The sequence below is a fragment of the Ctenopharyngodon idella genome, chromosome 13 (genome assembly GCF_019924925.1).
Source record: "Ctenopharyngodon idella isolate HZGC_01 chromosome 13, HZGC01, whole genome shotgun sequence".
In the NCBI taxonomy this organism is placed as follows: Eukaryota; Metazoa; Chordata; class Actinopteri; order Cypriniformes; family Xenocyprididae; genus Ctenopharyngodon; species Ctenopharyngodon idella.
The window spans coordinates 34,644,626-34,716,714 of record NC_067232.1 but is presented as its reverse complement, the minus strand read 5'-3'; the positions used below and the strand labels follow the sequence as shown (position 1 = coordinate 34,716,714).

At 38.4% G+C, this 72,089-nt stretch overlaps 2 protein-coding genes across 9 annotated transcripts; one reads left to right on the top strand and one right to left on the bottom strand.

The window, feature by feature from the left end:
• Positions 1–29,052: 29,052 nt before the first annotated feature.
• On the bottom strand, positions 29,053–34,980 carry dld (deltaD). The gene is made up of 11 exons (XM_051917680.1): positions 34,284–34,980; positions 33,890–34,186; positions 33,434–33,494; positions 33,088–33,345; positions 32,421–32,481; positions 32,204–32,334; positions 31,919–32,088; positions 31,608–31,824; positions 30,707–31,514; positions 30,518–30,623; positions 29,053–30,419 (listed from the first exon to the last, which is right to left on the bottom strand). The coding sequence occupies exons 1-11, from the start codon at positions 34,329–34,331 to the stop codon at positions 30,414–30,416; spliced, it is 2,163 nt and encodes a 720-aa protein (XP_051773640.1). The 5' UTR covers positions 34,332–34,980; the 3' UTR covers positions 29,053–30,413.
• A 3,952-nt stretch (positions 34,981–38,932) lies between these two features.
• Positions 38,933–62,399, top strand: fam120b (family with sequence similarity 120B). 8 transcript variants are annotated; one of them, XM_051917683.1, is made up of 11 exons: positions 38,933–39,092; positions 40,621–41,667; positions 41,915–42,095; positions 46,293–46,394; positions 48,106–48,278; positions 48,577–48,669; positions 54,577–54,783; positions 57,312–57,420; positions 59,373–59,483; positions 59,635–59,689; positions 60,879–61,700. In XM_051917683.1, exons 2-11 carry the CDS (start codon positions 40,660–40,662, stop codon positions 60,898–60,900), a joined length of 2,061 nt encoding a protein of 686 aa, XP_051773643.1. In that variant the 5' UTR covers positions 38,933–39,092; positions 40,621–40,659; the 3' UTR covers positions 60,901–61,700. The 8 variants fall into 8 exon arrangements, 7 of the variants coding, with proteins under 7 accessions (XP_051773643.1, XP_051773646.1, XP_051773647.1 ...); XM_051917681.1 differs by having other exon boundaries at positions 38,964–39,201; XM_051917684.1 differs by having other exon boundaries at positions 38,964–39,229.
• Positions 62,400–72,089: the final 9,690 nt, after the last annotated feature.

Below are 72,089 nucleotides of genomic sequence, written 5' to 3'. Positions count from 1 at the left end.
TTCTGGCATGTTATATGTTTGGCAACAATACTTTTAACCCTAAAAGATGGAGTGTGTAGCTTTTCATTTTTTAAACAACCATGTTGTAAGACACATTATGACAGTGCCAAGATTCATCAGGATTAAAATTGTGAAAGAGTGGTTCAGAGAGGATGAAGAATCATTTTCACACATGAATTGTCACTTCTGAGCCCAGACCTTAACCTCATCGAAAGTCTTTGGGATGTGCTGGAGTAGACTTTACAGAGTGCTCACCTCTTGTCAATACAAGATCTTAACCAAAAAATGATGCACCTCTTGATGGAAATATCATCACAACATTTATTTCTATCAAGAGGTGCATCAATTTTTGGTCAAGACCTGTATGAATTGAGCTGTTTTAGTCAAAATTTTCTGAAGAGACTTGATCGCTTTATATGATGAACAGATTTAACTTAAGCTTTTATTCACATATAAACATTCATCAACAAACATAAATAGAAGCTCAACCGTACCCGATTGATGAGCGAGAACAAACCTCTTCCGGAAGCTCAAACGTGCTGCGTAACACGAGAATGAACCTCATTAGTTCTTGTGAAAGCTCAAACATACTGCATAACATACAAGAATGAACCTCATTGGTTCTTGTGGAAGCACAAACATACTGCATAACATACAAGAATGAACCTCATTGGTTCTTGTGAAAGCTCAAACATACTGCATAACATACAAGAATGAACCTCATTGGTTCTTGTGGAAGCACAAACATACTGCATAACATACAAGAATGAACCTCATTGGTTCTTGTGGAAGCACAAACATACTGCGTAACATACAAGAATGAACCTCATTGGTTCTTGTGGAAGCTCAAACATACTGCGTAACATACAAGAATGAACCTCATTGGTTCTTGTGGAAGCTCAAACATACTGCGTAACATACAAGAATGAACCTCATTGGTTCTTGTGGAAGCTCAAACATACTGCGTAACATACAAGAATGAACCTCATTGGTTCTTGTGGAAGCTCAAACATACTGCGTAACATACAAGAATGAACCTCATTGGTTCTTGTGGAAGCTCAAACATACTGCATAACATACAAGAATGAACCTCATTGGTTCTTGTGGAAGCACAAACATACTGCATAACATACAAGAATGAACCTCACTGGTTCTTGTGGAAGCTCAAACATACTGCATAACATACAAGAATGAACCTCATTGGTTCTTGTGGAAGCTCAAACATACTGCGTAACATACAAGAATGAACCTCATTGGTTCTTGTGGAAGCTCAAACATACTGCGTAACATACAAGAATGAACCTCATTGGTTCTTGTGGAAGCTCAAACATACTGCGTAACATACAAGAATGAACCTCATTGGTTCTTGTGGAAGCACAAACATACTGCATAACATACAAGAATGAACCTCATTGGTTCTTGTGGAAGCACAAACATACTGCATAACATACAAGAATGAACCTCACTGGTTCTTGTGGAAGCTCAAACATACTGCATAACATACAAGAATGAACCTCATTGGTTCTTGTGGAAGCTCAAACATACTGCGTAACATACAAGAATGAACCTCATTGGTTCTTGTGGAAGCTCAAACATACTGCGTAACATACAAGAATGAACCTCATTGGTTCTTGTGGAAGCTCAAACATACTGCGTAACATACAAGAATGAACCTCATTGGTTCTTGTGGAAGCACAAACATACTGCATAACATACAAGAATGAACCTCATTGGTTCTTGTGGAAGCTCAAACATACTGCATAACATACAAGAATGAACCTCATTGGTTCTTGTGAAAGCTCAAACATACTGCATAACATACAAGAATGAACCTCATTGGTTCTTGTGGAAGCACAAACATACTGCATAACATACAAGAATGAACCTCATTGGTTCTTGTGGAAGCACAAACATACTGCATAACATACAAGAATGAACCTCATTGGTTCTTGTGGAAGCACAAACGTACTGCGTAACAAGAATGAACCTCATTAGTTCTTGCGGAAGCTTAAATGTGCTGCGTAACACATGAGAATGAACCTCATTGGTTCTTGCTGAAGCTCAAACATACTGCATAACATACAAGAATGAACCTCATTAGTTCTTGTGGAAGCTCAAACATACTGCATAACATACAAGAATGAACCTCATTGGTTCTTGTGGAAGCTCAAACATACTGCATAACATACAAGAATGAACCTCATTGGTTCTTGTGGAAGCACAAACATACTGCATAACATACAAGAATGAACCTCATTGGTTCTTGTGGAAGCACAAACGTACTGCGTAACAAGAATGAACCTCATTAGTTCTTGCGGAAGCTTAAATGTGCTGCGTAACACATGAGAATGAACCTCATTGGTTCTTGCTGAAGCTCAAACATACTGCATAACATACAAGAATGAACCTCATTAGTTCTTGTGGAAGCTCAAACATACTGCATAACATACAAGAATGAACCTCATTGGTTCTTGTGGAAGCTCAAACATACTGCATAACATACAAGAATGAACCTCATTGGTTCTTGTGGAAGCTCAAACATACTGCATAACATACAAGAATGAACCTCATTGGTTCTTGTGGAAGCTCAAACATACTGCATAACACACGAGAATGAACCTCATTGGTTCTTGCAGAAACTCAAACGTGCTGCGTAACACACGAGAATGAACCTCATTGGTTCTTGCAGAAACACAAACGTGCTGCGTAACACACGAGAATGAACCTCATTGGTTCCTGCCCGTCAAGCAAACATGCTTGAGCTTCTGTATACCACAACTGATGTGTGCGTTGATGAATGTTTATATGTGAATAAAAGCCTAAATTAAATCTGTTCATCATATAAAGTGATCGAGTCTCTTCAGAAAATTTCGACTAAACCGCTAAATTCATATGAATTAGTTTTATGATCTCTTTTTGAAGCATCAAAGTGGTAGTTGTGTAGCTGTCAATGGAGGGACAGAAATCACTCAGATTTAATCAAAAAGATCTTCGTTTGTGTTCTGAAGATGAACGAAAGTCTTACAGGTGTGGAGTGACACAAAGGGTGAGTAATTAATGACAGAATTTTCATTTTTGGGTGAACTGTCCCTTCAAGTGGTACCTGCTTATAGAACTGTGATCTCATAATAACTCTTTTGTTTTTGGATCAGTCCTATTTGAACCTCTATTATTAGACTCTTTACCCACATTTGCCTTTCTAACTTTCACACTCATATTGTTTGAGCTTCTCTCTTCTAAATAATTCCACTCACTCTGCAAACCTCAGCAAGTATCTAAAGTCAAGCAGCAAACACTTGCCAAAGAAAACACTTATTACCATTTAGTGCAATTATCCAATTTAACTTGCAAACGGCAATCCATCTTTCTCAATCACAGGTGTCAGACATTATAGACAGACTAAAACATACTGATTCACACTGTTTACCCTGAAATGTTTCAACCTTTTGTTGTATGAATGTGAGGTCAACCTAGGGTGCATCAGTGTAACCCAGACACATATTTGATTTAAAGCATTTAAATTAAAATCAAATATTTAAAAATAAGAAATTAAGTTATTATACTATATTGTACAATAGGTGCTATATGTTATGGCACAAATATATAGTATAACTATATTGTGAATTTCCCTTTGTGAAAAAGAAGTGCACTTAAAAATAGTAGACTACTTATTACAGAAAGAATATACTAAAGCGCAAAATGAATGTAATGTTTTTGGACACTTAATTGCTTAATTAATGGTATTTACTATTAAATGACAATGTATTATAGTTTAAATTTACAAATGAAAAATACAAAATAAAAATGTTTTTTGACCCACTTAACTAGGACATAAGTACATCTTTATATGTAATTTCATAATTCTGTTGCCATTGAGATGATTAGATAGATAGATAGATAGATAGATAGATAGATAGATGGATGTGACAGGTGTGCTGGTAACAGTATCAATATTTCTCATATTATAAGAACTGATTCATCAAGTTCATAATGAACTCAGAAACACGAGCCATCTAATCCCCGGCACATTTACAAAGGGCTGCCAAAACAGGCAGGCTCCCAGGCCACTGCTTGGATTGTGAGGGGCCATAGACAAGAGCTGGAGACCCACTGGGAGGAGAGAAAACATTCGCTGGCCCTGTCTGACACCAGGGGTTAGGAGGTCAACCTCAGCCACTGTAGGCAGCTTAGAAGAGAGGCTGTCCCCTCTCCCCCCAGCACCATCATTTTGAAGAGCAGGCAGCTGGCAGGTGTCAGGAGTTACAAAGGGCCATCTGTGCATGGAGAACTGTCCCCACCATTCCCTCGCCGGCTACTTCATTAAACTTTACACTTTATAAACCCAGTGAGCTGGCTCGATCAAACTGACCAGAGTGTGGGACATTTTCCAAAAGATCTTTTCCCCCAGCATGCCCCACTTTGTCAGTAACTCACAAAACCTTTTTGTGCTTTTTGTCAGCAACCTAGTTAGTAATTATGTATATATTAGGGCTGTCAATTCAACATGTTAATTTAGTACAATTAGTTTGAAAAAAAAAAATATTGGCCTATATATTATTATTATATATATGTGTGTGTGTGTGTGTGTGTGTGTATAGAGAGAGAGAGAGAGAGAGTTTTTTTTAAAATAAGTATGCTTTTGTGAGTCTATAGTCAGCCAACCTGATCTCACGGAAAAACGTATGTATGTTACGAGGTGGCAATTTCGTATATAATGTGAATCGTACAAAAGCGTGAGATTATAAGAAAAAAGCATGAATGTGATCCCCTAACCCCACCCCTAAACGTACCTGTCACTTGGCCGTAAGCAGATCATAATATGAAAACGTACAAATGAGATTGTACGAATTCATATGAATTACCCACCAGTTCACCGAAATGTAAAATAGTTACAAATTGCCATACAACTGTGTTGAATCAGCCCATTCCTGCTACCCCGACAGACATTGCACCAGAACCAACTGCCGTTTAGATGAATATGTAAATATGTGCTGCGCACTTTCCTTTAAATAACAAAATAACCGCACAACAAAAATGACAGCAGTGAGAAAACAGCAGTTAAGAAAGCCGATCACAGTGATGTGGACGTGTTTGTAAGAGCTCTGCAAGTCGGCACTAGTCACGTTTAGTTATATAAAACTTTTTACAATGTATTGTTTTAAAGCAAACATCTTTACAGTATTAAACATGAAAAAACAGTGTCGGTATCTCTTTCAAATAGAATTACAACTTAATTTTCTACTATAAAGCAGCTTTCCAGTGTGTTCATGTTTTTTACTCTTGGACTGAACAGAAGAAATGAACTGGCGAAGATTTCCATGTAAAAAAGGTGGAGCCTCAAAGCCGCACCTACCTATTAAAGGATTAGTTCACTTTAAAATGAAAATTACCCCAAAGATTTGAACACCCTCAAGCCGTCCTAGGTGTATATGACTTTCTTCTTTCTGATGAACACAATCGGAGTTATATTAATAAATATTCTGACGCATCAAAACTTTATAATTGGAGTGAACGGGGGCAATGAGTTTGAAGCTGAAGAAAGTGCATCCATCCATCATAAACCGCCTTCCGTATTCAACTTATGAAGAAAGTGTAACTGGCAGTTCGTAAATTGAATACGGAAGGCGTAGGAAGTAGCGTAAGCATTTTGAACTGTGAGAGTTTTACACTTTCTTCGTAAATTGAATACGGAAGGCAGTCTGGCGGAAGCTAGATATTTTACTTCATAATTTGTTAAATATGAATATTTTTCTTACACAAACGCATCGCTTCGCTTCAGAAGGCCTTTATTAACCCCCCGGAGCCGTGTGGAGTACATTTATGATGGATGGAGACACTTTCTTCAGCTTCATACTCGTTGGTCCTGTTCACTGCCATTATAAAGCTTGGATGCGTCAGGATATTTATTAATATAACTCTGATTGTGTTCATCAGAAAGTCATATACACCTAGGATGGCTTGAGGGTGAGTAAATCTTGGGGTAATTTTCATTTTAAAGTGAACTAATCCTTTACGTAAACTCCACGGACCAATGGTAGTTCGAAGGTGTTTACCAGCCGAAGCGAATTTTCCAAAAGGTTCATTGGCAAGCTGTTTCGAACTACGGAAACAAACTCCATGCGAACTTTTTGTCCAGATTTTGTTCCAAATGACGTCACACCAGGGCCTTAATGCATTACAATCTACGTGCATTAAGTAATCAGATTACTTTTTGATGTAACAAGTATTACTTTCTAAAATTACACATTAATATTTGAGTTACTTTTTTTTTAAGTAATACACATTACTTTTCAGTTTAATTAGTTCGCTTAAATGTGTTTTTACAAGAAAATAAAGGCGTATGTTTAAATAGGTTATGTTGTTGAATGCATTACTGCGGTAAACGCTTGCAAAAAGAACTTCTGTAAGGTCTGGAAGAGAGCGAGCCTCAGCCAGGTGAGAACTAAGTAACAATATTAGTTACTTTTTAAGGAGTAACGCATAACACATTACTTCTAAAAGGAGCTTTTCCCAACATTGCTAATTTGTAAAACAGTTTTACTTACTTAATTGTAAGTGGTAGATTTTGGCAAAAAATAATGTAAATGTAAAAATATTGAATATGAGCATGTGCAATTAAATATCCAATATCGACCAATATATGTCTAATATAATATTGACAGCACTAGTATTGTTGTGAATAAATGGACTGTTTTGATGAACTGCAAGAATTACAGTTACACTTTTTTGCTGCATTTTTTTTATTTTTTTATTTTTTATTTTATTTATTTTTTTGAGGAGGAGGAGGAGGGTGTTGAAACAGTTAAAAACAAGCCTGGATGGAAAGGGTGGTCTCAGGATATGAGAGGGAAATGGCCACAGTAAGGAAAAGGCTCATTCTTTGCATTGTCAAATAGGAAATGGGCACAGATTCCAAGGAAACTGTCTTGTTCCTGACTAATAATTTGGGCAAATCTTTGAACTGTATATAACCGTACACCCATGCACATCTTTCAGAGGTGACTGCTGTTGGTGTGTTTACTGTGCATCTGTTTGTGAAAATGATCCAGAATGGCCATTTTAGAGGCTTACAGGATGCCAATGGCTTTCTAGGAATCTGCCTCGGTGACCTACTGCTTCATTAACCTGCGTTTCTTGCCGTTTAAAGTGGATATCTTACAATGTTTTTACTTTGTATCACTTTATCCTTTATATATTTTAGCAGTACATTCATACAGTCTTTTGCAATGGATACAGAAAAAAAAGAAAAGAACTGAGGTATAGACCTGACCCTGTAACTGAGATCATAAACTCATTCATAATGTGCTTCCTCTCAGTAGAGTCTCAGTCAGGGATCTTGGAACAGTTTTGTTTGTCCCAGAGTTCAGTAATAATGGGAGTGTTCCTGTAGGATTCCTTCTTATCAAAGTGACTGTAGCATACTTTAGTTTTGAGTTTTAGTAGTAATTGAGCACTAAAATGCAAAATGGAACATTGTTTGCAACAATTGTTTGCAATCTATTGTGAATAGCGCAGCCTGTTCACTTACTGCACTGAACCCTCCTCCCGATACTCTCTTTAAATGCTTTTGGTAATGCTTTTGGATGCTCACATACCATCAGAGAAAGGAAATTCCTCTTAAATGTGACAGATGATACTGAGACAGAACACTGAATCTATACTTCACTCTTCCTCGCTAGAGCTGAGTAGCCATACAGACACTACTACAGTTAAAAATCCATAATCTACACATTCTGTTAGCATGCCCTTGTGAAAAAAAAGTACACGTTAGCATACTTTTTAAAAAAAAGAGTACTTACTATGGAAATAGTACTGTAAAGGAATATAATATACAGTATAAGTGTGAACTGAATGTAATGCTGCAATTAAATGAAAATGTATGTTGTTTACATATACTGTATATATTTAATTCAATTAGATGAACTTTAGAGTACTTTTTGACTCACTTAAGTAGGAATGAAGTACATCTTTATATGTAATTTCATAATTAAATATACAAACTAAAATACTTTAATGTTATTTCTATTGGAACGTGTATGTCATGAATTTAAATATATTTGTAATTACATATTTGGAATGATGGAGTTGCAATTTAGTACATTTAAAATATATTAACTTTGAATGTAATACTGAAATAAGTGAATAAGTGAACTTCTTTAAAGCAAGACAAAAGATTATTGAAACTTTAAAGGGGCTATATGTAAAACTTTCCATGTATTAATAGCTTTTTTATTTTATTGCGTGAACAGCTTGTAACGAAACTTAAAAAAAAACGAGACCTTCCCAGACTTGTCTATGAAAGCCTAAACTGATTTTTATGTGAAGGACTCGGGATGTTTTTTGCCGGGAAAATGAAAAAAAGGATGTGATGTTTATGTGCTCTCAAGAGCCTCTGTTCTGTTCAATGACACATGAAACAAATGCTTATACAATGTTCAGGATAATGCCGAAAGTGCCATTCTCTACTGTAATGTCAATGTGTCGTGCAAAGATTAATTCAAACTGTAGTCTCACATAGCCAGATCTATAGTCTATTGTCTCAAAGATACTTTATAATCAAATTATCATAACAGTGTAATTTTAATTACCTCATCTGACAACATGATGCTGGTGAACTGCAGAGCTGGTGCAAACATCCACATCGCTATGATCAGATGCTTTCTTAACTGTTGCTTTCTCAGCAGTCATTTTTGTTGTGTGTTTATTTTGTTATTGAGAGGAAAGAGAGCAGCACATATTTAAATTGTATTTATGATGTTCGTTAACAGTATATTGCTGCAAAGGTATTTCCATCTTCTTTTTACTTCTAAGCAAACAACGAAAAAGAACTTCACCGTGAGTATATCGGGCCTTGAATCACGTTCAGTCTCTTGTGTGTTACGTGTGCACGAGTGTGAGAAAGAGCAAGCTGTTGGCTGCAGTTCATTTAACAGCCACCGGTGTCGCTAATAACAAAGGTCAAAACTATCTCCTTACCTTAGCCCGATTCCCAACCGTAAGCTTGTAATAATGTGTTCTAATCTGGGTGGTACTGGTAGGTTTCCATGGGAAATTCGAGCATGCTGCTGTTCATCTTTGCGTCTGTTTACATAAAGAACAAGTCCCAGCTAGTAGGTTATATTGTGAGGATGCTGCAGGTGGCGGATCATTTATAGCCTTTTCTCAAAGCAGCTGGAATAATTAAACTTATCATTTTGATGGCGGATTGTATGGTATGACAAATTAATGTTAGAGATTAGACTGTACAGATATTGAAATCTACATGTAACGCTAATACACACTAAATACACGTAATTACGCAATGTTGACGTTATTAACAGTAACAATTTGAGAACAAAGTATAACAATAATAATAATTTGCACAGTTTGGCATGATCCGAGCTAAGCGATCGTTAGATTTAATCACCATTTGTAGCGCGATTTATTGTAATCCTTTTTTTTTCTCAGTTGGCCAGAACAAAAGTGGCAGATTTGTTACATACTTGTTTAGATGACAATTTCTGGTGAAAATTCTTATTTTGGTCATACTTCCAAGACGTAGAATCTGTGATTCTGAAGTACAGTATCCACACCGGTGTGGTGACTGATAGAAAACATTAAATTCATCCGCGCTGAGGAGCCGAACCGATGCACAACCCACGTAAAGATGATAATTCCGCAAATAACTGCAATTGCAGGTTTCAAATAGAGATGGCGACAAAGAGACAAAACAAAGAGGCAAAACTTACGGACTGCAGCTTTAAGTGAACTTTTATTTAATTAATATTATATTATCTACAACAGGTAGCATCTGTGTTTTTAAGTAAGACATGTTTAAGTACTGAAACAGTTAAAATACTTGTAATTTTAAAAGAAGTATGAATCACCTTATAATTTATAGTGAAAACAAGTAAAAAGTTTTGTGACAAAGTACCCCAATAAGCCCGTCCATAATGCCTGAAATATTGCCATTCTGGCAACCACAGAAGATGTATTTTTTACTGTACACTTAACATCAATTTTGTCTTGTTTTGGTTCTGTAAGGAGGCAGTTTCCTGATATTAATATTATGTTTAAGGCTTAATTTATTTATTTGGCATTTTTAACTACTTCACAGCACAAGCTCCACGACAATATAGCTAATCTTGAGCAAGCATTAATCTTCCCTTACAAATCAAACATTTTGCTCTTTGTTCAGTAGACTTTTCTGATTTTAAGCTCTTACTCAGTCATTTAGGATAATTCTTTTCTCTTCCCAGACCCCCATTTCTTTCTCTCTTTTTTCCTCTTCTTCTTTTTTTTTTTTTTTTTTTTTTTGACATTGCTGACAATACTGGCACACACTGCTGGCATAGTTAGTTCCACCCTGCTGTGAAGTAAGCCTGCTGAACACTACCAGCAGCGAGACCTCTAAAAGTCCTGATAGCGTTTCAGCTCCTCTTTCATTGTTTTCAGTTTTGAAGTCATGATTTGGCTCATTGAAATGATTTTCTGATTCAAAAACATTCGTTTCAGGCCATTTGAGCAACAACAGGACAAAAAATAATGATGTCATTAAAGCAAATAAAAATCAATCAACATACAAGAGTGAAAGGTAAACACTCTCTACATTGTGTCAGGTTCAATCAGACAGTTTATGGCTGTGCTTCTGTTTACATTAGCGTTTCTTTTTCCCCTTCCCTGTGCAGTAGATAGAGGGCGGATACTGGCAAGGGCTTCCTCTAGGTCCTGATGCACTTCCTCAGTAAAACTTTTAGCCAGACCTCATCAGGGTGAACAATATCAGAAGCATTCCACTGGAACAAATGTACACACACACAAAGAGAGAGAGAGAGAGAGAGAGAGAGAGAGAGGCGCTGGATTTGAGAAGTTTCAGTCTTTTTATAATAAAATGTTGTGTAGAGCAGATATTCCATATTTTCCCCAGATATTTTAAGTAAACATTTCAATAATTTAACAACACATTCACATGTTCACAGTTGTCTGATGTCAGTTAATGGTTACATGACATGCACACTGTAAAAAAGAATTGTTGGTTTAACTTAAAAAAGTAAGTTACCTGGTTGTCTTAAAATTTTTAGTTCATTTAAATTAAAAATTTGAGTTAATACAATGAGACGATTGGTTTAATCAACAGTAACTCAAAATATTATGTTATCTGAACCACATTAATTATTTAAGTTGATTTGACAGAAAAAAAAAATGTTGTGATAACAAACATTGCAGGTAAACAAATCAAATATTTACTCTTTTTTAGTAAGTGTTTTATTTTAACTGTTTTGATTTAAAATTTTGCATTGCTTCCAAGTTCAAACTTCTCATTATCCTCATTTTAGATTTCCATTACTGTAATTTTTGTACTATAATATAGTAAATATAAGTATATAGCATGTTAAAGTATAATTATTTAGCATAAATTATAATATTTTTGTAATTCTCATTCTCAATGATGATTTCTATAACTCAAATTTTTTTTTTTTACCATATTACAGTAAAAACATTATTTTTTATTTATATCAACGTAAGTGAAAGTATTTATTCATTATTTATTAAAATATTTTTTTCTTCTTTTGATTTTGGGGTGAAGTGCTGCCTGAACAGGTTTTTAGATATTCGCTCATAAATCTATTTAGAACACACATATTTTGAAGTGTTTCGTTTGGAACAGTTCGTTTCACTGCTGCCCTCATCTCAATTGCCGCCTGCCTGTTAGTGATGGTCAGTAGCCAAAGAAAATATGCTAAACTGAAATAGTGAGTGGAAAATGAAGGACACACATAAAAGGGGGACCCTGCTTATGCCTGTCAGTGACAATGCTGCAACCCAAGTGGAAAGAGCCACAAAATCGATGACGCCCGCTACAGTGTGAGCTGCCATGCGTGCAATGAGTGAAAAAGTAAGTGCGTATGACTTGCGCTGAAAAAGCGTGTGACGTTCCGTGAATAGAGTCCTCTGGCTGCCAGTCCGGTGCTGAGTATAGGAGGAAATGCAAGTCCGAGTGACTGGTGTTATTGATTCCAGTCAACAAATGAGTCCATGTAATCCGTCTGCCTTTGTTCCGTTCACTTGGCCGAGCGCTCTCATTAGCCCCCTGTGAATGGTCAACCTGTCAGCAGGTCGGCTCTCCAACCGACTGACCTCTGACTCCGGCTCATTCTTGGACAAATTAAATCTCACAAATGACAAATCCGGGCATGCAGCGCTCCCTGTGCCGCAGACTCGCTCCAGCTCCTGTGCCCATTAGGCAGAGCAGGCAGAAACCCCCTGTCAGTGGCACTCGCTGGACCTCTGGGAGCGTTAACGTTCATCCCTCCTGACAGCGAACAGAGGTCTCAGAGAACAAACGCCTGGGCTCGGGAACGTGGCGGCCTGATCTGCTCTGACAGTGTTGCTTTGTGACGGGACTTAGAGCAAGTGCGCTCTGTTTGTTTTTGGCCTGGTGGAGAATGTCACTGCAAAGAGAATGCCGCAAAACAAAAGGCGCCCTGCCATTGGTGAACGCTTGCTGCTTTTGCGGCATGTTCCTTGCTCTTTAAACTATTTCTATTACTGCTGCCAATATAGAACTGATGTGCATAAAGCCCCGATATACTCATGGTGAAGTTCAGGGTAAAAAAAGTTCAAAAGACCTTTGCAGTGATATGCTGTTAGCGAACTTCCCGACACATTCACGCCGCTGAGCGCAGCTTTTAGATGAATATGGAAATAAACACACAACAAAATTGACAGCGGTGAGAAAACAGCAGTTTAGAAAGCATCTGATCATAGGAATAACTTCTTTACATTGTACAATAAATAGCTTAGGGTTAGCAAGTAGCTTTATAGTATTAAACATGAAAAAAACATTTCAGTGTCGCTTTTGATTAGAAGTACAACTTCAATTTTTACTATAAAGCAGCTCTCCAGTTCATGTTTTAACTCGTGGACGTCTGCCCTTGACGGACTGAACAGAAGAAATTAACTGGAGAAGATTTCCACGTCAAAGAAGGCAGAGCCTCAGAGTCACACCTATCTGTTATATAATCGCCACAGACCAATGGTATTTCGAAGGTGTTTACATCTTTGGCAAGATATTTTGAACTCCCAAAAGTTAAATCCAAACAAACTTCTATGAAATGATGTCACACAAGTTCATTCTTTGCTTTCACTTAAAGTATATTGGGGCCTTAAAGGGTTAGTTCACCCAAAAATGAAAATTCTGTCATTAATTACTCACCCTCATGTCATTCCAAAGTTGTCAGAACTGTGTTCACTATGTGAACAGCATAGGAGACTGACATGGAAGAGAAAAAATTGATCAATAAAGTCGTTATTTTTGTTTGTTTTTTGTGCACAAAAAGTATTCTCATCGCTGCATGATATTAAGGTTGAACCACTGTAGTCACTGCAGTTAGAATATTTTAACAATGTCTTTAATACCTTTCTGGGCCTTGAAAGTGGAAATAACGGAGTCTATCGGAGGCCAGATAGCTCTCGGATTTCATAAAAAATTGTTCTGAAGATGAACGAAGATCTTACGGGTTTGGAACGACATGAGGGTGAGTAATTAATGACAGAATTTTCATTTTTGAATGAACTAACATTAATTTGTCCCACACAGACATGATACCTCAACTCAAGCAGCTTGATGAGAAGAGATGTACTATTACTTTTCTAAGTGATGATGATGATGATGATAATTATGATGATGATGATAAACTGGCAAAAAAGCCAGATCTAGAGACTAGTACATCATGAGGGCTTTTCACACTTGAACTAGTTATCCCTTGGTCAATGTAAACCCTGGGTAAACAGAATCCTGGGTTATCTTGTTTTGCATTTCACATTGCTTATAATTAACCTGGGGTTAATAATTAATCCTGGGTATTCATGAGATTATGTTTTACTCCACATGTTCCTAAACCCTGGGTTAACATTTTTTTGCATATTTGCGGTGTCATTGACTGGACAAATGCGCATCCTCATATTATATTTTGCAGATTGTACTATCAAGTTTTTTTTCCTGAATGTACTAAAAGGTAAGAATAAAACAATCTCTTCTTTATTCCAATTAACACATTTTCTGTCACTGTTTTAAAACTACTGTTTATACAACATGGAATATTTCTGAGACCATGCTGACCATGGTGTGAAATGTTCCCTTTCCCAGGGTTAAAAGCAGGGTATAGAACAACGAAAACCTGTGGTTAATCACAGTGTGAAAAGCCCAAAAAGACTTTGAGATGGGCTTTTTTGACTTTGGCCACTATCCCTAGCAACCGCACAGCAACCCCCTGGCGACCAACCACTACACTGTTGTCACTGGGCGAGTTTTGCACAAGCAAGCACTCTCGCATTATCTTCAGAAAATATAAAAATTCTTCTTTATCATAATGCTATTTTAACAGGAGAAGTAATATTAAAAAAGAAGACTTACTTTTTGTGTTTGGGTGTAAAATGATGATCTTCTAATCCATACACAAATCAATCGCTTTGTTTTTACTCTGTTTCTGGGACTCCAGGGAGGAAACAGGCAGAGTTTCCTGCAGCAGTAACACTGGTTGTCTGCTATCACTTCTCAGCATAACCCATCTTAATCAGCAACTCTCTGTTATTCTACCACAAGAGGAAGCATTGCTGTTTGCCTGGAAGGTTGTTCTATCACCCGGCAAGGGGTGGAACACTTCAATATGAAACATTAGAGTGGTCACCAGAATTTTATATATATATATATATATATATATATTTCCAAAGTATTTTCAAAGTATTCCAAAGTTTAAAATAAAGTTCATAGTTTTAAGAAATGGTTTTAACAATAAACAGGTGTGTGAACTCGCAACAATGTCAGACACTGTAATATGCTCTGGGCCCCTCCCTGTTCACCGGAGTGATGAGATACTTAGCAGACTATAATCACTCAATGGCTGGCTGTCTAAGTGGTGTCTGCAGAATAATATAGGGTTCATAGACAATTGGAAAAGTTTTTGGGGCAGACCTGACCTGTTGAAAAGAGATGGTATTCATCCCTCCTGGGGTGGTGCCGCTCTTCTCTCTAGTAATATGGCATATATGGCATAACTAGTGTGATGTTAACTGGCCACAAAAATACATCATCCCTGCACCACTCTATTACATGTATAGTTACACTGTTGACCTTTCCCTTACCCCTTAAACCTACCAAAAACCTGTCCCTAAACTTACCTGTATCCAAAAGTGTTCTGCAATACAATATGAACACAATAAGTACATTGTACCTAACATTTTTGTAAGTACATAGTAGTTAAATACACCTTTAAAGTGTGACCTAAATTTTTAAATATAGGCTGTTCATGGTTTCCAAGGAACAGGTGTGTGTTTATCAGAATTTTAGTTTCATATGCAGCTCATCCAATGAAAAAAAATATATTATTTAGATATTTAGATTATCTGAATTATTTAGTTCATTTGGAGTTTATCAAATTGTTAAAATCTGAACTTTCAGATGTGCACTTCAGAATGTCACTGACAGTGTGTGTTTTTATCTCTTTAAAGCATTCCTCTGAGAGGTGAGGTGACAAATTGATTGTGTCATTGTGTAATATCAATCCTTCGATATGAATTCTTGGAAGTCATTATATCTTAGGTGTTTGGTTTCATTGCAACATTACACTTACGCTAAACACAGAGATATAAAACTTTTGGGGGAACAACTGTAAATATATGTCATTGTTTTAATGTGTTTATGTCTCGTCTAAAGTCTATGTTTTCACAATGAAGTCTGTAAGGAGGAGTAGAGATTGGGCCCTGCCCCCCTTTCGCTCTTCTGTCTCCCTCTGAGCGGCCTCCTCTCATTCTATTCATATTTAGATGAAAGCAAGCCTTCTCTGTCTGCTTATTTACATACTCGAGAAGTGAGAGTGCTAAGAGCTGCCATCACTGTTGGGGAGGGGGTTGAGGATGAGAAAATGCCAGCACAGGCCAGCAGTTACCAGGGCAAGGACGGTGCAATGCTAGTCATCCCATTATTGGGCGGTGCTCACCATCTGTTCGCTGCAGTGCTGGAGCAGCCTGTAGACCCGTGGGTCGGACTGAGGAGTAGGCAGTCTGGAGCCAAAGGTCTCTACTAGGTCTTTCACTGGTCGCATACTAACACTTACACAGAGGCTGGGATACCTGAGGACCAAGAGGAAACGCCCATGAGCAAACCTGTGTCTTTACACAGCTGAGTTAAGGCTGATATGTGCTTGTTGGTTATTCAGTGTGAAGACGCAACGGCGCATAAGTTTAGCCGGACTAAATAATCCCAGCTTTTACCCACCTCAGGCCCTAGTATCAAAGAATGCAGTTGCAATTGCTGTGTAAATGCATTTATATCACCTCTGAGCAGCATTAAACAGGCTCTAAAGACTCCTAAATGCCACATCAGAAGCACTTCTGTGCCACCTTTGCCGTCTAAATTTGGCACTAGTCAACTGCCTTGCTGCCTTGTAAGGGAGCATCTTAACTGAAATATAATCAGTGACAGATTTGAAAGAATATACACAGGCAGCAACTTTGAGAGATTTGAATAAAAAAAAAAAACTGGTGTTAGCATGTTGCTATGCTAACAGCACGATGATTGGTAAAAAATACAACGTCCATAAATATTAGGTAAAATAGTACAAGTTAAATTTGATTAGTACTATTTTTATAGCAGGGTAACAAGACGCCAACCTCAGAAACCCCCCCCCCCCACACACACACCATCCCACACCCATCATCCTCGTGTTATGGCTTCGGTCCACTCAAATATTTATTCATAAGCACAAAAAGAATTCAAACAAAGTCTGTGTAAAGAGGATCACAGCGAGATGTTGCTGTATGGCCATTTTCTGTAAACACAAAGCTTCCACCCATTTCATCCAAGTGTTGTGCAAGAGCCTGTTAGCTGGCTTCCCTCCTTTGTCCCTCGGTCTAAAGAATTGTCATTCATTGTCCTGAAAGTTACAAACCTCAACTTTCCCCATCTGGCATTGGAAATGATTATCATGTGAAGAGAGCAGAGCATTCAATGTTTGTGGTCATTAATCAGGCGTCAGTCCACTTGTCCATTCCCACATATCACACTTGATGCTGTCTCAAAAGAGTTGTGCACTACTACTCCCCTCTCAACAGCCAATCAGAAGCCACGCATGGACTGACACTTATTGGGAGCTGAAAAGTCAAATTGCTTCAGTCGTACAGTAGACTTTCTGTGTTTCCATGACACTTTGGATGCCATCGGTTGAGCTTTGAGAGTTATGCGTCGCTTGAAGTCTCTTTAAGTCATTATGCTGTGACCTTCACAGGTCACTGATGGATCTTCATATTCAAGACCAGCAGCTGCTTATGACTCTTGAGTTTGGTTCACACAGGCCAAATGTCAACATATAACAGCCATAAAGAATAAATAGCTATTAACTCTTTGTGACAACTACATTTCACATGCTCCTAATTTGCATTTGTTGGTGTCTCTGAGTCTTTTCTACATGGCTTTTGTGCTCTTTTGGAAGAATGCATATCGCAAATGCATATTTATATTTTCTGCACTGGTGGACTTGTTGAAATGCCTAAAGTCATTATTGGGTGGGTTCACCTGTATTTTTTTCTTGATCCATGGAAATTTTTTTGAATAGAGATGTCACCAAGCCCAATTGAACATGACCTGGGATTAAACAGAGTTGCAAGTGTCAGTTTCTCTCTTCCTATTTAATATACATGAGCTTTGTTTAGCCAATGTTTGTCAATCTTTTGTTCTGTTTTTTTGTTTGTTTTTGGGGGGGTTATATTAATAAAAAGTTATGAAAAAGAGTTATTAAAAGAGTTAACAAATGGATTGATTGATGGATGGATGGAAGGATTGGTGGATGAATGAATGAATGAATGAATGAATGAATGAATGAATGAATGGATGGACGCATGGATGATGGATTGGTGGATGTAGGATGGATTGATGGATGTCTTGATAGATTGGTGGATGGATGGATGGATGGATGGATAGAAGGATGGATGGATGAATGAATGGATGGATTGATTGGTGGATGTATGTATGTATGGATGGATGGATGGATGAAGGATTGGCGGATGGATGGATGGATGGATGATGGATTCTTGGGTGGATGGATGAATGATGGATTGGTGGGTGGATGGATGAATGAGGATTGGTGGATGGATGGATGGATGGATGGATGGAGGATTGGTGGATGGATGAAGGATTGGTGGTGGATGATGGATGGATGGATGGATGGATGGATGGATGGATTGGTGGATGGATGGATTGGTGGATGAATGGATGGACTGGTGGGTGGACTGGTGGGTGGATTGGTGAATGGATGGATGGATGGAAGGAAAGAAGGATGAAGGATTGGTGGATGGATGGATGGATGGATGGATGATGGATTGGTGGGTGGATGGATGGATGGATGGATGGATGGATGAAGGATTGGTGGATGGATGGATGGATTGGTGAATGGATGGATGGATGGATTGGTGAATGGATGGATGGATGGATGGATGGATGATGGATTGGTGGGTGGATGGATGGATGGATGGATGGATGAAGGATTGGTGGATGGATGGATGGATTGGTGAATGGATGGATGGATGGATTGGTGAATGGATGGATGGATGGATGGATGGATGGATGGATGGATGATGGATTGGTGGGTGGATGGATGGATGGATGGATGGATGAAGGATTGGTGGATGGATGGATGGATTGGTGAATGGATGGATGGATGGATGGACTGATGGATGAAGGATTGGCGGATGGATGAAAGGCATTAACTATCAACATGATCCACTAATTTTTGACATAGACAAAGTGTCAGAATATGTTTCGTTTTTATCATTTAAAACATTATTTTTGAAATATTTAGCTTGAAATAAGCTTGTGACATCATATAAAAAATGCCACTTTGTTTGCTTTTTGTAATGTAGTGCAACGACATCGAGATTTTCTTAAGTGTCCAAATTCTTGTCGCAAATATATGCTTGCGTCACTGTCACGACAACAGAAGTTTAACGTCTTGATGTTCTGAGATGTTCACAAAGAACTTTTAGAAGACTCCGAAACAATTATAAGTACACAAACATCAATCCCCACACAATTTACTGCTGTCTCTCTTTTATAGCAGAAACTCCTCTGCTATTATTTGTGTGCGTGTTCCATTCGCCCCCTACTCTAATTCTTTTTTACGCTGGGCCTGGGGATGTGTGCTCGGCTCATCCTGACTGAATGCTAGCTTTAGAGGCATCTGTCGCTTATAGTCTTCACAACATCTGCTGCTATTGCTCCTCTTTCCCAGCATGCCATGGGATATGGTTTCTCCCAAAGGTGGCCTTTGTATGCACCATTGTGAATTCAATCATTGTCTTCTTCGGGCAGTTCCCACGATGCAGAGGAAGTTATTGCCATGCCTACAGACCTGTTGCCACACAGTGACTGTCAGAAGCTTCCATCTTATCACAGAAGCCCAATCTGTTTTTCAATATTATCATAATATAATCATTTTTGATGCCGTAGAATTAATGCGATGAGAGTGAAAAAATGCTTGAATGCAGTTGATTTAGACTGTGTATCTGGTAAACACTCGTTATTATTTTTGGTTTATGCCTTCAGCATCATGTATTTTGTTCTATGACGACACTTCCAGGAGTCCCTTATAAGAAAGAGGAGCACGGGGGGCTAAAAGGCACTTTGACCTTTATCTTCTGACAATGTCCTCAATGCCCCAGTCACCATGAGACTGGATGTGAAGACATTGCAGATGTTAATAATAAACTTTGCTAATAATAAACTTCATGAAAGCTGGTCCCTTTTTAAGAGCGTATGAAGACTTCATTATAAGTATTCCCAAACCAATTCTAAATAAATAAATAAAAATGGATGTAAAAATGTATTCATTCATTCATTTACTTACATTACCTGTCAAAAGTTTGGAATAATTCAGGTTTTTTTTATGTTTTTGAAAGAAGTCTCTTATGCTCACCAAGGTTGCATTTATTTGATCACAAGTACAGTAAAAATTGTGAAATATTATAACAAATTAAAAGAACTTTTTTCAATTTTTATATATTTTAAAATGTAATTTATTCTTGTGTTCAAAGCTAAATTCTCCAGTCTTCAGTGTCACATGATCCATCAGAAATCATTCTGATTTGCTGCTTGAAAGCAGTGTTTGCTGCTTAATATTTTTGTGGAAACCATATATATATATATATATATATATATATATATATATATATATATGTATATGTATATATATATATATATATTTTTTTTTTTTTTTTTTTTTTTTTCTTTCAGGATTCTTTGATGAATAGCATTTATTTGAAATGTATTTTTGCATTATAAATGATACATGTCTTTATGTGTCCTAGCTTTCTGAATAAAAGTATTAACCCTAAACTTTTAAATGGTAGTGTATAACGGTTTCCACAAAAATATTAAGCAGCAAAACCTTTTTTCAACATAATAAGAAATGTTTCTTGAGCAGCGAATCAGCATATTAGAATGAAGAAACGTTTGCCGGTGGCACTTATTTATTTAGTCTAGTAATTATCAGAAAGTGGCTGCTTTCAAAACGTGAAGCAAACTCACCCTCGGCTGCTTTCTTCTTCAGCTGTGACAAGCATAGGTCCTTCTGTGTGTTTTAAAAACAAAGACGCCACCCTCTCCAGATCAGTGGCTTTATTTTGGAACAGGGTTCACATCAGTCAAGGGGTCTTTAGGTCCCTCATCGAGAGCGAGAGTGATTGATGATCTCCAGGGCCTGAGGTGCACTGTCTTCTCCTGGCTGGGTGGTCTGGTCTCTCCTGGGCAATGTCAAGGGGCACTTTTGGGACAGAATGGAGAAGGTCATGAAGTGTCCTCTAAACCTACCTGGGTAGTGTTAAAGATAAATAAATCCTTTCGTCAAACGTGAAAATAATAAAACATTGTGTGGCCTGTAAAAACACCTCAAACCAGTTTGAACATTTGAAATAGTTCTGCTGATGGCAGAGGTGTAAATCACAGGTCCATTTGGTGAAACGTGTGTCAATGGATAAGTCAGATGCTGTGGTGGTCAGAGACCTCCTGATGTCATCAATGGGACCGCCACATGTTTGAAGTGAACGCATTCCTGAAGATTTTCAAGCTTGGAGTGACTCGGACACATGTAATGAGGAATGTGATTATTTCAATTTTCTGAACATTATAACACTCAATACATTCATTAGCTTATTGTGTACTTTATCCTACCATAAAGAATGTTTGACAGAATATAGCCTACCGTTTGATGGTAGAAATTCATCACAACAGAGTAGAAAACAAGTCACGATATAAGGAACATGCTATTAAGGCATGTTGTTAAGGTCAACATTACGTCAAATTGACTCTATATACTTTTTTAATGCACCTTCCTGGACTTATTTTGCATGATTTATTGGTGCATGTTATTTCAAGTCTTCATATTCATCTCCCTTGAGAAAAAAGAAGTACACTTTAGCATATTTTTAAACAGTGCTTATTATAGAGATAATATACTTACCTATGTGCAAACTGAATGTAATGTTTTCGGACAGTGAATGATAAATGCAATTAAATGAAAATGTATTATAGTTTAAATGTATATTTAATGCAGTTAGCTGAACTTTAGAGTAGGACTTAAGTACATTTCTATATATGTCATTTCATAATTCTATTGATTCAATAGAATTAAGCACACTTCTTTTTCACGAGGGCATGATCAGCTTTACTTCTGAAATGATTTTCAAGATCATTTTATGATCACTCAGGATAATATGTACATATTCGAAACATATTGAAATATGTGTCAAAAATGGCTTAACAAATCAGAATTGGACTGTATTAAAAAGTCAGAATCTGTTTTATAATGATTAATTTGATTTATTTTGAACTCAAGTTTGAAGCTGAGTTATCATTAAAGGGTTAGTTCACCCAAAAATGAAAATAATGTCATTTATTACTCATGCCGTTCCACACCCGTAAGACCTTCGTTAATCTTCGGAACACAAATTAAGATATTTTTGTTTAAATCCGATGGCTCAGTGAGGCCTCCATAGGGAGCAATGACATTTCCTCTCTCAAGATCCATTAATGTACTAAAAACATATTTAAATCAGTTCATGTGAGTACAGTGGTTCAGTATTAATATTATAAAGCAACGAGAATATTTTTGGTGCGCCAAAAAAACAAAATAACGACTTATGTAGTGATGGCCGATTTCAAAACACTGCTTCATGAAGCTTCGGAGCGTTATGAATCTTTTGAGTCGAATCCTGATTCGGATCGCGTGTCAAACCGCCAAACTGCTGAAATCACGTGACTGTGGCGCTCCGAACCGCTGATTCGACACAAAAGATTCATAACGCTCCAAAGCTTCCTGGAGCAGTGTTTTGAAATCGGCCATCACTATATAAGTCGTTATTTTGTTTTTTTTTTGGTGCACAAAAAATATTCTCGTCGCTTTATAATATTAATATTGAACCACTGTACTCACATGAACTGATTTAAATATGTTTTTAGTACATTTATGGATCTTGAGAGAGGAAATGTCATTGCTGGCTATGGAGGCCTCACTGAGCCATCAGATTTCATCAAAAATATCTTAATTTGTGTTCCGAAGATTAACGAAGGTCTTACAGGTGTGGAACGGCATGAGGGTGAGTAATAAATGACAGAATTTTCATTTTTGGGTGAACTAATCCTTTAATTTGTAATGAATAACCATTATCTTTTCGTTTTTGTCCATCAAGTTCCAAATAAAATCATGTATGAAGGAAGATGTTGAAGGAAGACGAAGTGCGTATTGTTTGAAACAATATTTAATTAATTAGATTATCCAAACAATATGCATTACCACATGATCATTTAATAAAGAAATCTTTTTTTATTGAATCCAGTAAAACTACCAGAAGATATACACCTACCATGATATAAAATTAAAATGTAAAAAGGTTGTTTATTAGATGACAGCACACCATTACAAGCACCATTCTGTATGTTATGAGCCATATTTCCATTCACCTATTTTTATACGCATTTTGCGATATCGCATTGAAAAAACGCTGATGAAAACGCTGTGCATAAAATCCAAAAAAACGTATGCGTTCAACTGGGGCAGATGCATTGTTTATCTGATAAGAAGACCTGTACATAAACTACAATGGAAACACATTTCCTGAATAAACCCCTCAATGCTCAACAAACAAAAAAACTCACGTGACTTTGCCTCAACAGTGGATATGATTGGATAACTGGACTAACCAGCGGACTGTAACAGTCTCTGTTCTGTTCTGTTTTGGTTTCATTTTCATTCTGTTCCCTGTTTATTTTTGTCTGAGTTTTGTTTACTAGTTAGCTTCCCTAGTTACTCATTAGTTCCACACCTGTTTCTAGTTCTGTTAATTACCATTCCTTGTGTATTTAAACCCTAAGTTCTGTCAGTTCATTGTTAGGTGTTGTTTATGTATGTGGTTGCATCTCAAACGGCATCTCAAATGTTGGTTTGATCATTCTGAAATGCCTGAGCCAAAGTCTGTCATCAAAATGATTTGGTTTAAAGGATTAGTTCACTTTCAAATGAAAATTAGCCCAAGCTTTACTCACCCTCAAGCCGTAGGTGTATATGACTTTCTTCTTTCTGATGAACACAATCGGAGATATTTTAATAAATATCCTGATGCATCCGAGCTTTATAATGGCAGTGAGCAGGACCAACGAGTATGAGCTGAAGAAAGTGCATCTATCCACATCTATCTATCATAAACGTACTCCACACAGCTCCAGGAGGTTAATAAAGTCCTTCTGAAGCGAAGTGATGCGTTTGTGTAAAAAAAAAAAATCTATATTTAACAAGTTATGAAGTAAAATATCTAGCTTCCTCCAGACCGCCTTCCGTATTCAAGTTACGAAGAAAGTGTAAACTGGCATCACGCCAGTTAAGCTTTTTCCGTAAGTTGAATAGGTAAGGTGTAGGACTTAGCGTAAGCTTTTTGAACTGCAAGAGTTTTACACTTTCTTCATATGTTGGATACAGAAGGCGGTTTATTGCGTTTTGTCTGCGCACTCTGAGACACAAATCATTTATGAAACAAGAACCACAGTGTCTTTCTCGATTGCAGCAACTTCCATTTTCACAGATATTTTTGCTCTATTTTCCCAGGAAGTGACGATTTTGTTCTCTTGAACATATGGGATGGAATATTTGCAAATGTTTTATGCGACATTCCAATGCGCATAAGTTAAATTCGCAGCTTTGGATGGAAACATAGCTCCTGTTGATTGTAGGGGATGAAAGTTTTCCTCCAGTCCCAGATGTCACATTGGTATGTTTTACTGACATTCAATGTACCAACAGCAGCTCTTCCACCCACTGACTTCTTTTTGTTTGCTCTCAATTGCCCTGGATGAAACAGTTTTGTTCCCTGAAACTTCCCTTGCAAGACTCTGAATCGCTTCTCTACCAAAGCAAATGAGATCTAAGGGCCCAGGTTGCAACAGTTGAAAGGGGACGGCTCTGCATTGTGAGGACTGACAGGTGACCACTACGCCTGAACAAAGGATGGGTCATCGCTGTGGCGAAATCCCTTTACTGATGCTCGTGTTCCCCTCTCACCACAATCTGTCAAAATTTAACTTGCCATTGAAGGGATTGGCAGCAGAAAATAGCTTTATAGGGACTACGCCAAGCAGAAGTAAGGTTTCGCATACAGGCCGATTCCGAGGCATGTCGTACACTACTATCACTCATCGCTTCCCAGAACAAAGAAGAAAGACGGCAACTATACGACAGAAAGAGGGGCTATAATCTGTGACGAGATCTGCCCGTGAAGTGGAAACACTTAAACAACCAAGCTCAGCTGAAATTCTTCTCTTGTTATGTAAATGTACTTCACCATGAAACGTCTTGTGCCGTCATGGTAGCGTCCTGCAGATAAAAGACATAATAACCTGAACAGAACAAAGCTTCTGTAGTTAAACAGCACATGGAAACCCTATAACATAATATATAGCCTCAAACAGAAAAACAAGCCAACAAATAAATGAACAAAGAGTGAAAAATCATGATCAACTTGACAAGCAAAAATTCTGGGTTACATTTTAAAGGGTTAGTTCACCCAAAAATGAAAATAATGTCATTAATTACTCACCCTCATGCCGTTCCACACCCGTAAGACCTTCGTTCATCTTCAGAACACAAATTAAGATATTTTTGTTGAAATCCGATGGCTCAGTGAGGCCTGCATAGCCAGCAATGACATTTCCTCTCTCAAGATCCATTAATGTACTAAAAACATATTTAAATCAGTTCATGTGAGTACAGTGGTTTAATATTAATATTATAAAGTGACGAGAATATTTGATTTGAATTTGAATATATGAAGCTTCGGAGCGTTATGAATCTTTTGAGTCGAATCATGATTCGGATCGCGTGTCAAACTGCTGAAATCACGTGACTATGGCGCTCCGAACCGCTGATTCGACACAAAAGATTCATAACGCTCCGAAGCTTCATGAAGCAGTGTTTTGAAATCGGCCATCACTATATAAGTCGTTATTTTGTTTTTTTGGCGCACCAAAAACATTCTTGTCGCTTTATAATATTAACACTGAACCACTGTACTCACATGAACTGATTTAAATATGTTTTTAGTACATTAATGGATCTTGAGAGAGGAAATGTCATTGCTGGCTATGCAGACCTCACTGAGCCATCGGATTTAAACAAAAATATCTTAATTTGTGTTCCGAAGATGAACGAAGGTCTTACGGGTGTGGAACGACATGAGGGTGAGTAATAAATGACATTATTTTCATTTTTGGCTGAACTAACCCTTTAAGGTGTCTTTGTTAGACGGATATTATACATTTAAGTACTGAGTAATATTACATTCAAACTTTTTTGATGCTGTTCACTCTATTTAAACAATTTATTTTGATTTAACACCATTGTATCAGTTTTCTAGTTCAAATGTGATTGCTTCATGTTAAATTGACCTGAAACGGTTACTCTTTGACTTAATTTGAAGTTTTCATTTTGAAACATGTTTCAATTAAGTAACCTAATCACACAGGACTTTCACTTCCCATCATGCTTTGCAAAGGGGCTGAATTGGAAGAGTAAATGTTGAAATAAAGTGTTATTTTATGCAGTTTTTAATGTATACTGTTCTGTTATGTTGGTATTTAAAAGTTTCTGTTATGTTAGTGTTTTGGGGGTTACCACTGTGGTAAAGTGTGGAGCTTGTGATTGGGTTGAGGACCTGCTAACAAGAATTCAAATTGCTTTAATAATAAAGTCACCACAGTGCTCTGGGTGAAACCAATATCACTTATGGACTGACAACACCAAACATCACACGTGTAAATAAAAGTTGTATTTAGTTTATGTAAATCACAGGACTAAACAGGAAGCATTATTTGAATGTCAATTTAAATGAAAACCATTTGTTTAAGTTAAACTAAAACCAATCATTCAAGTTAAATGAACACCGTTGATTCTAGTTAGTTGTACATGGCTGTACTTTCTGTCATGTGGAACCACTGTCCATGATTGAATCATGTTCAGCCCAAGAGTTATTTTTTTGAGTGTAATTAACTACAAAGGATTTGGCTTAGGGTTATCTGCGATTTAGTCATTACTATAGTAACTACATGTTATAAGGACACTGTAAAATAAAGTGTTACCAAACTCTGCATAACATGCCACAGTCAGGATTAACTCTTTCCCCGCCATGCATTATAGTCCTTCACGTCTATTGCGATCTCAGAATTCTGGACAGTTGATAATACCTAGAATATCAAAATCAACTGCAGGCGGTAGATCCTTTTCCTATTTAGCACCTAAACTTTAGAACAGTCTTCCTATCACTGTTCAGGAAGCAGACACACTCTGTAAGTTTAAGTTTAGACTAAAAACACATCTGTTTAAACTTGCATACACATAAACCATTATCTACTTCTATAATTCAAATCATGTAAATTGTTAGGCTGCATAGATTAGGTCAGCCGGAACCGGAAACACTTCCCATAACACCTGATGTACTCGCTATACATCAAAAGAAGAATGGCGTCTACGCTAATATTAGTCTCTCTCTGTTTATCCCGAGGTTTGCCGCAGCCTGCCAGATCCAGGTCGTATCCAGATAAGATGAAGGACCTGCATGATGATAACGCAGCCCTGAAGTGTCAACTAATCTATCCCCTGTGAAGGCCCATTTCCCTTTCCTTTCCCTATGTATAGATAAAACCTTATCAAAATTATTCCAGTTCGCATTGATTCGCGGACACAACTCATTTTTCTGTATTGTGCGGACCAGTAAAGTAATTTGACAAATATCACTTTTTTAAAAAGACCAAGCTTCTGCGCACATACACACTCAAACACGCAAACCTATAGACAAAACACGTAAATGAACGGCAAGAATGCATTAAAGGTATTCGGTTTTCAGTAGGAAAGGTGTCATTTAAGCGGCCCCTAAAGTAATAATTAACAATTTTTACAACGGAAGTGATTAAATCAAAAACCAACTTTAGCTCGATAAGAATTTTCCTATTGTCACTGTGAAGCTGCTTTGAAACAATATGTATTGTGAAAAGCGCTATATAAATTAAGATGATTTGGCCATTGACGGAATTTTCTGGCAATCCGTGTTTTCACTGTTATAAAGTAGGGGGCGCTATTGCGCATCTTCTGAAAGACTACAATCTCCAGATCAAAACAGGCAAAAAAAGCAGCAGAAACCAAAGATAAAAGCATTGCTTATGTACCATGTAGTCTTTGACAAAAACTGAATTTTTATCAATTTAAGCGAGAAAAAGAAAGAATGAAGCTAGAATAAAATGTTTTCTGTTGATGTTTTAAAGCAGAGGCTCTGTTCTTTCTTTTTATATATTACATATTCAGATATTCATTCTGGCATTATGAGTTTTACCACATCTAGACCTTCACATTTTATCAAAAAAGAACTGTACACTGAAACAATGTTTTTAATAAGGATGTTGTTAATAAGATCTACAGATCTCTAAGTGTACACCAACCTGGACAACACCAACATTTGGATAACAAACGGACCCTTTTCACAGACTGTTTTTTATTAAGTCACAGTTATTAACATTGTAAATCTTTTCATTTTTATACTTAATGTTATACTGGTCATTACATTTCTGAAAACTAGTTAAAGCTGCTGCATGAGTGTTTCTAGCTGAGGCAAGTTTGAAATCTTTCTCTTTTCTGACAACCATAATCAATGTCTTAATATTTTTTTTCTTTTTTAGAAAGTCGTAGAAATGCAATCTTTTGCTTTTGGAGCACAAAAAAATACATTTGTTGTAGTTTCTATTCACCACAACAATGACGAATTCTGCTTCTGAGAACCCAGGAAATGTGAGAAGGGTCCATTGCATCACATCTTTTGGTCTTGATTAAATAAGACAAACTAATGAGGAGCAAAATATGCAATTGTTCTGCTGTGAACAACAACGAACTGTATAAATGTTGGAGCAATGCATAAGCACAACTTGCAACTTGCATTCATATTTAAGCATTTTCACACTGAGCCTGACGAGACTAAGAATATTCTGAATGTTCTTTTTTGTTTTAAAATAAGATTATAGCATGTATTTTTAATGAATCATACACCAAACACAATGCTGAAAACACACACAACTGAAAAAGATCTAATAGAAGATATTTGCCGCAGTGCGTCAGGCCTACACTGAATGAAGAAACAAAAGAACTGCTTTAGGCCTGTCTCCTGATATTTTCCAACTCAGCGAAATCCTATTGTGCGAGTGAAAAAAGTTAAGTTAAAAGCTTAGCGTGGTATGTGAAAGCAACTGTCCAACAGTTGGCTAATACCAGTGAATACTTTTCACTGTATCCTCCCTGAACCCACAACCAAAGACTCTACAAGTTCTACAGAGCTCAAGTCACTTCTAACTTTTACAGTTATTGATCTAAAGGAAATATTAGACAGTAATTAACTTACTTTGAGCAATTATTATTAACTTTTTGTGTATACCATCCATTCTCTCCTTCACCTGCTATATATCAAACATTTCACAAATACATACATAATTTTGTTGGAATTGATTTATATGATCCACAAAGTTGAAATTACAGCACAGTGTGAGTTGACAGAAGTTACAAATGTGTTTAAGAACCAAAAAATGGTTGGGCGATGATCTTTTTTTTAAAGCATAAAGATAGAATGTTATGCTCTTGTGCTCTGAATACCCATAAAATGCCATTCCTTAAATACAATATAGATGAAAAGTCACATCACCAGTAATGACTTCATAATGTTATTCAGCTGACTGCTCGAATAAGTGAGCGCAAGTTATCCTTAAATATACAGTTATGCTTGCAGATTGTAAAAAAGAAAGTACTGCATATTTAATTCATATTAAGATGCTAAGGGAGTGTTCCTGTTCTGCATCTGCTCTATATAAGTCACATAATGAGTTTGGCTACGGCTTTGACATAAAATGTTCCACCAAACAGACACTTCAACCAAAAAGTGGTTTGATGTTTTTGTCAAAGAGTTCTTGCATCCCAAAAATACCCTGCCATCAAGATCGAGGCTGTAATTTGTCTTTACCGGGTGTGTCTTTGTCTTACTTAGTGAGGTGAAAAGGGAAAACATTTTACATTTGTCTCCTAAATCTGGCAAAATTAACAAAATGACTCAAAGATAGTAGCAATCAGTTCATTAACTCAGTGATACCTGACCAATTTTGTGATATTTCATACAGGATTTATTTGGAAAAATATTACGGTGATTTTTTTTCATGGGCAACAGTCATAAAAACAATTCCTGTAATTCTGACAGCGTGTTTAAATACATTTACATCAGAAAAGTCACATCGACCCGAAGTGCCTTATTTACAATAGACAAATTTTCAAAATGAAAAAGATTTTAAATTACATCAAACTTCACACACACGAAAAAAGAAACCACAAACACATCGATCACAAATAACATTTAAATAAAAGAAATACAAGCTTTCAAAAACCAAAACAGTAACAAACATATCTGATGGCAGTGTTTTTCCTCTACTGATCTATGAAATGATCAGAGAACTTCCAGATACACACTGCAGTCAGTGCATATGCATACACAGTATTCGATTCAAATGTGTGTTAAATACATTAAAAATAAAACCCATCATAGTGCAATGAGGTAAAACCGTCCCTACAGGAAGTGCAGTGAGTCCACTTGGCACGTTCCTGGGAAACAAACTTTGAGAGTCCGAGCCAGTATGGCCCAACGTCCTTTCCTGCAGTCACTGTGTTTACTTCAGTTGAGAACCAGCTCATTCTGAATATCACCTTCAACATAAGTTTCACAGCAGCAGTCACATGAAGGAAACCTTCCCTCTGGTTTGAGCAGCATTACTGGAGTAAAACCTCCTGTAGAACAAGATGAGCTACAGCTCCGTTGTGGCGTTACACCTGGAACAAGAAGAAATTACATAAGTTGAGCGTTCAAAAATCCAGATTTGCAGACTAACATCTCATGGCTGCAAACAAAAGAAAGGTTCTGGACTTACCTCGGTTGCAATAATACATTCATCCTTCTCCTCTGATAAAACAAAGACTGACTGGTACTTTGTGTCTTTGCACAACGATTCTGTACGTTTCCTCTCTGAAGAATCACTGAAAATGAAAAGAATCGACTTTAGTACTGCATAACAACACCCTGTCTGTAGTAACCAAAATCCACACAAAACAATATTTACCTTTTTAAATGATTTCTGTGTTTCTCCTCTGAGTCAGAATCGAAAGCCTCGCACTTTGTCGCTTCGCTCTTCTCAGAGTCCTCTTTCCCCAAGTCCTCCTGCTTTAGCTCATGAACAAGATTGTAATCCACTAGAGAGTAACGAGATTTGAATCCGTTTTTTTCTCCGCCTGTGGCGTCGCTCTGAAAGTCCACTTTCTTGTTGATGTTCTTCACTTGCGTGGTTCCGATGACACTTACGGACAAGTCCTTGTCTCGGCTGCAGTTGTTGGTCAGGTTGTTCATGGTCTCGATCTCGCTATGGCTATCGACTTGCTGGCTCCTCCGCTGCAGCTTAAGACGGATGTAGACGACCAAGACGGCGCCGCCGATCAGGACTAAAAGCACTAAAATAATCCCAGCGCAAACCGCCGTCCAAGGAAAGGCACCATCGTCCTCGGCGTAAGAGTACCTTTTGTCGGCTCCCTCAACAACGGCTTGTCCCTGTGAGTTCTCTGGGAGCAAGAACTGACAGTTTCGTCCTCCGTAACCCGAGATGCAAGCGCACACATAGCGTCCGTCCCTCTCGTGACAAGTGGCACCGTTGTGGCACGGGTTGTGGACGCACTTGTTGACCGCAGAGGTGCAGTTCTTGCTGGTGTATCCAGGTGGGCAGGTGCAGGTGTAGTCGTTGAGTCCATCTTGGCATGTGCCGCCATTCTGACAGGGATAGGCGGCACACTCATCGATGTTGTCTTCACAGTGCGTTCCGGTGAAACCCTCAGGACACTGACAAAGATAGGAGTCCACAAGATCTAGACACTGGGCACCTGCAGAAGAAGTAAGATAGGAGACATGAGACAACTGATTCAAACACCCCCTCATCTGCATTTCAGGGATTAGAATGGAAGCATTCAATGTACCATTCGAGCAAGGGTTGGAGCTGCAGTGATCAATCTTCTTTTCACAGTTGAAACCAGCATAGCCCATCGGGCACTGACAGAAGTATCCTCCATCAGGGTTGTCAGCGCAGCGTCCACCGTTGAAGCAGGGGCCGTCGGCGCATGTCATGGCGCTCAGCTCGCAGTTTCTTCCATAGAAACCAGGAGGACATGTGCAGCTGTAGGTGTTTTCAAGATCCTGTGAAATCCAAGGAACGATTGAGAAGATGTTAGGACATTGAACAGAACTCAAGTCCTACAACACATAAACAGAGAATGACTCATAAACTCACAGTGCAACTTCCTCCATTTCGGCACGGGCTGCCAGAGCATTCGTTGACCTCAATCTCACAGCTGTCTCCGGTGAAGCCAGGTCTGCATGAGCAGGTGTAGCTTCCCTGGCCAGTGTTGGTGCAAGTGGCCCCATTCTGGCACGGTTTGTGATGTGTGCAGTAATTAAGATCTGCGACACAAAATAAAACATGTAGGTTAGTCTCCTCTGCTGCGTCCAGAATCAATGGACAACTCTAAACCAACAACTTAATCAACTACTCAGTTTACGATGTCAAAAGGCTCACCTTGGTTACAGAAGAGGCCTCCCCAACCCTCTTGGCAGTTGCATTGCCATGGCTGTTGGCAGGTGCCATGCAAGCAGCCCGGATAGCGGATGCAGTCGTCACAGTACTTTCCACTAAATCCCACTCTGCATCTAAAAACACCACAGCGGACCAGTTAGTATGTTGTTAACTTCTACAGCAATGAAGGTTGAGTGTTAAAAATCTCCATCACACGTACTTGCATTCACCAGGTTTGTCGCAATATCCATGGTCTTCGTCGCATCCCGGAAGACAGATTGCTATAAAGAGAAATATTTATTTATTATTACCAGTTCCTTTCTGACAGACACCATTATTATTCTGGCACAGTTTTACCAAGCTGCTCTCCCGTACTTTGTGGCTAACAAAAAAAATAAATGTTCTCCTCACTACCATTGGAAGGACACTCTGGTTAACACAGTTGCACTCATACAAAAGCTTCCTAAACAAAAGCCCCTTTTTTCTCTAACTGTGGGTCAGAAGTCCCCCTTTTCACTCTGTTCATCCAACCCCCTCCCCATAATGTCCCAGAGTCGGCGCAGATAAGGGTGGACAGCTGGTGTACATGGTGCCAGTGCAGGACAGCTGCTCTATTGTCTACCTTCACTCTGCAGCTGCCCCCTTCCAACAATACCTCACCGCTCTGAGCCAATCAGCGCCGAGCGCTCTGCCAAGTAACCAATCAGGCGTTACATTTAATCTATGGCACGCGTGCCATTATTTGGCCAACGTCCCTCATTTGAATCACACAAACGCCTGTTGCAACCATAGCGACGAAGTTTGTTGTTGTTGTTGTTTTTCTCGCGAAATACCGAAACATGCGCACTAAACACCAAACGCAGGTGATAAATATGGTTTATACTCACGTTCTGTGCAGTACTGTCCTTTCCATCCGGAGTTGCAGATGATTTCTCCGCGTTCTCCGCAGGTAAAGTGGCCGAAAGTGTCGTCGCGGGGGCGGCAGAAGACAGAGCAGCCCTCGCCGTAGTAATGCTCGTCACAAACGAATCTGTACGAGTATTTCAGCTCTGTCCTCCCACCAACCTGTAGATCTTGGGACCAATCCTCGCCCACTGTTAGATGCCTCTGGGTGGTCATACGACTGATGAGACGTTCTGGGTTTTCTGTGGACGTTAAAATTTTTAGCGTTACCTCATTGCCACACAAGGATGTATTAAAGCGTAACTTCTATTTAAATGCATTTCGCGTTACCTGTCGACAGATCATCGTTGGAATCGGTGTGCAACGCTTCGATAATCAGCGAAAATGTTCCCTGAAACAGAAAAGGATGTGTTAATATTGTCAGAATTAGACTAGAAACACATTCCTCCACACTTCCCTGCTGATTTACATATAACGGAAGATGTGAATGGCTTGAGGTGTGATCGCACTGGGGATTCAAGCTTCATTTTTCCGATTTCACACTTACTTACTGCAGTAAAATGAAAGGTTTCGGAATTTCACACTGAGCTGACAATTATATTTCAACCCAGGGGATGTGATTTTTCCCACCCCACCAACACCGCTAAAGCGTCTAAATACCCACATCCTGAGTCATTACTGTGGCTTTTTATATGTTATAAACCACATCAAAACGGACAAATTTATGCACATATAAAGTAGCCTAAAGGCTAATGTAAAAAAAAAAAGAAAACGCAAACTACTCACCGGCCATGTGAATCCAAAAGAGAACTGAATGGGGTTGGTGAATGAGCTGTCAGGAAAGCTCTCGGGAACTTGGAAGGAGTTTGATCCCAGCACTGGGGTAACGGCGCCACCGTAGGTGCATGGAGGATCTGGAGATACATTGGCTTGGTAATGTTTCAGGCAAATCCTAAAAAAGGTTTTGCATTCACACTGCTGAGCCTCTGGCGCGGATCCTTTGCAGCAGTTTGCGTTGCCTATCACCCCTTTCTTGTTAAGAAACTCCTGCAACTTTAACTCGAAAACCCCAGAACAAAACCCCTGAAAAGAAATGGAAATAAAATCAGTTACTAAAAGTTGCCATCATAATGTGAGATCATATCTCACATACAGTAAATCAGACGTTGACTTTAATTACCTGGCTTATCACGACACACAGCAAAGCCGCTATCATAAGTCGTCCCATGGTGGAGATGATCTGAACTTTGTTGTTAAGCTTCCACGGGCCAGGCGATTGTATGAGACCGTGTCTCAATAAATCATTGAGACTCGAAGTTCTCCACTCAGTGGGAGGCAGCTCTGGTTGATGCTCTGTTGCGTTCACTTTATCTGCTCATGCAAGCCCATTAAAGTCCCCCTTGAAAAAAAAAGCAAGCAATTAAATCCCAAATACGAATATAAAGAGGAAACCCTGATGCGCAAAAATGGGGACGAACAGGAAATTCCCTCAGAAGACGAATACTCCAAGTTGTCAAAAGTTTGCAGTCCACTTGCGGTTAGTTTAGGAAGCCGGAAAAAAATGCAGAAAACCCAAGAACAGGGTTATCTACGCGTGTTTCGCTTATTTTCCGTTTATACAATTGGCGTGATGATCCAAATTTTCCTCCTGTACTCTTGTTTCCATGTGAGAGACTGACTGGATTGTGCGTGTATAATGTCGCAGTCCTCCTGCAGCCGGTTATATACAGGCAGCGACTGCTAGGGTAATGAGATGCAAATGAGCTACTCCCCAATCTGGCTCTGGTTGTCACAAAGGGACACTTTTCAATCCACACCATCCCCAACCCCCCAAGAAAAGAAAAAAATCGGCAAATGGTCACTGAGCTGTAAAATGTGCAACTCTTTGCCACTGGGAGAGAGAGAGAGAGAGAGAGAGAGAGAGAGAGAGAGAGAGAGAGAGAGAAAAATCTAATTTACATACAGGAAAATAAGCAACCTTGAGAATCCTGTACATCCCACTCTGACCTAAAACCACAAATTACATCACACATTGCAGGAATGTCGCATTCCTGATAACGGGACAAACGTACAGAGGGGTTTATGGGCTGTTCATTGCAATATGGCTACTGAAAACTCTGTGGATGTATTGACTTAGTCATTAAAACGTAACGTGGGTTTTGGGGTGCTAACTTTTTTCTCTTTTTAGATTTATTTAGTTTGAATTAGTTAAAAGGTCACTGTACAAACATATTAAAAGGTTGTTATTGTAAAATGTTCTAATAAAAAATGGTCTAACAAACAATCATTCCTTACATTTACATTTTTTTACCCCCCAAAAAACATAATTTTAACTATATTTTACCATAGTTACCATAGGCTTTGTTCTCATTTTCTAATTTTCTCCCTAAATTAAAGCAATATATATTTGTTTAGGTTAGGTTTCTACTTTCAGTCAACCAGTTTTACCATAGCAATTTACTTCCGTTCAGATGACAAAAAATTTTACAAGTCGAAGTAGGCGACTTAGCTCCTCGCATAATCAGGTCATGTAAAGTGAACATGTATTGAACCTTGTTTTAAACAACACTTCATTACAGTGGTTTGCGTTTTGGTGACTCTATAAGTTCAGAGTTTGCATCTCTAAGCTGGATTGTAAACGCCGAACTGGTGTGTGTCGTTCGCGTGGCTGTCATTAAGGCACTTTGTTATTGTGTGAGGGGAGAATAAGTTTCTCTCTCTCTCTGTGCTCTCAGCTGTATGGTAATTCACACAGCACCTGCTCCCCTCACAATGTCGCGGGGAGAAAGAGCTCCCCTCTCTACACGTCATCCCTGACAAAAGTACCTAGCAGCTTCTGTTGTTTTGGTGTTTTATCAATTATTTTGCGTTTAATTTGACGAGGAAGTTTCCGATGTGTTCTCTTAATCGTTCGTGTTGTTAAACGAATCAAGCTCGCGCTCTTTTCGCTCTGTCTCGTGAGCGTTTGTTTGTGTGTGAGGGTGGTATTCATTAGTGCGTTAATTAAAAGCGCTCGCGGTTTTCAAATCCGGAGGAATGCAACAATATGTGACACAGTTACGCGTTGTAGGGAGCCGGATCAGTTTTGCCACTGAAAAGAATGCGTTTTATCGAATGCGTTTGCTGACGCGATGACGGGATGTTATCGCGCGACAGGTGTCATAGCAACACACTAGTTATTGAACCGCTGGCCGTAAATAAGAGCGGAACCATGTCACGCAGCTATCATCGCACTATTCTTTGGCCTGACGTTGCACACATTTCCCGATTAGCCCAGCAAAGCGTCACTGAAAACCCTCAGATTTATGCCCACTTCGCTTATTCTTTTCAAACATAATTTATGCCACGCGATTCTGTCCTGGTTAAATCAAGCAGAAAGCTCCTTTCTCGCATCCCTCCTCTTTTCTGAAGGTGGACTATGGGGAGACTGTTTAACTTAAGTGTTTCTATAGGGGGCTGTTGTACTTTAACTCCTGCCCACCAGTAGCTGCGACAAACAAAGCCGGGACTCGAGCTCTGACTCTTCATCTTTCTTTGCGCTTTAATTTTCATTGATTCTGAATACAAGGGGAGCCCTCGGGGACTCTCTCTGAAGACGCGGACAGCCCCCCAAGCCAACCATCTGCTCCCAACCAAATGGCGTTTTTTCACATCACAACTGCATGTCTCTACTGCCTCTCTGGACAGTGCGCGCACGCGGGCTTGCGCCAAATGAGACTGGAAGCATGCTGAAGAAGCAGCACATGAATGCCGCTGCTGGGCCATATGGTTAGGGAAGCTGCAGTAAGTGGCCGTGGGAACACAGGCAGTAACGGCTTGTGGGAGAGTGTCTGCAGATCCGTCAAATTAAGTAGAGCGCAAACGTTTCTCTTTTTCTGAATGAGACTGCGCATTCCTATATCCGCCGAGGCGAGGAGAGTGTTGTGGAATCACGCATGTGAATACGTTTTAACCTTATTTTGTGTTCAGGAAAAGGACAATACAATATAGCAATAGTAGATTCCCCCAATCATGACGCAGCAAGGACTTGCACTGATTAAAATAACAAAGGATGTGTCGCGTGGCTCGGGTGGCGCACTCATTATGACAAAAAGCAACAACAAGCAAGAAGAAACAATAAAACGCACAGTGAATCAACTGCATCCTGTCTAGGAAGTTACTTTTTTTTTTTGGAAATTACTTTTATCAAGTTCTATTTTGAGAGAGAGAGAGAGAGAGAGAGAGAGAGGGGTGAATTCTTCTACAGGCTTGAGGACTGTCGCGTGCCGTCGTCCTTTAGGGAACATCTGCCCCTTTCCCTGGGGTGGTTTTGTTTATGTGAGAAACTTTGGTTCAAAGAGAAAGAAAAATCAATAATTCACCCGAAACAGAAAAAGCTTGTGCTGCTCATGTAGGCTACATCGAATTCCTGCATCTGCCAAATGTGACAACACATCTGTTATTTCTATTATGCACGTAATAAATAGTTAAAGCTTGAATAAAAACATAAATACATCGTTTTGTTATTAATCTCCATATTTACTTAATTCTAGTTAAGTTTTTTTGTGAAACTCCTACAAATAGGGATTGACTTATATTAACAATTATATATATAACAATTTTAACTGCATATTGTTATACTAGTGGCTGAGGTGGGTCAGAGCAGGTATAATTTAGTATGGCTTTTATGCTGCACTGCATCTTTACACAGAATTTTGAGCAGGCACAGAGCAGCCTTAACTTGTCTATGACCTGCTGCCCTAATTTAGTGCTAAGTTTTAAATGTTTTTTTTTTTTTTTTTTAAATCCTTATTCTTAATTTTGAATAGTGTCATTAATTCGTGGCTTGTTTATTTTTGTATTTAAAATATGTATTTTGCAAAACATACAGATAAAAAAAGCTTACTACATATGGGGAGAGATGCAGTACAATTTTTCATACAATAATAAGCATTTAGGGTAACATGGGGGAAGATGTCCCCCTTAAGAACAGTGTGGATTTAAACTGTAACATATTTATATATAATTTTATCATGTGCTGGATGATGATAATCAGCCAGTGTGTTATTATAGGCTATTATATTTATATATATTTTCTATAGTTGTTATTAGCACAACATGTCAAATATTAAAAGAGGGGCAAGTTGGCCCCCTACCTAGGTTAGGAAATTATTCTACAACTTATGTACAGCATATGGATATTTACATATTTTAATTAAAGATGTGTCATAGAAACACCATGAAATCAAATTGAATGATTTCACTCTATTAACCTATAGGTTTTGATGAAAGTGAAGATGTATGAAATGTACATCTAATTCATGGAAGTATTAAATAATAACTAAATAATAACTAAATTATTATTATTTTTTATTTTATTTATTTATTTATTTTTTTTACAAAAAGTATTACATTTAAAAATAATAACACAAGTAATGGGGTTCATCTTGCCCCAAGGGTCTAATTTTATATTTTTCAAAATAAAAACTTAAATTTTTACTTCACAAATCTAAAACGAAATCTCACAAATGTTGATATTCAATTGAAATGACAAAATTAAAAATAGTGTAGCCTGTCCTCAAAAGTGCCGAGATTAGATTTTGTCCCATCTATGGTCAGGAGAAAAAAAATGAACCCCATGTCACCCTACGAAATGAGCAGAATAACAGTTTTTTAATAACAAACACAGTTCTCATATTTAAACTATAAATAACTTACTTTAATCTAAAAGAAGAGGTATTTTGTAAAATTTGTTACTGACCAGAGTATTCAGTGAGGCATAAATCATTTCTAATCGATGTTTTAGCTGTGGTCTTCCTTTTTTTTTTTAGAATCATTATGAAGGAAAATGCTGATTGGCTGCTGAGATCGTCGCGGCGGAACAGGAAGTGAGCGCAACATGTAAACACTCCAGCTGTTTCAGTTTATGTAGCAGCCGTTCGCAAGAGAGCGTTTAACGCGAATTAACTCTAGAATTCTAGTCAAATTATGCGTGCCGCCCCAAAGAATAGTGAGTAAGCTTTTGTTTCTTTAGCAGCATTGGGTTAAATATCTGTGACATTAAGTGATAAAAGATACTAGTTGTCCATATCCTTACTTGCAACGACGCAGCATCAATGGTGAAGTTCCCAGCACTCACACACACAGGTGCTCACAGTAAAGGGTTTCTTGAAAATGGTCATTCAAATTACCTGATGTTTCTATGAGTGAGGGGAAAAATAAGAATGCTTATAGAAGATAATAAACAGCTTTAACTGTCCGCAGTTTACTGATAGCTGAGACATACGACATAACAGGAGCATATAATGAGTTGTCATTATGTATGATTTTGGAAAATCTGGCATTCCCTTCAATGAATAAACGTTAATCTACTTATTCGTTTCTAGTTAGACCAAAAATATTTGACAAAATGTTGATAAAATAAACATATCATACATGTATTAAATGCATTAGCTATTTTATATTTTGATATAGGTAGTAGTGGGGGAAAATAGGCTATTTAAAAATCCTCTAAACCTGTAAGTAAAAAAAAATAAAATAAAATGTTTGTTGTTGAAGTCATAGCAGGTGAAATATGGAAAGGACCTTCTGGATGAAAACAGACTTATTATGAATAATTTCATAAATATCTGACCATGCGAAGTATTAAATCTAGTAATGTTTCTTTAAAAATTCATATGTACACTGCCATTCAAAAGTTTGGGATCAGTAGTTTATTGTTTTTAAATGTCTCTTATGCTCACCAAGGTTGCATTTATATGGTTAAAAATGCAAAAAAAATAAAAAAATAAAATAAATAGATAAAATAATACAATTTAAAATAACTATTTTCTATGTAAATATATTTTATTCCTGTGATCAAAGCTGAATTTTCAGCATCATTACTCCAGTCTTCATTGTCACATGATCCTTCAGAAATCATTCTAATATGAAGATTTGCTGCTCAGAAAACAACTGTATAACTTTTTTGATGAATAGAAAGTTCAAAACATTATACATGTCTTTACTGTCACTTTGGTGTCAAATGGTGTTCTTTTGAACTTTCTATCAAAGAATCCTGAAAAAAAATAAAAAAAATGTGCACAACTGTTTTCAACATTGATAATAATAATAAATGTTTCTTGAGCAGCAGATCAGCACATTAGAATGATTTCTGAAGGATCATGTGACTGAAGATTGGAGTAATGATGCTGAAAATTCAACTTTGCATCACAGGAATAAATTATATTTTAAATATATTCAAATAGAAAACAGTTATTTTAAATTGTAATAATATTTCACAATATTTCTGTTTTTTTTTTTTTTTGATCAAATAAATGCAGCCTTGGTGACATCTTTTAAAAACAGCAAAAATCTTACCAATCCCAAACTTTTGAACGGCAATTCATATTTTATGTCTACGGTTTGATGTATATTTTAATCTGTAGTGATTTCACAGGTGCACTGAGATTTTACGTTGTCATAGCTTTGATAAAAAGAGAGAAAATCTAACGAAAGGGTGCACTGATGTTCATGTATGCACTTTTATTTCATTTTAGGCACATGAACTTGCAGATGACCTTTTTACGCAGCTGAACATGGGTGTGAAAGGATTACAGTACTTTATGGAGACATGTTGCCCAGACACTTGTGTGCCAGTGGACCTGAAACAGATGGCATTGAATCACGTCAAAGCCCATCCGGATAGCGCTGCCACGATAGTAGTGGACGGAATGGCCTGTTTAAGGTATTGGTATCGCTGTCAAGCTTGGGTCCATGGTGGCCAGTGGCAAGAGTATATGCATATCCTTCAAGAATTTGTCGATGCATTCACGGCTGTGGGCATACGCTTAGTCTTCATCTTCGACGGAACGGTCGAGGAACAAAAACGGGCAGAATGGGTGAAGAGGCGTCTGAGAGTCAACCAAGACATAGCAAGAATATTTCAGTACATTAAGACTCACGGTCAGCAGCCGAACAGCAGAGAACTTTTCTGTCTTCCCTCTGGACTCGCAACCTTCTCCATATTTGCCCTCAAAAGCCTCGGCCAAGAAACAAGATGCTCGGTCCGAGAAGGAGATTATGAGGTTTCCAACTATGCTTTGTCTCACAACTGCATGGGCATCCTTGGTCAAGATACAGACTTTGTTATCTACAACACGGTCCCATACCTGTCCATCAGTAAACTCAATTTAAACAGAATGACAACAGTGCTGTTCTCCAGAGAGAGGTTATGCCAAGTTTTGAAGCTGCATATGACTGACCTTCCTCTCTTGTCCTGTCTGTTGGGTAATGACATAGTGCCAGAGCAGCAAATGCAGCGTCTTCGCAACAGTGCTTTGGCGTCATATCGAAAGAGAAACAAGCAAGTTCAGGGAGACAAGGTTTACGCTGTTGCAGAGTTCATTACCGTTCATCATCCCAGAAGTGGGGAAACATTTGGTGTTTCCTCACTGTTGTTAGCTGAAGCAGAGGAAGAAGCTTTAGAAAAAGGAATACGCACATATTTACTTCCAGGGCAAACGTCCCCTTGGTTAAAGTGCAGCCGTCCCTTTCCTGAGTCTGTGCGTTTGATGGACAAGTATGTACCCGGTGAAATATTACAGGTAAAAAGGAAAAATGCACAGTGGGGTCTAAATGTTTGAGAGCTTATTGACCTCTAATTTAAACATACAAATAAACAGTTTTATAATTTCTTTTGTTAATGTTTAGATTTTTTTACTCTAATAATATGATTTGCATTCAAAACGATGGAAAATGACTTTTGGACTTCTCTGTATTCAACAAACACCCAGACCCACCAGAAGTATCATGGCTTTGTTTCTATTCTTACTAAGTGTTTCCATGTTGCAGGCAGCGATAGAGAAGCACACGCGGGCAGAGTGTTTCCTGATCTATAATGTGTTATATGATGGAGTCGTGGAGTGCAGTAACTCATTGGAAGATGAGGATGAGGTGGAGTTACCACCGCAGGCCGTCTTATATCTGCCTGTCCGAGAACGAATCTATGGCCTGTTACTGCCAGTGCAGCCTGGTGCGTTTTATCTCTGTATTTATTTAGTGTTTATGGAAAATGTAATGGTTTATGTTGCTTTCCTGTTATGTTGAGGAAGAAGCCAACTAAATAAAGGAGAGCATGTTCAATAACTCCATCTCATGATTGGTACTAGGGATGTGCCCGAAGCCGAATACTATGAAACGATAGATTTTGCAGAGCCTCCTAAGGGACATAGTAATGGGGAAAATATGAGATGGGAGAGAAACATATATTTCAATTATATAGTTGGGTAATTATAATTTGTGGTCACCAGCAAGTCACTATCAATATGCAGGGTATTAAAATCGCTTTTAAATGAACGCTCACTTTTTACTTTTACGAATTTGTGATCACAAGTACTCTATGTATAGGGAGCGGTGGTACTGATCGCACATTGTACAAGATATTTGTCAGTAATGCTCAGGATCCATTGCGCACCAAATCCTCCAACATCATCCTGTCAGTCATCTCTCTTTACTATCTTCGCATGGTAAGTGAAATCTGATGTACTGTAATGTAACCGACCACCACTGCAAGTCTCACCATGTCCTTTTAGGGGCTCCGTAGAATGCGTTATTCATTTTCCATGCCTTTCCGGATTCGGATTTAGGTTTCAGGCACATCCCTAATTGGTACCATCATGTAATGTCAATTTCTCCAGTATAAACAATGAGTTCTGCAAAAAAGCATTACAAATGGTTCCCACCAGTGTTTGTTGTTGTAAAAATTGTTTTGTTAATTGAAATAAAGCTAAAATAAAATATAAATATTAGATGGAAAAACTTAGATGAAAAATCCTTGTCCACTAACTGAAATTACATAAGTTTAAGTTGAAGTAATAAAATTAGTAAATCTAAAACTGAAATAAAAATAAAGTTAATGGGGACCTAATATGCCCTTTTCTCTGATGTCTCTGAAGTCCACAGAGTGTGTATGTGAAGTTTTAGCTCAAAATACCCCACAGATTATTTTTTATAATATTACAACAGCACTTTTTGGGGGTGAGTAAAAACATGCCCTTTTGTATGTGTTTCCCTTTAAATGCAAATGAGCTGCTGCTCCCGGCCCCCTTTCAAGAGCGTCAAGAACTCATGCTCTGGCATACCAGCAACAACAAAACAGGACAATCTCATGCACTGAAAAAGTCAGAAACTGTCAGTAGCGGTGTTCAGCCTTATTTGTTTCAGAATCAACCGTTGTGCAAATCCAGCGTTGAAAAGACCCTCATTTGTGAAACAGTCCAGCGCAAAATGATTGACGCAAACGTATAAGATTTAACCAAATTTAACCACAATGTCCTCAGTGATTCAGATGGTGGGAGTCTATGGAGACTCTTATGGGCATTAGTACATCCCAAAATACAACAATTGTAATTCCTCTTTGGCGCAGACATTGTACAACTCCAGCTGCTACAGCAAGGAAACAGAAATGGCGGACTCTGTGTTTCTCACTCAGGGCTTTGTCTATGCTAATGGAGCAGATAGTCACCGGTTGTGGGCGGGGCTTCTCCATATGATGACATCATCATAGGGAGAAATCTGAATCAGCTCGTTTGAAGAGACTGCTTTTGATTTATGGGAATTATAAAAATTATAGGCTGGTCGTTCTCACACACTGCGGACACACACCTTATAAAAGTGAATTTTGCATAATAGGTCTCCTTTAAGTAAAATTATTTTTAAAAAGCAAATAAAAATGACAATCACATAACAAAATTACAAAAAATGTAAGCTATAATTAAAATGAAAACTGAAAATAAAAAAATAAAAGCTAATTCAAAATATAAATAAAAATATATATAATAAATACTATAATAGTATATACATAATACTAAACAACACTGGTTCTCATGGTCATGGAAAACTTGGAAATATAAGGGAATTTTTTTTTTTAAAATTAAAAATTGGAAATTTAATTGAAAAATTTAAATGGCCAATAAAATTTGTTCTGATTATGTTTGACTAGTAAATAATATGTATATATACAAACCTGATTCCAAAAAAGTTGGGACACTGTACAAATTGTGAATAAAAAAGGAATGCAATGATGTGGAAGTTTCAAATTTCAATATTTTATTCAGAAACATAGATGACATATCAAATGTTTAAACTGAGAAAATGTATCATTTTAAGGGAAAAATAAGTTGACTTTAAATTTCATGGCATCAACACATCTCAAAAAAGTTGGGACAAGGCCATGTTTACCACTGTGTGGCATCCCCTCTTCTTTTTATAACAGTCTGCAAACGTCTGGGGACTGAGGAGACAAGTTGTCAAGTTTAGGAATAGGAATGTTGTCCCATTCTTGTCTAATACAGGCTTCTAGTTGCTCAACTGTCTTAGGTCTTCTTTGTCGCATCTTCCTCTTTATGATGCGACAAATGTTTTCTATTTGTGAAAGATCTGGACTGCAGGCTGGCCATTCCCGGATCCTTCTTCTACGCAGCCATGATGTTGTAATTGATGCAGTATGTGGTCTGGCATTGTCATGTTAGAAAATGCAAGGTCTTCCCTGAAAGAGACGACGTCTGGATGGGAGCATATGTTGTTCTAGAACTTGGATATACCTTTCAGCATTGATGGTGCCTTTCCAGATGTGTAAGCTGCCCATGCCACACGCACTCATGCAACCCCATACCATCAGAGATGCAGGCTTCTGAACTGAGCGCTGATAACAACTTGGGTTGTCCTTGTCCTCTTTAGTCCGGATGACATGGCGTCCCAGTTTTCCAAAAAGAACTTCAAATTTTGATTCGTCTGACCACAGAACAGTTTTCCACTTTACCGCAGTCCATTTTAAATGAGCCTTGGCCCAGAGAAAACGCCTGCGCTTCTGGATCATTTTTAGATATGGTTTCTTTTTTGACCTATAGAGTTTTAGCCGGCAACGGCGAATGGCACGGTGGATTGTGTTCACCGACAATGTTTTCTGGAAGTATTCCTGAGCCCATGTTGTGATTTCCATTACAGTAGCATTCCCGTATGTGATGCAGTGCCGTCTAAGGGCCTGAAGATCACGGGCATCCAGTATGGTTTTCCGGCCTTGACCCTTACGCACAGAGATTGTTCCAGATTCTCTGAATCTTTGGATGATATTATGCACTGTAGATGATGAAAACTTCAAACTCTTTGCAGTTTTTCTCTGAGAAACTCCTTTCTGATATTGCTCCACTATTTTTCGCCGCAACATTGGGGGAATTGGTGATCCTCTGCCCATCTTGACTTCTGAGAGACACTGCCACTCTGAGAGGCTCTTTTTATACCCAATCATGTTGCCGAATGACCTAATAAGTTGCAAATTGGTCCTCCAGCTGTTCCTTATATGTACATTTAACTTTTTCGGCCTCTTATTGCTACCTGTCCCAACTTTTTTGGAATGTGTAGCTCTCATGAAATCCAAAATGAGCCAATATTTGGCATGACATTTCAAAATGTCTCACTTTCAACATTTGATATGTTATCTATATTCTATTGTGAATAAAATATAAGTTTATGAGATTTGTAAATTATTGCATTCCTTTTTTATTCACAATTTGTACAGTGTCCCAACTTTTTTGGAATTGGGTTTGTGTGTGTATATATATATATATATATATATATATATATATATATATATATATATATATATATATATATATATATATATATATATATTAAATATAGCTAAGCGAAGTATGTTTTTTTTTTTTGTCAAATTATTTTTGAAGAAATCTAGACTGTTGAACTGAAGTTTTTTATGTAGTGATCTTGGGATAAAAATTATGATTTTAATTTAAATATTATCCGTGTTTTTCCTTTCTTAACATCTAGGCATTTTGCTGAGGTATGGAAATATAGGTTGTTCTCTCTCTTACTCTGTTGTTTACAGAAAACAGATCTCCATTGCTCTATATGATTCTGGGAATGGTCTCATTTCTGTCCAATATTTGTGGTGTGGGCAAATATGTGGTGAATGTGCTGTTGAAAAGAAGGGCCAGACCAAAGGGGACAAAACATATCAGATTTCAAACTGTCAGGACTACACTGTAATTTTGGAAAGGCTCTGTCAGTCATATTATTTCATAGCATACAAGCTGATTACACAAATTTCCTTTGTGTGCCACTTTTAAAGGACTTAAAGATGTTTTCAAGATGCTTTTTTTCTTGCATTACTTTTTGCTCTCAATTTACGTTAACTTTTCTCCCTCTTATATAGATTGTTCCGGTCACACTGTGTCAGTCAAGGAATGGTTCGTCTTCCCAGGAAATCCACTTAAGGAGCCTACCAGAGTCACTCCAAAACCCCTCAACTATATAAGTACATAATTCATTCAGTAGTTATGTTTCACATATTTGCTCGTCGTAATGAAGTACTTCACATAGAGTACAGCAAATGTGCTAAGCATCACACACACTGCCTCATCTGATGCTGCTAAGTAATCCTGTGATAATCTCAAGAGATCTATGTTCTGTTGTTAGTGTACATAATTCTCTTTGTTTGCTCTTTTGCGTTTCCTCGTATCAGTGATTACACGACACAGATGCTTTGTGATAAAAAGAAAAAGGCCATCTGATTTGATCAGTGCATTTCACTGCACAAATTTCATCACAGCATTACAGGGATCCCAACCTGGGAATGTTAGGGAATTTTGAAATTGATTTCTTAGCCTGCAAATGACAGATGCTGCGTCCGAGTATGCCTACTTCCATACTATATAGTAGGCGAAAACAGTATGTGAGCTGAGTAGAATGTCCGAATTCATAGTATTCATAAAACAGGAGAAAAGTACCTATGACCTACTGCTTCCGGCGAGATTCTGAAGTGTGCATACGATGGACATGCGTTACCCCAATAGGGGCAAATTTGACAAGCTATAATAAATGATCTGTGGGGTATTTTGAGCTGAAACTTCACAGACACATTCTGGGGACACCAGAGACTTACATTACATCTTGTAAAAGGGGCATTATAGGACCCCTTTAATAGTTTTTCTATGTAAATATGCGCTAGATGGACATCTTTGTCCGTTGTGCCATGTCTCGCAGCTTTTTCAGTGTGTCGCGCTCGAGACCCTGCCTTTTTTATTCATCAGTGCTGTGGCTCTGCAGTTGGAAACTATTAAGTGTGTCTCCTGTTTTTAAGAGCAAAAACGCTCTGTTTGATCATCCCCTTATGCCTGTCACTCAGACATCAAAAAATGTTGTCAAATTGAACAGATAGTAACACTAAAGCACTTTTCCTCATGCCTGCGCAGTGTTTAAAGATAATTTCCGATGACTGGCATCACAGAATTTACTAGTATTTTTGTGCTGATGTATGAATGGTCTCTTACCAGTAAATAGCCTGAACGCCATTTCTTGTGTGAACAGCATACTTGTGTATTTACCGGTAAAGTCATTGTGGTAATTTTACGGTAATTTACCTGGATTGGTGTGTGAAAAGGTCTAATGACAACATGGCAAATATAGTACGTCCAAATTTCATTCATAATACACACATTCATTCTATACAGAACATACTTTTTTAACGGTCATGAAGTAAATTTCCAACGTAGTACCTACTATGTAGTATGCCATTTTGAATGCAGCAAGTGACATTTCTTGAAAATAAAGTTTTAGTTATGCTCAGCTAATATCTATCAGCTAGATTTGTAAGTGCAATCAGTTTTCAGCAATCACAAATGATTGTAAAAATCATAGCCAAAATATACAGGAACCCTTTTATTATAACCGTTATTCAGTCATTAATTTGCTCGGTAGCACTTTATTTTACAGTCCTGTTCTGCATGTACATACTATGTACTTATTATAACAATTACAATAACTGGATTATAACTAGGTACTAACCATAAACCTATCCCTAAACCTAACCTTAACCCATGTAGTTACCTTATATTACTAGTAATGTCTTGGGTAAGTACAATGTAAGTACATTGTAAGTACACATAGTGTAAATTAAAGTTTAACCATTTAGTCTAATACACGCCAACCCCCACAAGTTAAATTTGTGGTCAATTTGTGATCAACAGAAGAGTCCCCTGATCTGATGGCTCTGTGGTTTAGGACAGACCCAGAGGTGAAAACAGTCCAGGCATCAACACTCCTGGATGTCTTTGACCTGTATGAGTTTACTGAAGAGCTGAAGCAGTTTGACAGCCCTTTGATTGCTGTGATTTGTCTTGTAACCTACATTGCCATTCAGGTGTGTTTAACTTTTCATCGTTGATGCCATGGACCACTGAGGTTTTCGCTTGAATGTAAACAAATGGCTTTGTTTGGGTCCATTCGCGCCATGTATGCTCTGTTAGCCTTTATTTATTAATGATATGGACTCATTGCATGTCAAAAGAGTTCACCGGTGTCTCTTCAACACTGTTTATTGTGTGTAGCCCTTATCAGACAACTCCTATACCCTTGCATTGTGTATAGATGTGTGTGTGGTGGCGCTTGATGCTTGTTGTGTATACTTGAATAAAAACACTGTTTGCTCTTGGATCTAGGCGAGACAGCTTTCTCTGGAAGACGTAGATGCATATCTAAGCCAAGCTGTTTGTGTCCGATTCAAATCCTTGACAGAAATGCAACAGCTCAGGGTGAGTCATTTGAGCCACCTCTGCCTTTCTGAAAACATTGTTTTTACACTCACCCATTTTAACTGGGCTTGGTTTGGAGTCTTTTACAAAACTACTGTGGTCATGCTTATTTTGTAACATAGCTAAAAATGACTGGCCGATTTCACATTTGGTTCGATTACTAGGTCCAAACCTTTTCTGTGCCCCCATAAGAGAGGCAGTAAAGATGCAGTCACAGTTGTTAAGGGATTTTTCAACATCGAAATCCAGTCATTTTAATAGAAATCTCAATGATCTGGAATTTTGTGTGATGGTGAAAGATTTCCTTAGATTTCGCAACAGGATTCGCCACATTGACCAACAAAAAGCTGTCTGGTTTGAAAGTGATTTCTATGGCCCTGTTTACACCTGGTATTCAGATTCATTTTAGTCGGCTGGATCACAAGTGGACGAGGGAGACACATTCCCGTTTACACCTGTTGTTTTAATCCGTCTCTTTTGTCCACTTTCAACCACTTCTGTCCTGATTTCTTCGAAGGGGAGGGTCTATGGGCGGGTAAATGTATGGGTTTTTGCAGATCTTTAGATCTACTGGACGAAATAAGCTCCTGCAATTAACATATGAATGGTGGAAAAACATACGTTTGTTTATGCATCAGTAGGCGGAGGGTAGGTGGTCTTTAGTGACACATTCGATCACATGAGCGTCTACACTACGAAAGCAATCCGGTCAAATGCGTTTTCCACTACCTTTGATAGTGGTCGAAAGTGTACAAGCGCAAACTGTTTAGACCCTGTTTACACCTGTATTTTGCGTCGTCCACTTGTGATCAGATCAGCTAAAATGCTTCTTAATACTAGATGTAAACATGTAAACTGAAATTTTTGCCTATTTTTGGAAAAAAAATCGCTAATGTTGACCACACATTCACATCACGAGAAGTGCTAACAATAGACCTTAGTCAGGGTAGCTGTGTGGGACAGAAGTACAGTGCGTTCAGTGGATTGTACTTTCAGTTTGCAATAACTCCATAAAGCAGTTTTGAATGTTGTGAAAATTGTGATCTAGGACCTTTATACATTGCATGCTTTTGTGAAGAATGTAAGCTTATCCCTTACAGCATCCTTTTCATCCGCGTTAAATTCAATATGGCGTCTAAACTGACTAAGGTCTATACCAAGTTTCAAGCAGTTTACAAAATTGTGCAGGCTACAACAGAAGGGGATTTATGAAAGAGTGAAAGTGTAAAAGAAAAATAGATTTGTTTTTAAATAAGAATCAGCGTCAGCAGAATGCAGTCAAGTGCGTTTTGTTGCTTGAAAACTGCAAGAGATTCAGCTGTCTAGGTAGGATTGGGAAGATCATTCCACCAGGGGAATTCCAACAGGATAGTTTACCTGAAAATAAAAATTATTTATTATTTATTTGTTTCCTATTTATTAAATTAGTGTTGGATGCCATTGAGTTTAATTTTATGGGCAAAAAAAAGCATTGAGACATTTTTTTAAAGAAAAAGTCATACAGGTTCGACACATGAAAATTGTGTCATTAATTACGCACCCTCATGTTGTTTCAAACCCACAAGACTTTCGTTCATTTTCAGGAACACAAATAAAGATCTTTTTTGATGAAATCTGAGTTTTCTCTCCTTCCATTGACAGCTACGCAATTGAAACTTTGATGCTTCAAAAAGTTCATAAAGAGATCGTAAAACTAATCCATATGCATTGAGCGTTTTTTTTCTGAAGAGACTCGATCACTTTATATGATGAACAGATTTAATTTTAGGCTTTTATTCACAGATAAACACTGATCAGCGAACATAAACAGAAGCTCAACCGAACCTGAGCACTAGAACAAACCTCTTGCGGAAGCTCAAACATGCTGCGTAACACACGAGAATGAACCTCATTGGTTCTTGCACATCAAGCAAACATGCTGGAGCTTCCATTTACCAAATGATGTGTGAGTTGATTAATGTTTACATATGAATATAAGCCCATATTAAATCTGTTCATCATATAAAGCAGTGATGTCTCTTCAGAAAATTTGGACTAAACCGCTCAATTCGTATGGATTAGTTTTACGATTTTACGATTTATGAACTTTTGAAGCATCAAAGTTTCAAGTGCCTAGGCTTTCAATTAAAGGAACAGAAAGCTCTCAGATTTCATCAAAAATATCTTCATTTGTGTTCCGAAGAAGAACAAAAGTCTTACAGGTTTGGAACGACATGAGGGTGAGTAATTAATGACAGAAATTTTCATTTCTGGGTGAACTAACCCTTTAAGCCATGGTTTTATGTGAACTTTCAAGTGTTGTTGACCACGTGGATCACATTAGTTGACTTAAACTAGCTACAGTAGATGACAAACACTGTGCTTCCATGTCAAATCGGCACAGAAACATGGAGTTGCAACAAATCACGGTCTTTTTCTTGAGAGATGTATCAGATTCTTTTGCTATTTGGAAAAAAAGGGGAAAGAGACTGGAGGGATAATTTCTGGTTGCTTTGCGACATTCCTCCCAAAAACTACTCTAATTGTGGTCTGAACCTGAGAGTGATGCTCTGGTGACGGGCTCCGCGTCGTCCCCGCCGGCGACCACAGGGCTATTTCAGCTCCCACCCTAATTTAAGCCTCCTATGCGTGCTATTTCAGACACAGCCGCCAAGGGCGGCCTGTGGTTTTGCAGTGCTTGGATTGAGAGCCCTCCCCACAGCACAGATAATGGATGATAGAGGGACAAATTAGAGCCTCTTGGGAGATATCCAGGAAGCCACCTCCTAATTTACGGATTCTCCTGTGTCTACGGCTGTCCTCTTTGCGTCTAGTGTGAATCCCTCCAGTCTGTTGTATTCAGATTCTGATGCATATCTCGCCCTTGACTCATGAAACGTCAAGCAGTTGACAATACAAATGAACTGTTAAGATTGTATGTTTATTTACTTTTGCTAATGTGGTTCCCAAGCAAAAAATTTCAGTCACCCCAGTAGACAAAGACTGACTCTGTATCTTTTATGGCTGTAATGGCTGTTTATTATGAACTTGGCTGCAGTATTTATTTATATATGGTCCCGCGTGTTTACATTTTGGCTCAAGTGAAGTGATATGGCTCGGTTTATGTTGCCCACAATATGTTGGGCGATGAATGATAGCGTTGAGGGATTGTGTGTTTAGAAGGCGCACACAGCAACAGGTGTCGGATTGCTGGCTGACCCAGAGACGCGTGTGTGCTCAAGGCGCGGTGGCGACAGCCTGCCGCTGGCCAGATGAAAGTGTGTAAAGCTCTCCTGCCTCCCATGTGCCATGGGGTGGTGGGAGCACCTGTTACACGCGCCATTGTTGTCTCCCATCGGGAGTTACACTGTCACATCTGCCTGAAATGTGAAAAGGGGTGGGGTGGTGGGGGTATTAGGGTATTAGGAGGCAGAAGAGCTAGACAGATGGCAAGAGAGTCTCCAGGGGCTGCCTGATTACCCCCGTCTAATCAGTTTCCCCTTGTGTTGCTTTGTCATAGTAAGGGAATGTAAATGCAAGCTAAGGATGCCACTACACAGCATCTGTAAGGGATGAGAATCATAAGGAATTTAGCGATTCTGATTCCACTTAATGATTCAGGTTCAAACATTCAAACATGTTTGAGGAGGAATATATATATATATATATATATATATATATATATATATACACACACACACACACAAAAATATATAAAGATTTTTGTTTGAAATAAATTAATACTTTTATTCAGCAAAGATGCATTAAATTGACTTTTGTTTCAAAAGATTTATAATTCAAATGCTGTTTTTCTAATCATCAAAGAATCCTAAAAAAGTATCACAGGTTCTACAACATATTAAGCAGCACAACTGTTTTCATTGTTTCATTGATGATATTAAGAAATGTTTCTTGAGCAGCAAATCAGCATATTAGAATGATTTCTAAAGGATCCTGTGACCCTGAAGACTGGAGTAATGATATTCAATTAGAAAACAGTTACTTTTCATTTAAAAAAATCTTACCAACTTTTAAACAGTTGTGCTATATATATTTTTGTCATTTATTACTGAGTGAGTGAGTCATTAGACTGATTCAAACTGATTCATACTGACAATTTATGAATTTAAGACTGATTTGTGAGGTTTTTTTTTTTTTTTTTTTTTTTTTGATCAGTTAAACTGGCTCAGGAACCAGTTCAGAAAAACTTGAGGCAAATAATTTTCATGGCATTCAGTTCCATTAATAGTTCTGCACAACAAACACACAGTGCGACTCACATAGTAGTCCAACTTGTGAACGAATGACTCTTATGAGTCATATCTTTTTAAGGAGTCAAAAAGATGCACAAATCAAAGTTTTGAGCAGTTCAAAATCATTACGATTAAAAAAAAACAACTAAAACAAATCTTTTGCATTGTGCTTGTGGCGATCTTAATCTGGTGCATTGGTGGATGAATGCATCCATTCAAGAACCAAATGTTTATTTTTTAAAAAACTGGTTCTCGACTCCCAACCCTTTACAAGCCCACCATGTTTATTTAGTAAATCTAAAACTGAAAGTTCATTCAAATACCACACAAGATTCAGACAAGACTTGTCTTGTCATGCATTAATGTTTACAGTAGTAACATTGAGCAGATGTGCATTAAGGTATGGCACAGGTGCGGAGCCTGATCACAAGGCTGTAGTTTGCCATTAATGTTGAGCTGCGTGTCCTCAGGGGGTCCAGCGGTCTTTCAGGCATCTGGAGCAGCTCTCATTGTTCCCTGCTGAAATGCTTGCAGAGCAGCTGCTGTTCTGGTTTGTTGTCCCACTCTATACCTTTACAGCAGCAGGGTGGCATCAGCTTTGTCCCGAGGCCTATTGACTTCCACGCTGAGCAATTAGTGGCTTTAAAGGTGCTAAGACTTTTACGTGTCTTTTTAAGCGGTTTAATCAAAGCCGGTCTACTTCATCCCACTCTCTAAACCTTATGCATAACAGTGAATGTGATTAAATGCTCTCATTTCACTGAAGAGGCATGGTTTCAAAGAGGAAGTCAGGCCAGAGTAAACAGCGTAATATTTCAAACGATGGCCTGGCTCTCAATCTGTGCGCCTGGAAGGCGCGGGCAGTGGGTTGCTGCTGTCACTTCGGCTTTATCTCCAGCCTCCCTTTTGTTTGCTTTAGTCTAAGCTGTGTTTGAGAGCAGAGCAGGTGGCAAGCCAATTTTACATTTTCGTGTCACGGAAGCTAATCAGCCCCTCTCTTATCTCCTGTGGGTGGGGGACCAGGTGACCAGCGGACAGTTTGGTGGGGGGGTGGGGGACCCTTTGTAAACATCCCCTTATCCACACAGCCACTTCAGGTGAGCTCTATGGGGTCACACCCTGCCTCCCTCCTGCCTGAGTTGAAAGACACAATAGGTAATAACAGCATGATGAATTCGAAACCAAGCTACTGTAAAAGTGCTGTCATTTAAAGGAACAGTTCAACCAAAAATAAACATTCTGAAATCATTAACTTGCATATTTACCAACCTCTATGACTTTCTTTCGTTCGTCGAACACAAAAGAAGTTTAGCATAATGTTTCTGGTGCTCTTTTCCACACAACAACAGGGATTGATTGGCATGATTTTGGGGGAAAGATTCCAATTTTTTAAAAATTCCAGGTTTGCTGTACTTGTTTGTGGGGCTGTACAATTTTGGCCAAAATGTTGTGATTAGATATCATTATGGCTATAAAATAATAATAATAATAAATAAAAATGGGGAAATTTTCGCCCTCACCCAAACTCTCAATTGCGCTGATTCCTATTGAAATGGCTGGATTTTGTTTGCATAATTTCGCAGAGCCAATGGTAAATGTGATCGCTCCTTTGCAAACTATTGTGTTTTTGTACTTTATTTCTTATACCATGCTATATAATCCCTCCCCCATGCAGACCCCTGTTGTAGACCCTAGGGCCGTCCAGCTCGGCTCTCTCTTTGTGCGCGGTCTGACCTACCTCATCGGAGCCAACAGTGCATGTGGTTTCCCTTTCCCAATGGATGAGCTCATGCCGTGGAAGACCTTTGACGGCCTGCTCTTCCATTCAAAGTATCTGCAAGCCCACTCAGGCTGTCCAAAAGAGGAGCTTCTCGAAGGCAATGTAAGTACAGGGAAAAATGCCATTGGCCCTGTTTACACTTGGTATTAACATCCGGCTTGGATGATCCGATCACAAGTGGTCAGTTGAGACAGATACTTACATTTTAATCTCACCAAAAACATGACATTTCAAAGCCACATTTAACCAGCCACACTGAATCTTTGTTTTAGCAAAATGGTTGAATGACAGGTGAGTGGGCGGTCTTGGATGCCTCTGAACGGATTGGTATTTACACTACAAATGCAGTGTGGTCGCATCTTCGAATGTGGTTTGGTTGATCAGATCACAAAATGTTTTTAGCTCTGACAACTTGTGATCAAATCACCAGAGACTTAATATCAGATGTAAACAGGACCTAGCATGATCCTTTAAAAAAAACAAAAAAAGTGGAATATGCAGCTCTACTGAAGCCTATTAACATGCTGAGAATCAGGGCAAATGAAAATCAGTTCATTGTATGGCCCACACATATTTTGTTTATTGGATTTTGTTTAACTTTTGTTTACATGTCTTTGGTTTACTGCAAAACAGTTACAGAATCTCTTTTGTTTTTGATTGCTGTAATGTTTTTTCCGGAGCCAAGGGACCAAAACGTCTAAATAATTTTTTAACCCACACATATAAACATGGGTTTGTAATTATAAATGCAGTCAGGAACTAACCCAGACTGTGCATGGTCACCTCATGGAGGTCTCCGTACAGACAGAGTACGGAGCTCCTTAAGTCGTGAATCAGTATATCATGTACACAAATTCGGGCACTGGTAAGGACAGTAAGGACGCTGGTTCACTAAACATTCGGACACTGATGGTGTCACTAATGATATTTATGAACTTTTTATGATATTTATTTATATTTATTGTATATTTATTTTTTTATGTTATTTAAAGTACAAAATGATCAATTCTTTGTTACATATACCTGCTACATTTCAGCCGTAAGTAAATGATGAATGTTAGCTAGATTATGTTCATTACCTGTCTAGCGATGTAGGTTTATGCTAATTATAATTAAATAACACTTTATTTTTTTCAAAACATCTATCACGTGTCATTATGTGTATTGAGTTGGCTCTCACGATTAGTTTCATGCTTCAGAATTTCCGTTAAGGGAACATAGTGAGCATCGATGCTCCCTGGTTTTCACAGTGCATTTTGGAACTTTTTAGGAAGCAAACGTTTTAGTGCACTGGAAAATTTTGCAATTCAGACAGCCCTTAAAATGGCCAACTTCCTGATCAGTGCCCTGACTGCTGAACTAGGGAGCTGATTTAGATGCACCCATTGACAGTGGCCCTGTCTTTAAAAGGTCAGTTCACCCCAGAAATTAAAATTCTGTCACTGTTTACTCACTCTCATGTCGTTCCAAACCTGTAAGACTTTCGTTCATCTTCAGAACATAAATGAAGATCTTTTTAATGAAATCTGAGAGATTTCTGTCCCTTCATTGACAGCTACGCAACTACCACTTTCAAGCCCCAGAAAGGTAGAAAAGACATCATTAAAGTACTCTATGTGACTCCAGTGGTTTAACCTCAATTTTATGAAGAGACATGAGTGATTTGTTTGCATACAAAAAAAACATAATTTACCACTTTATTTACAAAATATTAATATCCAACGCGCATTCACGCAACAATGTCTGCTCTTGCATCAACACACATGGGTCGTGTTGCTCTTGTGAACATGCATTGGAGATATTTTATTAATAAAGTTAATTTTGTTAATAAAGTAGTAAATTATGTTTTTTGCGCAAACAATGCGCTCACGTTGCTTCATAAAATTGAGGTTAAACCACTGGAGTCACATGGATTACTTTTATGATATCTTTACTACCTTTCTTGGGCTTGAAAGTGGTAGTTGCATAGGCTGTCAATAGAGGGACAGAAAGCTGAATGTCAATTTTGCAAACATTTGCTAGATGTCTGTTTTGTGTGTGCTGAAAAAATTGTGTGTGTACATAGTCCTGGCTGTGTAAATAGGTGAAAAAATAAGTGGATTGGACTGATCCATGGAGCACCAAAACACTTGTAACCAATCAGCAGTAGGGGCGTGTCCACTCATGATGGGGGAGGAGAGAGAGTGAGCAAGAGGGAGATTTGTAGAAAGACTACATAGAGAGATGGCTGAGATATTACCAAAGAGGAAAAGGTTAAAGGAATATAATTGGAAAAAGAAGGGTTACGATTAGGCAAGAGCTTTAGGACCCGCGTTAATATTGGAAAATCTTTTCAGAGAGCTGTAAAACAGATGCCGAGGTTGCTTTTTTTCCACTTGATATATAAGTAAGATTGTTTTTGCTGTTTCACAGAACCAAGATATGCTGTTAAATGCTATTGTTGTTGAATCACAGCTGATTCATCCATACTTGCTCGAGCTGTCTGATTCGATGGTTGCCTGTGTTGTATAGCGTGTTTGTTTTGGGGGCGGAGCAATGAAGGGAGGGTAGTGTTTGTTTGGGTGTCGATTTCAAATGTCAACAGTGTTTCGCTACATCTTTAAATATCAAATTTGTGTATTGTCTTTTAGCCCTCCTGGATGTCTTTGTTCCTGTCCATCAGAGAGCTGGTGCTGGGAGCCTGCAGGAGGCGCGGCACCCCCGTCCACAGCCGACCGCGCAGACTACAGTACAGAGATGGTGCGGATCACTCTACATTTCCTTATCCATTTCTTATCCTTCACTTTACTTGAATTATTTAATAATCAAACAGACAAGGGGCGGTGCATTTGTATACATTTTTGAATGATGGACATTTGATTTCTGTGGATATCTGTGAAGCTTTTTGCAGGCACATATTTTTTGTGGACCTGGTTGTGACTCAAATAAATGGAATACATGCTGAGATGTCCAGGTTACTTGCACATAAACAATACCCAGCAGTCTTCATAACACCCTCCATCTGGTCTGTGACAGTGGAAACAATCTGTTTGGCACACTATTTTAGATCGAAGGGATGCTTTGTCATAACAAGAATAATTCTGGGTTACTTTTTATAGGTAGCGATCTATATTAAGTAACATAACAAGACAACAAAATTATAACGTGGTGGCTGTTGCAAACTCCTTGAGCCCCTTTTGCATTTTACCACCATCCAGAGTTTTGTGGTTCTGTCCTAAGATTAAAAGAGAACTTATGGTGAAATTGTCTCCATCTGGTTTCCCTCTTGATGTCGACCAGCTCATGAACTGCTCATGTTTTGTCTTAGAAGCATATAGGCTGTTTTTTGTCATCAGATATTTTAGTCGGATTATGGCAGAATGGCCATGTTTTGAATCTCAAGGTTTATCCTGTTAGATTGATGTTCTTTTGTTTATACTTGTTTTGGGTTGTCTGGAATTCCAGCTAGTTTTTTTTGTCATATGGTGTTCTTAGAGCATCTGTTGCGCACAACATATTTTGTAACTTCATAACAATCTGAAGAATCGACTGGAGGATTTTGTAAGAAATGCTTGTTGGCCCTTATCATGAATACAGTACAGAACCTGGTCTGAAACTCTTAATTTTTTTTTCTTCGACAAATGGTCAGTGAAAAGTGGCACCAAAATTTGGGCCATGTTTAAATGCAGTTTAAACGTATTTTTGTGATTTTTATAATTTCCTAACAAAGATCATTAAATGAATATAATTATTTTTATATACAACATTTTTAAAATAAAAAAATTAAGGTTGCAGGTAACAACATTGCAAATTTTGCCGAAATGAATCAGTCACTCAGTTGGGGCTAGCAAGTTTGAGATCAGATGTTTGTAGTTATTGATATATATATAGTAATTAAATAAAAATATTTGTATGAACATTTTTCTTACAATAACTTGGGTAACAGAGTTGAACGGGTAAAATTATTTGGTAACAAGTGATGTGTGTTATATGGAAGCTTGTTTCCGCCATGGAATAAAATAATTTAAAAGATAATTGTGACTTTTATCTCACATTTCTGACTTTTTTCTCAAGTTTACATCTCGCAATTCTGACATTTTTTTTCTCTGAATTGCAAGTTTATATCACGCAATTGCGAGAAAAAAAGTCAGAATTGTGAGTTAAAAAGTCGCAATTACATTTTTGTTTTTATTAAGTGGCGGAAACAAGCTTCCGTAGTTTTAACTATCTAACACATGGTTCTTATAACAAAAAAAAACCTATGCAGTTTATTTCTCTAATGCATGGAACACCAAAATCTAAAGAGTTAAAAATCCTATGATCCCACAATTGCACTGAAAACCGAAATGAGTTATATTTCAGTGTGGTGATTCTGACGGTTTGTCGTCTGTTCTCATTTTCTCTTTTCTACTTCCTAAACTTCGCGTCTGTTCCCTGATGTTAATTCACCCCATTATTTCTCTTGTTTTGAATCTCAGATGGTCTAAAGTGTCGATTGCGAGATGCTGTCGGGCTAGACGTATAAAAAGTCTGGTTTTAATTTATGTGCGTTTGAGGCAGTAATCATTGCCTCAGTCTTTTGGGGACGTGGTGGTGAAGGCTTCAGAATTGTACGTTTTATGTTTCCAGTGATGCTCCACTGCAAATACTAATTGTGAGAGAGTCAAACCTCTGATTAAAACTGCATTTAAATGCTTCTTTTATTTCCTCAGCGAGGCCTGTGGAGGTTGATGATCTGCGTGGAGAGAGACGACCCCAGCTCCATCATACCACACAGCAGGAGTTCAGACAGCAGCCTGCAGCTTCAGCACACTACCAGCAAGGTATACGCAGTACACAAACACTTTCACTGGCATAAACAGAATTAACGCTTATGAGAACAAAGCTTGTATGGGTCATATTTAATGTTTTTAATTTAAAAAAAGTTAATTTGGTATTAAAGATGATAAATGATAAGTGTAATGTCTTCCATAGGTTATAGACCGAGACCAAGACATCCAAAGAGAGGAAGGTATCAGCTTGCACCTAGGTGAGCTCTATGATTTCAACGAAACTCAATATGCATCAGTGTGTACCTGCTGTCTGTCTGTCTGTCATCTGTCTGTCTATCATCAATCTATCTATCTATTGTCTGTCTGTCTATCGTCTATCTATCTATCTATCTATCTATCTATCTATCTATCTATCTATCTATCTATCTATCTATCATCTGTCTGTCTGTCTGTCTGCCTGTCTATCATCTATCTGTCTGTCTATCTATCTATCTATCTATCTATCTATCTATCTATCTATCTATCGTCTGTCTGTCTGTCTATCATCTGTCTGCATATATCTGTCTGCATATATCTGTCTGCATCTATCTATCTATCTATCTATCTATCTATCTATCTATCTATCTATCGTCTGTCTGTCTGTCTATCATCTGTCTGCATATATCTGTCTGCCTCTATCTATCTATCTGTCTGTCTGTCTGTCTGTCTATCATCTATCTATCTGTCTATCTGTCTATCTATCTGTCTGTCTGTCTGTCTGTCTGTCTATCATCTGTCTGCATATATCTGTCTGCCTCTATCTATCTATCTATCTATCTATCTATCTATCTATCTATCTATCTATCTGTCTATCTATCTGTCTATCTATCTGTCTATCTATCTATCTATCTATCTATCTGTCTGTCTGTCTGTCTGTCATCTATCTGTCTATCATCTGTCTGTTTATCATCTATGTCTGTCTGTTTATCATCTGTCTGTCTATCATCTGTCTGCATATATCTGTCTGCCTCTATCTATCTATCTATCTATCTATCTATCTATCTATCTATCTATCTATCTATTGTCTGTCTGTCTATCGTCTATCTATCTATCTATCTATCTGTCTGCATATATCTGTCTGTCTATCATCTGTCTGTTTATCATCTACCTGTCTGTCTATCATCTATCTGTCTATCTATCTATCTATCTATCTATCTATCTATCTATCTATTTATCTATCTATTGTCTGTCTGTCTATCGTCTATCTATCTATCTATCTGTCTGCATATATCTGTCTGTCTGTCCATCATCTATCTGTCTGTCTAAAGTTTATTGATGTATCTACATCAAAGTTTGTCCTGACAAACTGTACTTTTGTAGTTTACAGCATGCCATTATTAGTATTATCAGTAATCTACTTCTAATCTGCATCGATAACTGAAATGACTTTTCTTTGTTTTATTATAGATGGCCCAAGTCTCAAAACTAACACAGACTGATGAAAAATACATTACTCTTGTGGAAAGAATTGTCACCCACAGAACAAAGCACTAATGAATCAGATGTGAATGTTCATGTCCATGTTCTTGGATGCCTTAATTTAGATTTTGCCCCCCTCCCCCCCCTTTTTTTTTTTACTTCAGATAATTAGTGACAGACGTCTTTGCAGCATCAATGCATCACTCAAAAACATGAAATTGTACTTGAATGTGCAGTTTTACCAGGCAGATAGAGATAACCCTCCCATTCTGTGTTCAGTGATATCCTGAAAAGCCCTCAGAATTATATCTTATAGTGAGATTACAGTCTTTTTTTCTTTTCCATGTGGATGATATGAATCAGTGACCAAAATGGAAGCTTCCTAAACTGTGTGCCAAACCCATTCATTCGGCTCAGACCCTAATTAGTCTCAGATGATCTCTTACCTTTCAACTGCTGGTTTGACGTTGACTTCAGTTGTTTGCAGTTAAAAAGATTTTTTGTCCCCTTCAACACATTTAGATTCTAGATTTTCAAGCAGCCATTCTTTAAAAAATTGTTAATAATAATGTGTGTCATAGCATTGAAAGACGCGGTTAATGTGATCCAGAGCAGCCGGATGGAGAGATGTTTGGACAGAATTGTGGTTCTGGCATATCAACACCAAAATGCTCCCACTTCAACCTCATATTTTGTTGATACTCTGTTTCATGTCCATCATGTCTGTATGTTATTGCATAAACTTTTTATGTTTGTTCATGCACTATTTTATGTCATGCAAACATTAAAAACGACCTAATATTACAAGTATTACATGTTCGCATTTGAATATATTTTAAATTTTAATATATTCCTTTGATGTCCAAGTTGAATTTTCAGCATCATTACTCAGTCTTCAGTGGCACATGATCCTTCAAAAAGCATTCTAATATGCTCAGAAAACATATTAAAATCACACGTCAATATTGAAAATTTTTTGATACACAACAATACACTACCATTCAAAAATGTGGGGTAAGTAGGATTAAAAAATAAATTAATTTGAATTATTATTCATAGAAATTAATTTTATTCATCAAGGATGCATTAAATTGTTTAAAAGTGGCAGTAAAGACATTTATAATATTACAATATTTCTATTTCAAATAAATGCTGTTCTTTTGAACTTTCTATCCTGAAAAAAGTTTATCACGGTTTCAACAAAAATATCAAGCAGCAAAAAAACATTAATAATAATTGGGCACCAATAATAATTGATAATAATAATAATTGAGCTCCAAATCAGCATATTAGAATTACTTCTGAAAGATCATGTGACACTGAAGACTGCAGTAATGGTAACTTCTTACAAAAACATTAAAAAAAAAATCTGAATTGTCCCAAAGTTTTGACTGGTAGTGTGAAAAAACACCATTGTGATACTTGTGATTTCTTGATCTGATTATGATGAAACTCATGTCCCAGTACAAAAATTCTGTGAATGAATTACCATAAAGATAATGAGCTGTTTTTGGTCTGTTTCTCACTTTGCTCATAAGGCTGTAAATCAGTCCCTCTGCTAGGTATTGTTAAACACCCCAGAGCGGAAATAGGATATGGAGAAAGTTCCATAGCTTAAGTGGTCAAAGCACAGCTCTTCCCCTTATCTACAGAGAATGAAAGCCACAGGAATGAAAAACAGTATTAGACAAACACATGACTTGGCGAGAAATGGCTAGAGCATATAGACACAGCAGGAAATGAAGGCGACAGATTTATTCATGCAAAAACAAGAGCAGATTGACGAACCTTTGGCAATTGAAACGACTCGAGTGTTTGAAATCGACAGTAGGGGATCATTGAAAATTGAAAACCATGAAATTATCATTGCCATCCATTTGGAAATCACATAGGAGTCTGAAAGGAATAGAACAATGGAACTGAAATAGTGCTCTGGGAAATATGAAACATGAACTGTAACTGATAGGAATAGTGTGACATTATTAAGTTGATTTCACGGTTAGCTAAGAGGTAGTCAAACCACATTTACACCAAGTTCTGTAGCGCAAGGACAAATTTATAATAGCTATGTTTCCATCCACCTATTTTGGGATACCACATTTTAAAATATTGAATGGAAACGCAAAGATGCACATAAATTCTAAAAAATGTGCTAAAAACATTATGCACTCAATTGAGGCAGATATTTGAATTTTTTCAGGAAGTGATTTTCTCTTGAACACATGGGATGGAAAAGTTGCTTTATTCTGAAGTGTTTTATGCAACATTTCGATTTTGCATACAATTTAAATTCACAACTTTGAATGGAAACTAGGCTTGCTGCGATAGTCGGAGTTACCGGTGTTCAGCCTCAACACTGGTTACATCACTTGCCCACCGCTGCACCGCCCGCCACCGTCGTTTTGATTTTTTTTTTTTTGTAATACAAATCTTCTAGTTCAGTTAGAAAACAGACACTACAATTAAAAACTGAACTTGTCTGCTCAATTCAGCGCGAGCCGAATAAGAGTCGCAGCACAGATCAGCAGCAGAGTGAGGAGCTGACTGACGAGGCAATGGCTGAAGATTTGGTTTTTAAAGCAAAATATAAAAGCGCCTATTTTGGGAATATTTTGGATTTAAACCCAATGCTAATAGGGAACCTGCAAAGGATTAGTTTTTGTTTTTATAGTTGTGTTTTTCATTAAGAATAATAATGAAACCGCAATTCAGTCAATTGCCACCACTGAATTGGCGCTAATTCGAAGGCCGCACAGGCATTCATAATGGTGCAGGGTCCACAGAGCGAGCGTTTTCAGCTTCCATAGGGATTAATTGGCTGCACCATTATGAATGCCTGTGCGGTCGTGCACATTTTACTTTCGCTTTCAAATTAGTGATTTAAAAGCTAGGTGCAAAAGAGGGAAAAACATTTCTCACCATCGCGTCCCTAATGGAAACATAGCTAGTGTAAACACTTGACACCAGAACTTTTTTCAAATCCATCCATACAGTCCTAAAATAAAGCATATAGAGGATATGAAGAGTGTTAAGACTTTCAATACAGAGCACAAGCCAAACCAACATTATACACTTGTATACAAGTTTGGCTGGTCATTGATGAGTTCTTTTGTCATTAAGTTTTATCCATGGCTCTGTTGAATAGATTTATATGTTATTGGTAAACATCAGTTTTCTTTATGGAGAAAATGAGTATTAATTTTTTTCCGGAACCCAACAGTTGTGCTTCAATGGAAAAGGCTGGGATGTTTCTTATGCAAATGTAACATTGAAGGAAGTTATTTTTAAGTGTACAGAATCATTTCCTGTGCAGCGTTTTGCTTTGATTCTAAATCTGTTTGCTCAGCCTTCCTCGTCCTGGCACGGGCTGGGTGCCGATTGTGTATCCAGCCCTTTTTTAAACTAAATAAATAAAACCACTAGATTAGCAACACTACAACACATTGTCCTTTTCATCTGTTTAATTATAGCGTATGTCTGAATGTGTGCACTAATGGTAAATATAGCCTCTATTCTCATGGCAGTGTGGTCACAGCTCAGCGGGCTGACGCTGGAGTTAGCGTGAGGGTGATTCGCTGCCGGCCCGTTGAGGGTGGGCGGCAGTCGTCTCTGCAGACTCAGCGGGGAACAGAGCGTTTGTTCTGCAGTAGGCGCTATAGGGTGGAGGTGGGGACACACGCTGCCACAAGAAGCCAGACTTTGGCACGCTGTCATCACTGTTTCCTTCACAGAGCACGAGAGAGACGGAGGGAGGGAAAGCAGGCATGATGGAGCCAACAATTATCTGGCACTCTGTCCCTCACATATTCTTTTTCTCCTTGTGAAATTGAGGGCAGGAGGGGCTGCTCTTTTTGAGTCGGGGGTCTCGATTGGGGAAAGACATCTTGACTATAACAGTTCTGGTCTATAAGGCCATTCTGTTCTGGTCAGTTCTGCTCAATGTGTGAATAATGAAATGACACAGTCAACTCTTTTTTTTTTTAAAGGAGTTTCTACTCCTATTAACTTAAGGTACTTTTTTATGCAGCAATCTTTTATTTTGATGTCTCTAGCAGTTAGCTAAATGTTAGCTATCTAAAAATCTTGTACTTGTAATTGTAATAGATAATAGGACTTCTTTGTTGATACTGTTTGGTGCTTAACTACTTATTACCAGAAACCACTTGAGCATTGTATTGTTGTATTGTAACCATCTCAGATGACCAGAATGTAAGTTTATTTGTCTAATTGGTTACTGTAATAATGTTTGAAAATGTTATTGGAATGTGTAACAAAGTTAAAGGCTCAGGGAAGGAGGAGGCGGGAACCAGCGAACGTTCAACATAACTTGAATAATAAAATAAACACAAACAACAAAACTAAAGTAAAGCAGCAACCCCTCACGGATGACTGCTGCATAAACTAAAGCAAAACATCAATGTAAAGGCCTGGTCCTCTCTCCTTTTATCCTTCCGGAGCTCCTCCGTGAGACTCAAGGCTGTTGTGGCGCGCAGGTGACGCTCATTAACACTCGTGCCACTGGCCTTGCTCCGTTCCCACGGCTCTCGGGCCACGCCCTGCTTGCCACATACCTCCATCGTCCTTTTGCAGGCTGGGGGGCACCCTTGACACTGTGCTCTACTCCCACCCCCCACCTGGGGCAGAGGACAGACGAGGCGAGAGAACAAGAGATGGAAGGATGAGAAGGGACAGATGGGAGAGAGGAAAAGATGAAATAAAATTCTTGGTCCTGTTTTCTGACCACACTGCCGCTCGGTCCTCAGCCAGCGGAGAGGCCCCTCACTCGCAGTGCTATGAGATGGCACTGGATGCTCCTCTGTGGATGGCTTTCTATTCCTCCGCCCCCTGGGGGATGACAACATCTCCTCCAGCTATGGGGTGCCCATCAGCGAGCCCCCTGTTCACTCGCTCTGCCTGCTACCCCCCATAATGGTGGATGGAAGCAGGTCTGGCCTCCAGCGAATGGCGGCAACTCCTCCGTCCCCTCACGGATGGGAGCCACCCCTCCTTGGCCTAGGTGGACGGCAGTGAGCTTCCGTCCCACATCCATCACTCCAGCACCACCACCTTGGGCAGCCACTTGTAGACTCCACTCTTTCGTGCTCCCCGACCAAAGTTAAAGGCTCATGGAAGAAGGAGGTGGGAACCGGCACCTCATGGACGACTGCCGCATAAACTAAAACAAAGCACCAACATAAAAGTCCAGACCTGGGCCTCTCTCATCCCTCACTGTTGTCACTCCTCCTTTTATCCTTCTGGAGCTCCTCTGTGAGACTCAAGGCTGGTGTGGCGCACAGGTGACGCTCATTAACACTCGTGCCACTGGCCTTGCTCCGTTCCCGCGGCTCTCGGCCCACCCTGCTTGCCACATACCTACATCGCATTTTTGCAGGCTGGGGGGTACCCTTGACACTGTGCTCTACTCCCACCACCCACCTGGGGCAGAGGACAGAAAAGGTGAGAGAACAGGAGATGGAAGGATGAGGAGGGACAGAGGGGAGAGAGGAAAAGAAAGAAATAAGATTCTTGGTCCAGTTTTCCGCCCACACTGCCGCTCGATCCTCATCCAGCGGAGAGGCCCCTCACTTGCAGTGCCATGCAATGGTACTGGGCTCTCCTCTGTGGATGGCTTTCTACTTCTCTGCCCCCTGGGAGATGACAACAGCTCCTCCAGCTACGGCGTGCCCGTCAGCGAGCCCCCCCATTCCCTCGCTCTGCCTGCTCCTCTCCATCATGGTGGATGGCAGCATGTCTGGCCTCCGGCGGCAACTCCTGTCTCCTCACGGATGGCAGCCACCCCTCCTTGACCCAGGCATCGAGCTTCCGTCCCATGTCCATCGCTCCAGCACCACCGCCTCGGGCAGCCACTTGTAGACTCCACACTTTTGTGCTCTTCAACCTCCTGCTAACAAAGCGAGCCCCCTCCGCAGCAAGGGCTCTTTGACAGCGTGTCCCTCCTTCCTCCTGTGTTTTGGAACCAATGTAATAAAGTTAAAGGCTTAGGTAAGAAGGAGGCGGGAACCGGCGAATGTTCAACATAACTTTAAAAATAAAATAAACATAAACAACAAAATGAAAGTAAAGCGGCAGCCCCTCACAGACGACTGCCGCGTAAACTAAAACAAAACACTAACGTTAAGTCCAGGCCTGGTCCTCTCTCGTCCTTCACTGTTGTCGCTCCTCCTTTTATCCTTCTGGAGCTCCTTCGTGGGACTCGAGACCAGTGTGATGCACAGGTGATGCTCATTAACACTCACGCCACCGGCCTTGCTCGATTCCCACGGCTCTCGGCCCCGTCCTGCTTGCCACAGAACGCTTGCCAACTTACACTACCATTCAAAAGTAGTCTACTATGCTGACCAAGTCTGCATTTATTTATCAAAAAAAATTGTAACAATGTAAAAGTCTTTTCTGCCACTTTTTATCAATTTAATGTGCATTTGCTAAATAAAAGAAATAATTTCTTTTAAAACTAAACTTTTGAAAAGTAGTGTATAACAAGTGTAAGTATTTCTTATGATACCCTAAATCTTTTGTTTTGACTCAAAGTTTAATTGGGGGAGCCAGAACCCTCTAAACCAAAGCTGTTATGTTTCATGATAATAATGTAATCGTACACCATGAGGACACAGACATGTTTGCTTGATGATGGTGGTGGTAATGATGATGATTATAGATTGTTGGATCTGCTTTCAGTAATAACCACCCTCCCGTGTCTTGACTTTTGGTTTTTGAGTCAAAACACAAAGTCGTTCCGTAGTTAAAAATGACCCACTGTCACAGTCTCGGAAGACCTGTAATTGCTTCCTGACCAAAATAAAAACGGCCGTCTAATATGACTGCAGCATCAGATAGTGTGTTATGATTAGCTGTGGGGATTTATCTCTCTTTTGAGACCACTGCTTATAATGCACAAAATGGCTTTGCAAGATTCTAAAAATACTGGTGTACTGAATACATATTTAGCCACTGATATTTACGGAAGAAGCTATGAATAGAGAACTGTAAAACTCAGGAACCGACCGCAGATTTACTCTTGCAGTAATTGTATGTGGACTCACACCAAGATTCAAACCAACAAAAGAAAAATAGACAACTACTGAAAAAAATAACTCAGTGCCTTGGGCTTTTTTGTTTTGTTTTGTTTTGTTTGGACTAGGGATGTGCAATTCACATGACTAATGCTTACAAACTTTCATAGAACTTTGTTTCTTTGCTAATATATATTTCTGATATAGACATGCCAGTGTAGAGAATATGGAAGTAAAACTTCAGAACCTAATTCATACCAATATCCAAATGTCATCTATCTTAAAAACTTATATTTACATTTATAATAAAATTTTTTAACATTACTATATTTTTGCCAATACTGATCCAAGTGTAAACCACTCAAGCAGTGAACTGTTGGTTCAGTAAAGGTGCGGTCACATTTGCCGTTGTTCGACGAATTTCCGCAAAATCCAGTCATTTCAATAGGAATCTGCGTGATCAGAAATTTCACTTGAGGGTGAAAGATTTCCTCACATAGATTTCACAACAGGTTCAAATTGGTCACATGGATTCGTCGTGTTGACCAAAAAAGCTGCTTGGTTTGAAAGTGACTCGTGTGAGTTCATACATACATCGCTACACTGTTGATACTAGAAAGTGGACTTTAACACATTTTTCACTCTGAATGCACCTTAAAGGGGACATATCTGACTTTGATATGACTTTTTCATTGTGTAAGTGCTATAATCGGGTCTCCGGTGCTTCTACCAACCCAGAAAATGTGGAAAAGGACGACCCAGTAACTTTGTTTTGGCAAGCCTTTCTCTGCAAGCTCATCCATTGTGCTGCCATTTTGTTTTCACAAGTGAAAACGGTGTACCAGTTCTAAGGCCATGGCAAAAGTTCAAGCAAAGCATGCTAACTGTTCTGTCGTTGGCTGCACAGATGCACACAGAACAGTCTCGTTAGCTTGGATAGCCTACAAGTTGACCCTGGCAAGCTTGATTGCTAAAAAAGGAACGTTTCTGTCCAAGCGATATTTTGGAAAAAATATTAGACCATTCACAGCATTTGATAGCAATCATAAACGTTAACCTGGTGTGTATGGCTCTGTTTGGCAAACAGGTACGCTATGTATAGTGGCCGTCCATATGGGTTTTGCACGTAATAGTTTAACATGACGGCACATGCTAGTCGATGAGTTGAATCAACTCCACAGCAACTACATAAATTTATCCACTAACCATTCAGAAACAAAAACTTCTTCCTGAGTCTCTCCATCGACTCCGGTTTGAACAATGTAAGGCTGAACACCGTTACTGACAATCCTCATTTTGGCTGTGTGAGATTCTCCAGCTTTGTTGTTTTTGAGCAAACAAAGCACAAGCTGTTAAAGCTCCACCCGTAGCCGGGAGCAGCAGCTCATTTGCATTTAAAGGGACACAAAAACTTTGTGTTTTTGCTCAAACCCAAATAAGGGCAAATTTGACAAGCTATAATAAATGATCTGTGGGGTATTTTGAGCTGAAACTTCACAGACACATTCTGGGGACACCAGAGACTTACATTACATCTTGTGAAAAGGGGCATAATAGGTCCCCTTTAACTCTCAGGTTGAGCGCAATTTTGTTAATTTGTCCTTTTGGACTGAGATATTAGACATTTCGGTTACACTTTATTTTAAGGTATCCATGTTATACATAATTATACAAATACTGAGTGAGTAATAACAATTACCTACAGGTACTTGCTATAGGGTTAGGGGTTAGGATGAGGGTTTGGTTTAGGGTGTTGCATGTAATTATGCATAATTTATAGTTATTACTACAGTAACTGCATGTAACGTGTAACAAGGACACTGTAATATAAAGTGTTACCAGCATTTCTATTGAAATAGTCCTCATGTAATTTATTGAATTAAAAAGGAAAAATACTTCTTAAGGCCCATTTACACCAAGGACGATGACTATAATGATAAAGATGGTTCTAAAAATCGTTCTAATTATATAAGAATAGCAGAGCCACAACTATAACGATAATGGCAGAGAGAAATTGTATCGTTAGAATCACTTTCAGAATGATTTTTTTTCCAGCTGGTAAACGATTAAAACATTGACAGCCAATCAGAATCCATCCTGCTTTAAAGAGCTCAAGCATTTAAAGCGGAAGACGACAAAACTACAGCGTGCACTTAGAGCGCTATCGTCCACTGGTGTGGACACTAATATAGTTATCATTATAGTCATCGTTCTTGATGTGAACGGGCCTTTACCCTTATTATTACCTATAATTCTAAGATACATAATTCTAGATTCAATGACACATTTTGAATCTGAACTCCAATGAGATTTCAGAGATTCTGCAAAATGTTCCTTATGTGTTCCACCTTAATAATAACAGCACACAAGTTTGGAACAATGTGAAAGGGACAGTTCACCCAGAAATGAAATTTGAGTCCTCGTTTACCTTCATGTTGTTCCAAACCTGCATGACTTTCTTCCTCGTTTTTTTTTTTTTTTTTTCGTTTTGTTTTGTTCTTTTGTCCATAAAATGGCGCTTAGTGGTAACTGAAACTTTTTGGCTACCAACATTCTTCAAAATATCTTTTTGTTCTGCAGAAGAAAGTAAGTAAATGGTGACAATTTTTTTTTTTTTTTTTTTGGTGTATTCTCCCTTTTAGAAAGTATATAGGGTCAGTTTAGATATCATATTGACCTTAAACTTTGGTGTTTGTTTGGATCCTTCGGTTTGCTGTCTGTGGAGGCATGTCGAGTCATGACATGGAGAGCCATCCCCCCATCCTCAGAAGTGGCATAAAATCTCCCAAGGGGAACAAGAGAGCTGTATATCAGTCATCGTGAACAGTGCGGCCCTCCTCTGTCCCAGACCCCCATGTGAAATATGGCCCTTCCGCCTAGCTTGGTTAAGTAAAGTGTGTGGAGAAATGCGAGGGACTCTTAGTAATTTGCCTTTAAAGAGATTTTGCGCTGCTATTCACCGCTTCGGGCTAATCTCTCTTTGTGATACGTAACAATGCGGTGCCAAATGAGGAGGAAATGTCAGGTTATGTTTCAGAGCCGGCCTCCTTCCCACCCTCCATCTGTAGTAATGGCCTCGGCTCATTGGAACATATGTTGCCTGTTGCACACACACCATCTGTTCACTTCAACTGATGAAGTGATCCTGTTGCCAGGGCGATCGGGCCATTCAGTGAACAGACCCTGGAAAGAGTTTCCTTTTCCCCTCTTCATGTGTGTGCAGAGGAACGCGTCTCACAACAAGGTCATGTAAAGGTTTGTTGTTGTTGACCTGTGTGTTCTGCACCAATCGAACTGACCCCTCTTGAGTCAGTGACGACTGCAGCACTCGAGGCAGCCAGACAAACATCCTCATCAGATGTTTAGATTTTGCAATAGACTTTTTTAAATTGAGTAAAATGATTTTGTTTCTTGTGTAATGTTGGAATCTTCGTCATGTAGGAATTTTGAGATGTTGCAAAGATTCTACTGGGAGAAATTCTTGTCCTCAGACTAATTTTTTTTTTTTTTTTTCATTACAGTAAAAAGACTTATCCTCATCCTCATGTCATTCCAATTCCAGTTTTTTGTTTGTTTGTTTGTTTGTTTTTCCTTTCAAAATACCTTCTTCTCTGTTCCGCAGAAGGGAAAAAAAAAAAGATGTCTTATGAGTTTGGGCCAACATGATGGTGAAAAATTTGGAGAATAAAGTACACCGCCAGTACACTAAAAAAAAAAAAAAAAAAAAAAAAAAAAAAAAGATATGATCAATATGTTATGGCAGCATGTTTTTTTTACATTAACTCAGCAAGATAACTGAAGCAATTTCAACTTTTTTTATAAGTTAAATTAGATTCAACTTAGATTCGTTTTTTAAGTCAGTTTAATATAATTTAAGTTGAAATTACTTGTACAGCCAATTTGATTGTAGCAGCAACTGAACTTATTAAGTTGAAATGGCTGGAAATATTTTAGTGTAAATATAATAATTATATGAATGTTGAGGTACCTAACTACCTTTAAGTCTTGAGGCTGCTGCCATTTTGGTTGTTACATGACAATCAAGCGATCAAAAGTAAAAACTTTTATAAAATAGTGAGTTTTAATTTGTAACTATGAGTCAAACATTTGCTTGTTGAAAATCGTATTTTCTCATAAGTAAATAATCTTGTTGAGCAATAAAAGAATT

Bases quoted from the DNA above. Each gene is read 5' to 3' on its own strand.
- dld (XM_051917680.1), bottom strand. From the start codon at position 34,331: ATGGGACGACTTATGATAGCGGCTTTGCTGTGTGTCGTGATAAGCCAG. The intron at 33,495-33,889 runs GTGAGTAGTTTG...TTTCTGTTTCAG, and splicing joins CTTTTGGATTCACATGGCCG to GGAACATTTTCGCTGATTAT. The intron at 33,346-33,433 runs GTAACGCGAAAT...TAACGTCCACAG, and splicing joins CAACGATGATCTGTCGACAG to AAAACCCAGAACGTCTCATC.
- fam120b (XM_051917681.1), top strand. The intron at 42,096-46,292 runs GTGCGTTTTATC...CCTCTTATATAG, and splicing joins GTTACTGCCAGTGCAGCCTG to ATTGTTCCGGTCACACTGTG. The intron at 59,484-59,634 runs GTATACGCAGTA...TGTCTTCCATAG, and splicing joins TTCAGCACACTACCAGCAAG to GTTATAGACCGAGACCAAGA.